Source organism: Podarcis tiliguerta (assembly GCF_965153285.1).
Source record: "Podarcis tiliguerta genome assembly, chromosome: 17".
Classification (NCBI taxonomy): Eukaryota; Metazoa; Chordata; class Lepidosauria; order Squamata; family Lacertidae; genus Podarcis; species Podarcis tiliguerta.
Window position 1 is genome coordinate 29251695 of NC_139550.1, and position 63298 is coordinate 29314992.

Here is a 63298-nt window from a genome sequence, read left to right on the forward strand (position 1 = left end):
GGAGCGCCATTACCTCCCCCAGATAGTGAAGGGTAGTCTGGTAAAGACTCCGGTTGGGGGGGGCGTCCGAAGCCTATGGAGGCCAGGACCCAAGGCACACCCCCAAGCAGTGACCCCTGGGGGAGTGCCTAGTTGATGTGCATCAGCAGGGCTCCCCCTGCTGGTGTTAACCCTTCCCGGCCTTCAGGCAGACAGACTGAAGGCGGATAGTCGATTAGGACCAATGCCTAAGCCTATACCGCTCATCACCTGTAACCAACAAAGTTGTGGCCAATTTTAGCCCTTTAACCTAAACATTGGTGTCCTGTGTCTTTATTTCTACTGGTGGGAGGCGGGAACTCGCCACGCAATAGACTTAATGGCCGATAGTTGGACGACAGCTATTTATCACCCTTTTTAAAGATTGGGATAATTATAGATTGATGCCATGAGTTAGGCATAATACCAAATCTATCTACCATAGTGAACAATTCCGCTAGTATTGGAGCCCACCACTCTGACTTAAAGGTAAAGGGACCCCTGACCATTAGGTCCAGTCGTGACCGACTCTGGGGTTGCGGCGCTCATCTCGCTTTATTGGCCGAGGGAGCCAGCATACAGCTTCCGGGTCATGTGGCCAGCATGACTAAGCTGCTTCTGGCAAAACAGAGCAGCGCACGGATACGCAGTTTACCTTCCTGCCGGAGCGGTACCTATTTGTCTACTTGCACTTTGACGTGCTTTCGAACTGCTAGGTTGGCAGGAGCATAGAACCATAGAATCATAGAGTTGGAAGAGACCACAAGGGCCATCGAGTCCAACCCCCTGCCAAGCAGGAAACACCATCAGAGCACTCCTGACATATGGTTGTCAAGCCTCTGCTTAGCAGGGACCGAGCAACAGGAGCTCACCCCATCGCGGGGATTTGAACCGCCGACCTTCTGATCAGTAAGTCCTAGGCTCTGTGGTTTAACCCACAGCGCCACTCTGACTTAGCTTTGATCAATTCAGATGGAACGGCATCAGGGCCGACAGCCTTTCCTGGTTTCATTTGGTCGAATAAACATATAACTTTGGTAATGGAGACAGGATGTTTGTGTGTGATGCCAATAAAAGGTTTGGTGATAATGATATTTAGAACTGCTCTCGGAACTTTCTGTAGCAAATTACTCAGGTGAGTCATAAACTCTACAGCGGTGGGAAGGAAACACCATGGATGCAGATTCAGAGGAGCCATTCTCCAGTGCAGAAAATAATCTGCTTAGAAAGGAATCTGGTTGTAGAAATAATCCTTCCCATCAGTTTTAGCCTTCTTAATCTCTTCCAAGTCAAATCTTAGGAACAGAGATGCATTTATTACAGTCAAACCTTGGCTCCTGAACACCTCCGTTTTGGAATGTTTCAGCTCCCGAACACCAAAAACCCGAAAGTAAATGCTCTGGTTTTTTTTAACATTTTCTGGAAGCCAAACGTCTGGCGCAGCTTCCACTTGAGTGCAAGAAGTTCCTGCAACGAATCGGAAGCCACACCTCAGTTGTCGAACATTTCGGAAGCCAAACGGGTTTCTGTAATGGATAACGTTCGACAACTGGGGTTTGACTATATATTTGAGGCACCGTAATGCGCTGTGGTCTAAACCACAGAGCCTAGGACTTGCCGATCAGAAGGTTGGCGGTTCGAATCCCTGCAATGGGGTGAGCTCCCGTTGCTCGGTCCCAGCTCCTGCCCACCTATCAGTTCGAAAGCACGTCAAAGTGCAAGTAGATAAATAAGTACCGCTCCATCAGGAAGGTAAAAGGCGTTTCTATGCGCTGCTCTGGTTCGCCAGAAGTGGCTTAGTCATGCTGGCCACATGACCCGGAATCTGTATGCCAGCTCCCTCAGCCAGTAAAGCAAGATGAGCACCATAACCCCAGAGTCGTCCGCGACTGGACCTAACGGTCAGGGGTACCTTTACTTTTAATTACCCTTTGCAAAATGCAATTTCTGTTTAGACCTCCCAAACATATGGAAATTAAATAATTTAAACTGCAATCCATTTCATTTCTCGCAATTTGAAATCCACAAACTTTTCTATTTCAGGATTTCCTAAACTTTCTTTGGTTATGGCTCAAGGTGCCATCTGTAAGTATTCCTAAATGTAAACTGGCCGCAGTTAACATTTCTAAAGATGCACTTTATTGCTTTAAACCCAAATGAGATTTTTTTTTTTAAGGGTGTGTGTATATTTTTTACCAAGGAACTTCTCATGTTTTCTCCTACATCCAGGGGTAAGTCACATATATTTTAATGCCACAGGCATAAAAATCCAAATAACATTCACAACTTAATGTGGGCAACAATTCAAAGAACCAAAATCATCTGCCTGAGGGAGCAGCCTCATTGTACTTAATGGAGTATGTCTGGCCCAGAGGAAAAGAGAGTTTATTGGGCTCTTTACAACTCCCATGATATTCCGTTGTAGTCCAGAATATCTAGAAAAGCTGGTTGATGGAGTTCACTGTCACCCCAAGATACAGTAACACGTTTCATTTTTGACATTTGGGGACAGTATCTACATTTCTCAATAGTGTGTATGGAAGTCATTTAAAGACAATGATCACCATAATTCATTTGAATATAAACAATGCAGAACAAGACAGCTCCCTGGATACTGTACCAGTCTTTGGGTTCCAGGACAGAGCAGGAGTTGTACTCAAAAACTTGGAGCAGTTTTGGACACAATCCAACAATAGCATGTCACTACACACCCACCCACAGAAATAATCATATTGAGAGAGGCTAGGGTTGTCTGACACATAGAATAATTCAGTGGAGAGAGGATCAAAGTTAAAACAGAGTCACACTAGAATACACAATGTAGAAAGGACTTGTATGTACACAACACACACACAGGGAGGTTTAACATGGCTTCTCTTTACCGCACCCCTGGATTAAGACACTGTTGTCAGAGTGTACGCGTTTGACATTTGGAGCAGTTTGTGGTACATTTGCCAAGGATGCTATCAAAAAAGACAGTCAGAGTTTCCAGTGTAGTAAGATGATATTATTATTATTATTATTATTATTATTATTATTATTTTATTTATACCCCGTCTTTCCCGGTTCAGGGAACTGGGCTCAGGGCAGCTAACAACAAATTCAAATCACTTAATTGATGCAACAAAAAACAGCATAAAATACAGTATAAAATTCAGAATTCAAAAATCAATTCGGGAGGGGGAGAAATCCATCCAATAAACATTAGATGATCACCAGGGCTAGCTGGCTAAACAAGTCCTATTTGGGCCAGCGACGAAACCAGGGGAGAATGAGCTGTGGGATTCCAGAGCGGGTAATCTTCATAAAAAGGGGAGAGGGAGAAAAGGAAGGGATATTTTAGTAGCAGTTTTTCCGGCGATACAAAAATGCTGAGCAGCAACCAGTTATTCCTATGGCAGCATCCTAGATACCAAAGTCTTTGGGTTCTGGGGGAAATACTCTGACATTTGGAGCAGTTTTCAGTTCAGTCATTTACAGTTTGCCCAGCTTGGTAAGGTAGAGCAGTTGTAGACTTTGTATGGATAAGCATAATGATATTTGGAACACATTTATAAAAAATATAGTCGGTTATAAATAACCATATATGTATTTGGATAATAATAACATTTATATACCTATATACTACACAAGCATATAGGAAATTGTAGTTGTTTGCATATATAGTGGTATAATGTATCTTTTTTCTTTTCTTTTCATTCTTTTATTTTGTTCAGTTGAAATACTTTCAATAAAAAATAAAAATGGAAAGCAAAACATCATAACTCTCAACCCTGCAGTAGGATCCTGGGAAACGGGATCCTGGCCTGAGGCGTGAAACTCTGCTGACATTTTGGGCTTCAATTAAAATCAGTTGTTTCCTGTCATGGAAATATGAACCTCAGGGGCACATGCTGCTCATTTCAGATGTGAGGTGAACATTTCAACCCCATAATTTTTCAGTAACTCAGAATAAAGGCAGAATAATTATACAGAAACTCCTTTAAAAGGATATCACCTTCTGGATGTGTGTGTTTTTGTTTTTATATTGTATATTTGCAAGCGGGGCCTTTGTTATTTTTAACAAGGCCCAGAAATTTTAAGTGTGTCATAAATAAAAAATCACCACAGCTGTGCACCTAACCAGGACAAAGGGCTTATCCTCTCAAGCAAAGTCTGACTCAGATGAGTCTTGGGGGCATGTTGATGAAGATTTTGTGTCTTTGAGGTCATCATCACACAGTAACATCAGCTGCCCAGACTGGAATAGGCAATGTTGTCTGGGGGAAGAAAGTTGGTTAAAATGTAACAGAGCCTTTGGAATTCCTTTCTTTAGATCCCTGGAGGAATTATCTTCTACTTTGTGGAGTTTGGCCAAGACCTATTTATTCCCTGCTTTAATTGCCCTCCAGCAAAATAAGCACACTGTGCTTTGAACAATTTGGCTCTTCTGCAATAACAGCCCTAGAACAAACGCTGGATTTAAGTGAGTGACGTACTGGGCTGCTGTTGACAAACCTTTTGGCAACGTGTGCAGACTGGATGTGACCTACCTGAGAGAGAAGTCAAGTATTTCAGCAATACAGGAATCTCCTGAAACCAATGCAAAGGGCAGCAGCAACAGAAGAACCGAGAGAGGAAGGAAATGTGTGGCAGTATGCAAATCTTGCTCCTCACATTTGACACGGGACTTTAGAGGAAGAGGTGGAGCAAGTTCACCAAAGCAGTTTAAAAGGCACAGGACTCGGTCCTCACTTTCATCTTTCCCACACCAGAGCAGAGATGGGCTCCTGGATTGTTCTGGTGGCCCTGCTTGCTCCTTTAAGTATCGCAGCTCCTCCAGACCCGTAAGTAATCACGTCTGTGCATAGCATTTTCCTGCTTGGGAGTCAAAAGCCTGGTGGTGGCAATTGCAAAAAACTAACTCAGTTGGTGGTCTATTAGGCGCAGCCGTTTGGTGGTGGGCAAATGTTCCTTAAAGATGCATGTTGAATGCAGCAGTGGCAGATGGAATGTGGCAGCCCAGGAGGATACAGCCTCCTGACACCAGCATCTCTGCAGAATACCTGGGGAAGCATCAGTGGTGAGGTTGGGCTTGCACAGGTGCGCAACCATAATTAATCTAGGGCTTCTGATGGTGTGTCAGCACCTTGAGAGCCCGATACCAACCAGGTAAGCTACAGAGATGGTGGCTTTGTTGTGTTCCTGAACCACACTGGCTCCAACTACTAACTGGTATACTGTAGCGTCTCAGAGTAGGACCCATGAATCTGTTTTTCTGCATTATTATTATTATTATTATTATTATTATTATTATGCCTAAGGCATATAAGTTGTAAAGTAATCCTATTTTTTAAAAAGTCAACTACAGAGCTTGGTTTGAAGGAGTTGCTTTCATTGCTGCATAGTGAATACTTCAGTCTCCACCCTGATTAACTAGGGCAGCAAGAGATTGACAGCAAGAGACACAAAAGTGAGAGACAGCAACGAAACACTGGTGTTACCGGTTCGTAACCCAACCCAATTTCTAGGGAATGAAGAGGGTGAGGAGCCACACCAAAAGGCAATTAAAACAGGATAGAGAGAGGAATCGCAGGACTGTAGAGTCGGAAGGGGCCTTGACGGTCATCTAGTCCAACCCTCTGCAATGCAGAAATCTCAACTAAATCCATACATGAAAAATGACCATCCAACCTCTGCTTGAAAACCTCCATAGAAGAGCAAAGGATCCTGTTTCTTTAGCAGACAAATCCAAAACGGGGCTATACTCATTCTAAAGTCCATTGCTGCCACAGATGCATGGCGTTCCCAGCCAGTGTGGGGAGTGTCAAGAGAATGGACACAGGAGACTGGTATTGGGCTGAATTAGGCCACAACTTTATTGATTTCTCCTGCCAACCTAGCAATTCGAAAGCACCTCAAAGTGCAAGTAGATAAATAGGTACTGCTCCGGCGGGAAGATAAACGGCGTTTCCGTGCGCTGCTCTGGTTCGCCAGAAGCAGCTTAGTCATGCTTGACACATGACCCGGAAGCTGTACGCCGGCTCCCTCGGCCAATAAAGCGAGATGAGCGCCGCAACCCCAGAGTCGGTCATGACTGGACCTAATGGTCAGGGGTCCCTTTACCTTTACCTTATTGATGACAGGACAGAGCAGGTTTGTCTAAGGCACTAGGCATGCATCCGGTATCTGGCAGTCAGCACACTGCCCGATAGGAACCCACTGGGGTCGACCCTCTGATTGGATGAGGTACATTGGCCAATTGGTCTCTGTGTGGACTCCCAGACAGAGTCACCCCTCCTGGACCCCTTTTATGCGATACCCCCACAACTAAGGATCCAGCCCAATGCCTTATGCACCCAAGTTATGACAGTTACTATGAGGTAGGTGAAAATCTGCAAGCCGGCCAGTTTGCTTGCAAGAGAAAATTCCTCCTTGGCCCTGAATATGGTGACTGAGTAAACCACAGCAAGGTCCATATGCCAGCTCACCCGTTCCCCCACTGGCAGGGCCCTAACAGGCTGGCTGGGTGGGTGGAAAGTCCTGTGGCACACAGCGAAGAGGTCGTCCTGCACCTGGACACCATTTTAAATACAACTGGGGCAGGTAGGACCCAGGACCCTGCCCCAATTGGCCTTGAGGGTGAGGCCTGCCCAGAATGGAGGGCCCAGTGTGGTTGGAGGTGGCTGGTGCTAGGTGACTATCCCATCTCCCAGATGCACCAGAAGATGGACCCCCCCCAGACCAGCCACAGCTGTGCTGTGCAGCAAACACCACTCACCCAGAGCCCTAGGTGAACAAATACAGTGGTACTTCGGGTTAAGAACTTAATTCGTTCCAGAGGTCCATTCTTAACTTGAAACTGTTCTTAACCTGAAGCACCACTTTAGCTAATGGGGTCTCCGGCTGCTGCCACGCCACCGGAGCATGATTTCCATTCTCATCCTGAAGCAAAGTTCTTAACCCGAGGTACTATTTCTGGGTTAGCGGAGTCTGTAACCCGAAGCGTCTGTAACCTGAGGCATTTGTAACCCGAGGTACCACTGTACTCTTAAGCAGGCTTACTCATAAACAGGTTTGCTCATGAGGGTCTTGTGATGCTTGTAGAGCATCATTGTCTTGTGTGTGGGATTCAGTCAAATGCCAGTACATTTGAGTTACGCAACTGAAGTTGGTTTGGCACTCTTGTGCAAGAAACTCAAGAAAGCAAACATTGTGCAAAGAAGGAAGATGCACTGGAAAGTGGGGTGGGGTTAACAACTGCTTGATGCGTACAGTTCTCCAATCTGAAAACCTACTCCACCAAGTGTTATGGCGAGTCATTCAGGGGGGAATTCCACTTGGCACATGTTCCATGGTAACTTTGGTTAATAGTTTGCACAGAAAATGAGTCTTCACTTATTGTCCTATCTCCCAAGTACTACCTGGGGTGGGGTAAGGAATGGGTGTCATGCTGCCATGCTGCTGCACCCCTTTCCCACACAAATGCTTCCCCATATGTCCTCCCTCCCCTGTTCCATTTAGAAGGTCAAAGAAATGTGACTTCTCCCCCTTTCAGTCAATAACGTCTGTCCACAGTGAGAGTGATGGAAGCGGATGCCAAGTAAATACTCTGCCTTTCCGTCATGATTGCATAAAACCTTGGGGTGGGGGGTGAACTATGTGGATAAATGGCGTGTTTTTTTCCATTTCAAATTTACCAATAAGATCATATGCATACACACACAATAAAACAACAATGAGACAATACTAAATAAGGAAAAGCAGAACACATTGTCCTGTTTGTTTAGTCGTTTATTCATGTCCGACTCTTCGTGACCCCATGGACCAGAGCATGCCAGGCACTCCTGTCTTCCACTGCCTCCTGCACCTTTGTCAAACTCATGTTCGTAGCTTTGAGAACACCGTCCAACCATCTCGTCCTCTGTCGTCCCCTTCTCCTTGCGCCCTCCATCTTTCCCAACATCAGGGTCTTTTTCAGGGAGTCTTCTCTTCTCATGAGGTGGCCAAAGTATTGGAGCCTCAGCTTCACGATCTGTCCTTCCAGTGAGCACTCAGGGCTGATTTCCTTCAGAATGGAGAGGTTTGATCTTCCTGCAGTCCATGGGACTCTCAAGAGTCTCCAAATATTCCATTGCAAGGTATATTGTGATGTAAAACAACGATCTGTTTCCCTTGAGCCAATTTGACAGATTTGGCTCTCCTTAAAGATTTCTTTTTTGCTTAGAATTTAGTCCCAATTCTCTGCATTGCTGGTTGCTTTCAAACTAGGTCCCTTGATAGTGACTTGTTGCTGACAAGCTGTACCCTTCTCTTTATTGCAGGCAGTACATCCTGATCGTGCCTGCAGTAGTTACGAGCAACACTACAAATGAGGCTTGCGTGCAACTCCTCAACCTCAACGAGACAGTCTCTGTGGATGTTGTGCTGGAGTACAACGTGGACCGCTTTCCTCTTTGGGAAGGGACTGTGGACAAAAAACACTTTTCCCAATGCATCAATTTTACGGTAAAGAATTCTTCATTTTTTCTTGCATCATCCTGCATTGCCAAACACGAAGAGAAAGGCAGGGGGAGGGAGTAGCATGTAAAAATGAAATAATACTCTTATCTTGTAACTGTTTTTCACCCCATTTGGGATGAAGGTTGCTGCATATGAAGGTCATTGTTAAGGGTGGGTGGCGCTATCTCTCCTGCTGCTTAGTGCCCCCTTATGTACATTTGTCCTAGTGGCAGAGACTAAGGCACGGGCAGGGGCGTAGCCATGGGGGCAGCTGCTCTCAATCAGTAAAAAGCAAAACAAATCTGAGGTTCTGCCCTCCCTAACAAAAGCCTGCCCCCCTTAACAAAAATCCCATGGCTACGCCCATGGGTAGGGCAATAAGTTTTGCAAGAAGTGAGTATGAGGAACTGAGGCAGGCAGAGGAATGAGAGATGACGTTCTAGGCAGTGACATATTTATGTATAAGGTAAACAAGCTATAGCTTAGGGCCCCTCTCTCTTGCCCCCCCCCCCAAAGGAAGAAAGCCTGAATGTACTTTGATAAAATACACATTTTGTTATGTGCAAATGGCTTTAGATACCTGTTAGGTCCATAAATTACCATATAGCATATATTCAACACAAAAAAGTGACAATTTGTTGTTGACAAAGGACAGCTGGACATATAAAGGGCCCATTACCTTCAGTAGCTTAGGGCCTCATCAAACCTCAATCTGGCCCTGGTTCTAGGCCTAATAGAAGAAATAAAAACTGACAAATCGCTGGGTCTGGATGGAGTTCTCAAAGGACTCAGATGTGAAAATGCTGATCTTCTAACAAAAATGTGTACCTTGGCCCTCAGATCAGCCTCCATATCTGAGGACTGATAACACCTTTTATTTTTTAAGGGTTCTAGGGGTGATACTGGAGATTACAGGCTGGTTAGATTAACGTCTGCCCTGGGAAAATTGGTGGGAAATATTGTGAAAGCTAACATAATCAAAGATATAGAACAAGCCTTGCTAAAGCAGATCTAGCATGGCTTCTGCAAGGATAAGTCCTGTCTCCCTAACAGGAATTAAGGAGACAGGAGTTAGTTCTTTGTGAGAGTCAACAAGCAATATAGGCTTTCAGAAAACTTTCATAAAGGTTTCTCATCAAACACTCATGAGTAAGCTTAGCAGTCACAGAATAAGAAAGGGCTTCTTGTGGATCAGAAATTGGTTAAGTAGCAGGAAGCAGAGCGTAGGAATAAATGGACAGTTCTCTGAAAGGAGAGCTGTAGAAAGTTTAGTTCTTCAAGAATCAGTATTCGGACCTTTGCTTTTTAACTTGTTCATGAACAATCTAGGGTTAGGAGTTCGCTGTGAAGTTTGCTGATGATACTAAAGTTTGCTGATTATACTGGCCACATTTGCTGATGATACTAAATTGTTCAGGGTTGTTAAAACAAAAACAGATTGTGGAGAGATCCAAAAGGACCTCTCCAAACTCAGAGAATGGTGAGTAGAATGGCAAATGCAGTTCAATGCAAACCAGTGTAAAGGGATATATTTCAGGGCAACCCCCCCCCCCCTTAATTTCACATCTATGCTCATGAGGTCTGAACTAGCAGTGACTGATCAAGAATGAGACCTTTGGAGGTCATAAAAGATAGCTCATTGAAGATGTTGACCCAGTGTGTAGCAGCTGTGAAGAAGGCAAATTCCATGCTAAACCTCCCAAATGATGCCATTATACAACACTATGGTGCAACTGCATTTCAAATAGTGTGTACAGTTCTGGTTGCCTCACCTTAAAAAGGAGATTATAGTGTTGGGAGAGGTCCAGTAGGAGGGGATGGAACAGCTCATCTTTGAGGAAATATTGCAGCGTTAGGGACTTTTTAGTTTTAGCAAGGAAGATGTCCCATGATAGAAGTGCGTAAAAATTTGTGTGGCATGGGAAAAGTGGGCAGTTTTTCTCCCTCTCTCATAACACTGGTGTGGCATTTGCCTCCTAGGAGGGGTCATAAGGAAAGGGTTAAAATAGGTGTGATATGATTGGCCAGTGAGAATGCAAGAGGGGAATAAACGTTAGAGTGGGAGGTTTTGAAAGTGAGTTGAGTTGAGGTTGATGTTTGGGAGTTGAAGAAGGAAGAGGGAGGAATAGGCAGTGGGTTGGTAGAGTTGTATTGTGAGAGAGTGAGAGGAATTGTGAGGTGGAGTCAGATAGTTAGGTGGGAATAATCAGTTTGGAGTTATTAGGAACTAAGAACTGAAAAGAGAAAAATTAACTGAAACCATAAGCTTGTTCCTGCATTTATAAAGAAACTTGATTATTTGTTTATGTTAACAACTGACTGGTCTCCGTGTGTCCCCGTGAGATACGGGGTGGTGGCAGCAGAAAAAGCAATCGCAGAGGCGGCACAGGGTCAATAGACCATCAAACGTCCGGGGGCCCTGTGTGTGATCGCCACAACTGGAACTTGTGGGTCTCTAAGGAAGCTGAATGTTGGAAGATTCCATACAGACAAAAGAAAGTGTTTATTCATGTAGACCAGTGGTTCTCAACCTGTGGGTCCCCAGATGTGGTTGGACTACAACTCCCATCATCCCTGAGCTCTGGCCTTGCTAGCTAGGGGTGGTGGGAGTTGTAGTTCAACAACATTTGGGGACCCACAGGTTGAGAAAGGCTGATGAAAGGCTGAGAGGTTGAGAAACTATCACAGGAGGAAATTATGGCCACCAGCATAAAAGGTAAAGGGACCCCTGACCATTAGGGCCAGTCGTGGCCAACTCTGGGGTTGTGTTGTTCATCTCGCTTTATTGGCTGAAGGAGCCAGCATTTGTCTGCAGACAGCCTCCGGGTAATGTGGCCAGCATGACTAAGCCGCTTCTGGCGAACCAGAGCAGCGCACGGAAACGCCGTTTACCTTCCCCGCCAGAGCGGTACCTATTTATCTACTTGCACTTTGTGCTTTCGAACTGCTAGGTTGGCAGGAGCAGAGACAGAGCAACGGGAGCTCACTCAGTCACGGGGATTCGAACCACGACCTTCTGATCGGCAAGCCCTAGGCTCTGTAGTTTAACCCACAGCGCCACCCGCGTCCCTTTGGCCAGCAGCATAGATGCCTTTAAAATCCAATTCAAAAAATTCACGGAGAATAATGCTATCAGTAGCTACTAGCTGTGTTCCCTGTGTTCTGCATCCACAGTCCAGTTGCTGAAAACCACAGGAGCATAGAGTGCTTTTATGTTTGTGTCATGTTGGCAGAGTTCCCACAGGCATTTATTTGGCCACTGACAGAATAGGACTGTTAACAACTTTAGGAAACCCTAATACAAACAGGCCTATTAACCTGATGCAGAATCACTTCTTGCCAATTTCTAGAGTGAAAAAATAAACGGATCAGCTTTTATTAACTCTTCTCCTCTTGACTATTTTCTCATACACAGGTTCCTCCTGCTGATTCTAATCCACTAGCTTACATAGTTTTTTCAGCTAAAGGCGCCTTGATCAGCTTCCATGAAAGGAGGTCTGTGGCTGTTCGAAACATAAGCACACTTGTCATTGTCCAGACAGATAAACCGGTCTACAAACCCGACCAGAAAGGTGAGTTCAGCATGCATGGTAAATCCCTGCAACTACCTCTCAGAGAACTGAAGAATTTCCTTCACTGAGCCAACAAGTAGGGTTGCCACCTGTCCCTAGAAAAATGGGAACACCCCATTTTTGTCCCATTTGGACTTCCAACAGGACACCTTCGGCTGGCCCCAAATGGCGGTTGTGTTGCCCCCTCCTTCTTTCCCTCTCACTGGGGCTCCCCCTTAGCCGCCACCCACTAGTCTAGCATGGTGTGGGTCTGCTGCTGCTTGGCCATGTCTACCACACCAACCTGACGTCTCTTCCGCCCTCCTCCTCCTCCACACTCAAGTCTCTTTTGACGCCAACACAGGCAAGAGGCTGGAGCTACAGGTCAAGTCGCCCATGGGAGCTGGCTGCCTGCCCCTGGTCCCTGCCCATCTTACGTGAATTGAGGGGAACAGTGGGGCCAGGGTGGTGAGGGAGGTGGGAAGCCGAATGCGGGGAACCCCCTTCACAAAAGGGGGAAGGGTTTGGTGTCATGTGTGAGTGTGTGTGAGCCCCCCAATCCCGATCCCGACCTGTCCTTTATTCTGCCTGACCAAAGGTGTCGATCCTACAGTCAGTTAAGTTACAACAAGGCACAAGGCACCCTTCTGATTGGGATGTGGGGTTTGTACAGAGCAGGTGCACATGTCTGCAAAATGCACAATCACAATTTCTAAAGCGTCTGCATTTGTTGTCCCATCCCCCCACCCCACCTTAGGTATGGTTCTTTGAGGTGCTAATACAGTTTAGCCATTTCCAACCAAGGGAGGAGGTGGTGTTGCGGGCTTCACGCCTCCACCATGCGTGCGGGGGCTGGCTCTCAGCCTCTGTGTGATTAGGGGAATCCTCGGCCGTGTCATCCCCTGGCCAACCAATCGGCTGGCTCAGAGGGTGTGGCCTGCGCCATTTAATGCAGGCGCGGCCGGGGATCCCCCTCTTTGCCGCTCAGCTGCTCCGGTTTCCCGCCTACCCACCCTTCGAGGTTTTCCTTCTGACCTTGCTATGGACCTCGGCTGGTCGCCTTTAAGGGGCCTGGTAGGATTTTTTTCCACTTGGCAAATTGGCACCAGCCACTTGGTTTTTCACCTACCTCATAGCAAATCGTCACAACTTCCTCGGCATTGGCGGTTAGGCGTTGGTAGGGGCATTGTCATGTAGATGGAAGGGGGGGGAGGAAGCGCCATCACCTCCCCCGCATATTGAAGGGTAGTCCGATAAAGGATTCCAGGGGGCGTGGTCCTGTCCGAAGCCTATGGAGGTGAGGGCCTAAAGCACGCCCCCGAGCGGTGAGCCCGGGGGAGTTCCTAATTGATGTGCATCAGCAAGGCTCCCCCTGCTGGTGTTAACCCTTCCCGGTCTTCATGCAAACAGGCTGAAGCCGGATAGTCGGTTAGGACCAATGCCTAAGCCAATACCGCTCATCACCTGTAACCAATAAAGTTGTGGCCAATTTTAGCCCATTAACTGAATATAACAGTGTTGTGTTTCTTTATTCCTACTGGGGGGAGATGGGAACTCGCCACGCAAATGATAGCATACACATAATATTAAACATGATGGCTTTATGAGCTCAGTTGACAATTCTATATTTACTTTTGAGACTGGCAAATCCTGGATACTTTCAACTTAGTTAATTACCAAATAAAGTTCCACTAATCGCTAGAATGCTACATCGCTCATGGATGTAAACGTGAGCCAAAAGTCTGTAGAAATGTGATTTTGAACCAACTATATTTTAAAAAAGAGTAAATGGGTTTATTTCCTCTCCCCTCTTTTCAGTGATGTTTCGAGTTGTTTCTATGGATAAAGATTTCAAGCCAGTGAATGAAATGGTGAGTGTAGCTGCAACTCAAAAGGTTTCCAAGGAACTCTGATGTTTTAAAAATAAAAAATTGTTCTGTTGCCCTTCAAATGCAATGTTAACCTTTTTCTTTCTTTCTTTCTTTTCCAGTATCCTGCAATCTACATCCAAGTAAGAGCTACACCAAGCTATTTAAAGCTTTTTGCCTGCTTCCTTGATTAAAAGAACTAGCCTCTCAATTGCAGCAAATCCTAAGCACCAGGGCTTTATACTTACTGGCTAATGGGCAAAAATGTTGAGCAGGAAATGTAACATAAAACATGTTTCTAGAGTTAAGTGGACTGACTCAACCTAAGCTCACTCTTTTTGCCTTTTCTTTTCTTTTCTTTATTTTTTTTGAGGGCCCTTGTAGGTATTTTTGTGTTCAGGAAACTAATACAGTGATACCTCGGGTTACATACGCTTCAGGTTACAGACCCAGAAATAGTGCTTCAGGAAGAACTTTGCTTCAGGATAAGAACAGAAATCGTGCTCTGGTGGCGGCAGCAGGAGGCCCCATTAGCTAAAGTGGTGCTTCAGGTTAAGAACAGTTTCAGGTTAAGAACGGACCTCCGGAACGAATTAAGTACTTAACCTGAGGTACCACTGTACTTCTGCAGAGGAATGATGGCCCCAGAGTGAATTTCCTTAGCTGGAACCGGGGGTGGGTTACTCTTAATTCTTGTTCATGTCACTTTCACATGTATTCAGAATTCTGATTTATGTCGCCTTTGCATTTTTTATTTTTCACTGAACAGTAATAGTCACCCCAGGTGGCTAGAAATGCCAGCTCTGTGGTTCTTCTGGATAGTTAATTTGATCTATCTATTATGAAATTCACATTGACAATGCTAAGGGTACCATTTCCCCACGTCTGAGGTGCAGAAAGGCCAAACTAATCTTTACTAATCTAGTGCTAAAAGTATTAATATTGCTCTTTGTTCAGAATATACAGCTTTTATCCCTTTAAGGAAAGGTTGTCCTATATCCATCATCTCAACATTTTTCTTCATAAAATGCCAAGAGATGTTATCAAATGCTTTTTCTGCATCAATAAATATTAATGCAGCTTGCTTATCATTCCTGGTCTTGATATATTCTATTATATCAAGTATATTTCTCACATTATCTTTCATCTGTTGACCAGGAGGAAGCCCACTTGATCTTTGTGTATCTTCTCCATTAAAATTTCCTTCAACCTGTTTGCTAGAATACTGGCAAATAGTTTGTAATCATTATTTAACAACGATATTGGTCTATAATTTTTAACTTGTAATAGATCCGTATCTTGTTTTGGAATTGAAGTAATATATGCCTCCTTCCATGTCAACAGAATCTTTCCTTTCATCAAAATATTATTCATAACATCTCTTAAATTACAGTATATTGAGCATATCCTTTGCAAAAATGGCCTTTATGCAGGCTATATATATATTCCAGGAAATGATGACTAGCTTGGTGAAAACCTTAAGCAACTTTTTATGGTATAGGCAGTTCGGTGCTCTGTCCGGCCTTGCAGTCCTTTATGATCTTTCACTGAAGATATCCAATGCTGATGGATTGCTAGCAAGGCATTGCAGTTGACCATGACTAAATGTTGATAAGGCATAGAGATTCATAAACTGAATCTCACTGACCCAACCCCATTAAAGCTGGTCTCATAGATTGAAAAAAATACTGTAGAAAATGGCATGGTTTATCTCTTGCTGCTTTCCCAGGATCCTCAAGGAAATCGGATCGCTCAGTGGCTGAATCAAACACCTTCCTTTGGCATCCTCCAATTAGAACTCGTAATAAATCAAGGAGCATTGTTGGGATCCTACCAAATCGTTGTTGAGAATCCACCAAACTATAATACCTATCACTGGTTCACTATGGAAGAATATGGTGAGTACCACTGTGAAGCTTATCTGCTTTAGAAATCTGATTTGGTATTAGTGGCAGCATTTTGGCGCATGGATAAAATAACCTCCCCAAAACTTTCTATAGCTACTTTTTCATAGAACCTAAGTCTGTGAGCATCTGATTTTTGAAGTTTGGCAGAGAAAATGAAAACATGTATACGAAAAATGAGCAGAGTGTTTAGGTGATATAACTGGACCCCTAACAAGTTTCAGATGCGTCTATAAATGATAGGAGGAAGTCATTGACCAGCAGATCAACTGCAAGATCACTAGCAGCCTATTATATGTGTGAAATTTCTCCTGCCATCCCATAACCCGATGAAAAAAGGAATAGCTCTGATCCCTCCATACCTTCATATAATACATTTCTGTTCTAAAACCATGATTCCAAAATCATCAATCTTGTTTGTTTGTTTTTCATCATAATCTATTGGTTTTTTTAGTATTGGTCAAGATACACTTTTAAGTCATTTGTATCCTTGTTTATTTTTGCCCTCCTAATAATTCCTCCTCATGTCTAAGCAGTTGTCTCAAAGAGACCACCTTCCTCGTTATGCCATATATCCAATCTGTTACTTGGCCTGACTAGACTTTCTTAATCACATTTGTTATATATTTTTTTCAGTGTTGCCAAAGTTCAAGATGGACATCAAAACACCAGAGAGGATCTCTGCTTTCGATGAAGAATTCCAAGTAGACGTCAGTGCTGAGTAAGTTTATGAGGTAGAGCAAGTGTATGTGGAAATTTGCATTTCAGCATCTTGAAATTTGGAGGGGGAAAGGATACTATTTTGTCCCACAATCCCAATGGAAACAGGTAGTTGGAACTGAGGCTGAGCTGTATCAACTTGTCCAGGGCTGATCCTGATTTCTGCCTTGACTGGATTCTAAGGAACTGAGGCTGAGCTGTATCAACTTGTCCAGGGCTGATCCTGATTTCTGCCTTGACTGGAACTTTGGGCGCTGGGTAGGGAAGAAGCATTTTCAAAGTGGGGATCAGGGTTCTGTTATATTCCACCTTGCTCTGAAAGGTAGCACATACTGGCCACGACAAAGACTTTGGGCTCATCCAGGCTTACTTTTGCCCTGCAGCTTCCCCCAAGAAAATCCAATATTTACTGCTGATGGGTTTTGCCTGGCTTGACATCTGCTGTGAATTATCGATCAAGAGTGGGGTTTCCTGGGGAAAGCACTGGGGCAAGGATAAAACCGCTCAGACTCTTGCCTAGAAAGCATGAGACAAGCGGAAAACCATCAGCACAAGACAAGCACATGTCTGGATGAGCCCTTGGAGAATGTGAGGTAATCTCCTACGGCAGCACTGGGATGTTTCTGGACAATACTAGGTCCCCACCCCCCATTCACACACACACAAACTACACATGTTTCTCAAAGCAAAGAAGCCATATTTGCAAATGTCTGGAATGCATTGTGGAATTCCGAGTCTTGCTGGCGTGAAATCCAGTTAATCCAAATGGCTCCCTGTCAAATCTAGGCTTGCCTGAAGTCAGTCACTTAACCTGTGACTAGACTGAGACTTGCAGCATGATCTGAATTGTTCTTTCTCTCAACTGATTTAATTTATGTTTTGTCCTGTTAGTTATACATTTGGCCAACCTGTTCAAGGGACAGTCCAGATCAGAGTGTGCAGACATCGCTATTACGATCCAAGATGTAATCGAGATTCCAATGGGATTTGTGAAGCTGTTAGTGCTCAGGTAACAGGAAAATCGGTCCTCTGGGCCACTGTAGAATGTTTTCAGGCAAAAACCCAAAGCAGGCTGCTTTTGAAATTTTGTCAGGGTATATTTGGAGACACTCTAAAGAACTGAATGTTTTCTCCTACTTTAATCATTAGGGTTGCATGTTTTGGGCTTCATGGTTCATCAGAAATGTTACTCCTCACCTGCTTCAAACTTGTGTAGTGTTGTTACTGACTTTTTTGCAGATAGATGTTGTGGGAGTATTAGAGATGGTATCAGAAAGTATGTAGTTCCTCATGCTTCCCTGAGTGTGTTGGCCGAATGAAGCCCACAATGCGACAGGACTGAACTGTTAGTTGTTTAGCCCAAGTAGACTCATCATGGAATACCAATCTTATCACACAGCTTGATGGCCAGCTTCAGGGTATGCAAAAGTGGGACTCACTAGCAAACTTTAGGCCCATCATTTGATGAGAGTCTCAGCCAGAGCCAGCCTGCTTATGAGGTGGACTGAGGAAGCCACCTCGGGCAGCAGAATCACAAGGGGTGCCACACCTACAGGAGTTACCGCCAGAGAAGCAAGGAGAAGAAGTGCTGGCTTCTGGTGAGATCTCACAAATTCTTGCTGCTGTTGCTACTTCTCCTATGGCAAGGGGTGTCTGCCTGCCCGCCTGCCTGCCTGCCACCACAGCTGCAGCAGCTGAAGAAGCAATGAGAAGTGGTCGCAGCTTCCTGGTTCTGGTGAGATCTTGTGGAGCTCCTGCAAGATTTCACTATGTGCTGGACCTGGGGGTTAACCAGAGCAATGCGGTCCAGGTCCGGTCCCAAAGCCAAGGATTCTGCGAGGAGTCTGCCACAACAGGTGCCACCACTTAGTTGCATCAGTCCAAGTGCTAAGCACTGTTTCTAAACATTTTGCACCTGTATTTTCCTGTCCCACACCCAGGACACAAGGTAGGAAACCAGGCTAGGTCAGGCGCAGGGTCTCAGGCAGGTTCTAGCAAACAGCAATGCTGCTTCCGCAACCTGGGGCGGGGTCCGACAGCCTTTTATCTTTGTCGGGGTAACGGCTGGTCCTGATCCCCTGGTGACTCACCTCCCTGTCTTGCCCAAAGGTGAGCACTCCTCCTGCGAGTACTCAGGTCTCTCCTTCTCTCAGACCTTAGTCTCTGCAGCTCGGGAGATGTCGGTGGGTTACTAGACCCAGGGGCCGCCTCAGCCTCTCCTGAGCCAACTGGTGGTGGAGCAGCTGTAAGTGATGGCCCACCTGAAGGCAATGAGGTACTCCCAGCATCTGGAGCTAGGGCAGGCTCCGGCCCCTGACTCGGCCCAGCTGGTGCTTGTGGCAGGAACCTGTGTAGACTGGGGCTCTTCAGAATCAGGCCCCAGACTTGGTTCAGATGCTGCCTGAGGCAAAGGATCCGGTACAGACTGAGACTCCACTGGTTCCGAGCCCGAGTCTGATTCCAGGCCATCACACACTAGAAGCCAGAAGCTACAGCCACACAACCCAGTGAGGTGCAGGCAGCGTGGTGACAGCTCTTCCCTGTTTCACTTAGGCAGCAAAACAGGCCAGGCTGCGTCCATTTCCTGCATGTTACATTGGACAATTTGCCCTTGTCTGACTATAGATATATTTTGTTTTGGTACTACTTTAAAAAGCTGGTTCGGTAGTGTGTTTGTCCTGATAAAGTTTGAAGAAAATGTTCAACCCTATATTGTATACATTCAGGCTGCAGTCCTATAACTTGCTTGTCTTGGCGCAAGTATTGTTGAATTGAGTAGGGCTTACTTTCTCCAATGAAAATAGGGACGTCTTATGGAAAAGCAAGACATTCCAGGATCAAATCTTCTGTAAATCTGGGACAGTCCCTGGAAAATAAGGACACTGGTGCAAGCGTTGCAGCTTACTGAACAGAACAATCCCTCTCTCCTCCCTCCCCCTGCTGCCCTGTTCTGGGGGTTGTCCCAATTCTCCCAATTACGGAAAGGGACGAGTTGGGGGAAGTCTTGTTGTGCAAGTAGCAATCTGCTGACATGGGTCATTAGGAGAATCCCATCCCAAGGACTTAGAGTGAATCATCCCAAGAAACAAAGGGTTTCAGTATGCTCATGACTTATCCTATCTTTCCCTTTGAAACAGCCACTTATGCCCTGACAGAGGTGGGTGGTATATAAGCCTGTAAGCTTGATTCTTATAGATAAAGCCAAGGAATAATTTTCCTGGGCTATGTAAAGAACAGTCAGTACTGTTTTATACTGAAGAATTTGGGATCCATTGTAACTGGAGGAAGGGACTTGCCCAACGCTGAAAAGCAATTTGTTTCTTTACAGGTGATCATTCTTTCTTAATTGCTGTGCAACTTCCCATTCATTAATCCCCAATTTGATATTGTTTGTGTTTGGGCTTGGTTCAGAAATGTATCGCTACTCCTTCTGTTATGTGGTTGTTTGGTCCTGTCCCATTCACAAGCCATTACTTCTGTTCCATTTCCCCACTCCCTCTCATACATGTGTTCATAGCAACTTAGACTTTTTCATACTTCCAGTGAGCAGCCACTGATCACAGAAGCCTATACTGAAATACTTCTAATTCTTCAGCATACTTTTTTATTGTTTTGCTGCAGCAGACTAACATGACGACCCCAGTGAAGTTCCACATACCTTCCACACCTTGATCATAATTTTCTTTCCCTTTTCAGCTGGGCAAAGATGGCAGCGTTTCCAAAACAATCAGCACCAAAGCATTCCGCCTTTACGCAAACATGCATACGCAGCGTTATTTTTATGTGTCGCTCCATGCAGAGGCAGTCGTCACAGAGAAGGGAACAGGTAACCATTTTGTAATGGGGCACAACAGAATAGGAAGGGGGAGCTTTGAAAATCTTGCTCTGAGAATTGGCCTCTCTGGGCACCATATTCAGCACCTGAGTACTCCAGATATCTATATAATCTAGCTTGTTTTACAGGTTCTTTTATGCCTTTATGTATCTGACAGGCATCCAGATTTCAAAGTCTAACTACATCTCTGTCTATCAAGCAAGAAAAACCATCACATTGGAGAATGTAGATCCATATTATAGAAGAGGGATCCCTTTGACTGGACAGGTAGGACAATGGGGATGATCTTCTCTGTGAGGAACAAAATTCTAAAATGTGTATTTTAAGCGGGGGGGGGGGCAAATTATGTGGGGTTGTTGTTTTTAAGTAGCAGATTAATGCAGAAACAAGATGGAATGGAAAGAGACGTGGACGAGAAACAGACTAATTGTTCCATCCCTGGCTCTCTGCCACAATGGGTGCCACCACTTAGTTGCATCAGTCCAAGTGCTAAGCACTGTTTCTAAACATTTTGCACCTGTGTTTTCCTGTCCCACATCCAGATGAAGGTGAATGATGAGGATGGAGCACCACTGCCAAACGGGCTTATGCTTCTAGAGTTTGATGGCAAGGTTGTGGCCAACTACACTACGGACAGCAATGGCACTGCCCAGTTTTCCATACCAACTTCTCACCTCTTTGAACCTCGCTACAAATTGAGAGTAAGTCGCTGAAAACTGAGGTGGGTGGTGGTGGTTGATATGACCAAGTGGGAAACTGCCCTTTGCTGGTAGCTCAGGTGGGTCAAGCCCTCATAACCTACTGATTCCTTACCCTTCCTTTACCGCCCACCGGAGACATGCATTACAGCCCAATCTGTGGAGTCATCCAGGTGAATGATCAAACAACTCCTTTTGGGAAACCCTTCCAGAGGCATCACCCTTCTGTGGAATGTTCTATTTCTGGTACATTTTACTTTCTTTTGTACCTTTCTCTCATCAGGCTATCTATGAACCAGATCAGTGCACTGAGTATGGCTGGCTGGAAACCTACAAGCCAGAAGCTGTTCATTACGTCCAGCGCTATTTCTCCCGGACCAACAGCTTTATGAAGATAGAACCGGTGCTGCGTGAACTGCCGTGTGGCAAACGGGAAGCAATCTCCATTCACTACATCCTGAACAAAGTTCAAAATGAAGAATTGCCCTCCAAGGTTCACTTCTACTATCTAGTAAGTGCAGAAAGGCCGAGTGGCTTTGCCATGACCTTCCTCTTAGCTTTCAAGCCTCACTGGAGGTTGAATGGGCATGGAACCACCTGCAATGCCTCTGTCCACGTGGTGGGAGTTGCAAAATGAGTACCATCACATTCACTAATATGATTTCTATTCTGAAGTGCTTAAAATGCCTCCAAGTGGAGTACAAAGAAAAAATATGCAGGTCCCGGACAAAATGCCCTACAAATATGCTTGACCCATAGCCTGTAGTGGAGCTGTTAAGTTGCGGGTGAACATATCAGACGACACAGCGATTCTTCAAACAGCTCTTGTTTATTCACAGGCCAGAACAGAACTGAACTGAAGGGTTCAGCCAGACTGCTTATATAGAGCTCCACTAGAACGCAACAGTAACCACTTTCTGTAACTATCCAATCACTGAACGTTGCTTTCGATCCCTTATTTGCATATGTGGACCTGAACTATCTACAGTATCCCACTGCTGGCCCAGGGTGAGAACTTCCGGTGTTATGGACCGCCGAAACCCGGAAGTACCGGAACGGGTTACTTCCGGGTTTTGGTGGTCGTGCATGCGCAGAAGAGCCAAATTGCAACCCGCACATGCACAGATGCAGGTTGCAAATGCTGCGGGTTGCGAACATGCATCACACATGGATCACGTTCTCAATCTGAGTGTCCACTGTAATAATAATAATAATAATAATAATAATAATATTTATTTATACCCCACCCATCTGGCTGGGTTCCCCCAGGCACTCTGGGCGGCTTCCAACAGGCTATTAAAAATATGAAAAAACTTCAAGCATTAAAAACTTCCCTAAACAGGGCTGCCTTCAGATGTCTTCTAAAAGTCAGATAGTTGGTTATTTCCTTGACATCTGATGGGAGGGCGTTCCACAGGGCGGGCAGCACTACCGAGAAGGCCCTCCGCCTGGTTCCCTGTAACCTCACTTCTCGCAGTGAGGGAACCACCAGAAGGCCCTCAGAGCTGGATCTCAGTGTTTCTAGCAAAATTATTTATGCCTTGATTTCTTTTTTGCATACAGATTATGACAAATGGTAGAATTGTTGATGGAGGTGAACACCTAGTCAGCATTAAGGGTAAGTGGTCCAATTCTGCTCATTGGTTGTGGAGAAATGAAGGCATTTGGCAGTCATGGAGAAACAATCAGCAGACCTGTAGAATGATTCCTAGCATGACCTTTCTCTTAAAAAGGAATTCCATTTATTAATCTTAGGTTAAGTCACAGGCTGGATCTACACAGATATAAAAAAACACTATGGAAAAAACACTATAAAAATATACAACTCCCAATGTAATTTTCCATTGACTTTGGATTGCTGCTCTACAGCGCCATCTGGTGTTATATTTTTAGAACACATTTTTAACGTTATAAATTGACCAGTGTAGCTGAGTCCACAGAGTGACTGATTGTCACTTAGTCCTGCGGATATAATAATGATTTGATTCAGCATGGATTTGGATATTCTTCTTTGATTGAACCATCTGAGGAATTTCAAGGGAAATATAGAGTTACAGTAACACTTCTTCTCCACATCCCTAGCTGTCATGGACCTGAATTAATTCTTGATCAGCTTTTCTGTGGTGTGTAAACCAGCAAGGGGAGCTTTGCTAGGGGGCAAAGTGTTCAATTATGAAATACAATCCCATCCCCAATTATTTTGCACATCATTTGGTTCCATCTGAGGGGAGACAGCAAGACCACCAATGCCAAGGTCCTGGTGGGGCTTCCGTCTTAATTTTGTACGCAACAGTCAACATCAGCTTCTCTTGACCTCTTTCCTTGACTCCTTTAATTTCATGTTTTTCCTCACAGCTGGACGATATAGCAGATTCTCATTCCCACTGATGATTGACCAAAAAGCAGCTCCCAGAGCAAGGCTGCTGGTTTACACTCTGCATCCTCATGGTGAGCTGATCGCTGATAGCATCTCTTTTGAAGTTGAAAAGTGCTTCAGAAACAAGGTAAGAGCTGATCAGTCTGTTCCCCACTCAGAGTAAAGGGTGTTTTCTATGCCTAACTCTCTGTTTATGCTGACGAGGAGTACAAAAGTCAAATAGGAAAGGTTTGTTGGAAGGGGAATGGTTGGCATGTCTTATGGATGGCTGAAAATAAGCTAAAAGTAGCAATGTATCTTGCCTAATCCATGTACCTTTTGCACGATTTAAAATCCTAATGAGTCATTGATGGCTTGTACCTAATCTGAGAAGAGCTCATGCCATGTTATAAAGTACAGTGGTACCTCGGGTTACATACGCTTCAGGTTACATACGCTTCAGGTTACAAACTCCGCTAACCCAGAAATAGTGCTTCAGGTTAAGAACTTTGCTTCAGGTTGAGAACAGAAATCGTGCTCCAGCGGCGTGGCGGCAGCGGGAGGCCCCATTAGCTAAAGTGGTGCTTCAGGTTAAGAACAGTTTCAGGTTAAGAACGGACCTCCAGAACGAATTAAGTACTTAGCCCGAGGTAGCACTGTAGTGAACTATGGTCATACGGTCCAGACATTATATCTTGTGATAATTGCCAGGGGAATATATAGCTGTTAAGTAGGCTTTCATGACAGACAGAATAGCTATGGGTAGGGACTGTACCACAATAACTTCTGAGATGATCCCCTGACAGATATCTGACATCTCCATTCAATTCCAGGTCAGCCTGCAGTTCTCTAAGAAAGAAGCACTGCCAGCCTCAGGCATTGGCCTTAACCTCAAAGCTGCCAGCAACTCCTTCTGTGCCCTGCGGGCTGTGGATAAAAGTGTTCTGCTTCTGAGGCCTGGAGAAGATCTGACTCCTGAGAGCGTGAGTCCTGGATTTTTGATGCACCTTCAACCTAGAGCCATTCCAAGTATTAGATCTCCTTTCAGTGGTCCCACCACTGAAAGCCACCATCTATAGAAATGAGCACAGAATCAGGTTGTCTACTCCTCTGACACCAGAAATCCTCCCCGTGTGTTGTATTCAGAAGTATAACTCTGTGAGAAACCCTTAGAGACTCACTTTTATTTTGGTCTGCTTTATGCTGAGTTGTTCTGTTCTAGACATATTTTTTAAAGATATGGGTGACAGAATCCTTCAGAACCTTGAAGAATGATTTTTTTAAATGCAGCCTGTTTATGATTTTGAGGAGGTTTAGCTAATAATACCAAATTCCTTTGGGGCTTCCAGAGACTGTTACCTGAAACCAAGAACAGAACAGGCATGTTATCTTTCCCCACCGGAAACTGGGAAGCAAGAGGCTCCTTAATGTGGCCAAGTACCAATTTTTTCTAGAAATTTCTGTTCATTGATCTTCTCGAGGGCAGCCCATACATTTTCCTTGACACACCTGCGGCAGGATGGCATTTTCTGCAAATGTTTTTCAGAGAAAAGAACAGTAATGATAACCATATTTGCTTATGAAGCTATTCAGTTCTACAGGGAATGAGAAAAAGACTATTACAACCAAATCTCAGTGAATAGGCCTGCATGAAATTTCTTTGACTCCTCATCCCAGCTGTGGGATATAGAAAAAGGTTCAATATTCTACTGTGCACTGAAACATAATAATTAAATGGGTCTTGCTAATAAAAAGCTTTGACTACGTTGTGTTCCAGGCATGCTTCATCTGCTGAAGAAAAATCAGAAGGAATAGATTTCCACTCATATATTAACCCATTAAAGGGCACGCAGAATAATAATGATTTTACCTATAAACCTTCAGCATCTCCATAACTGGAATGCCCATCTTGATGTTTGCTTGTAGATATCACTGCTCAGTGCTTTTTTTCTAAAAAAAAATAAATGTTTAGGGGTACTCTCATTTCCCTACTCATATTGAAATACTGCCCCTCAATGAGGCCAAACTTGGATTCAAAAAATACATAGAGGTATGCATACCCCAGGAAAAAAAGCACTGCCACTGCTCATGTAAGGCAGGCTTTTATGCTCCTCCAGGTCTCATCTGTGTTCATTATTCATTTCTCACCAGGTGTACTCTCGCCTTCCTTATCAAGAACTTTATGGCTATTATTATAATGGGTTGAACCTTGAAGATACCCCTAAAGAGCCATGCGTTGAGCTGAAAAATACTTTCTTTGATGGCCAATTCTACATACCTGTGAATGTGACTGATGACGGCAATGTCTATGATGTTTTCAGGGTATGTTTGTCTCTATGCTTATATTGGGACTGGCACTGCTGCTTTTGGGGAGGGCAACCTGTATATGGCTAGTACTGAAAACCAGTTATGATCTAGAGCAAAGCTGAGCATGAGTGGTGCTCTTTTAAGGTAAAGGTAAAGGTCCCCAGCGGGTGGCGCAGTGGGTTAAACCAGAGAGTGTAGGGCTTGCCGATCAGAAGGTCAGCGGTTCAAATCCCCACGATGGGGTGAGCTGCCATTGCTTGGTCCCTGCTCCTGCCAACCTAGCAGTTTGAAAGCACGTCAAAGTGCAAGTAGATAAATAGGTACCGCTCCAGCGGGAAGGTAAACGGCGTTTCCGTGCCCTGCTCTGGTTCGCCAGAAGAAGCGTAGTCCTGCTGGCCACATGACCCGGAAGCTGTACACCGGTTCCCTCGGCCAATAAAGCAAGATAAGCACCGCAACCCCAGAGTCAGCCACAACTGGACCTAATGGTCAGGGGTCCCTTTACCTTTACCTTTAAAGGTCCCCTGGACGGTTAAGTCCAGTCAAAGATGACTATGGGGTTGCGGCGCTCATCTCACTTTCAGGCCAAAGGAGTCAGTGTTTGTCCACAGACAGCTTTCTGGATCATGTGGCCAGCATGACTAAGCCGCTTCTAGAGCAACAGGACACTGTGACGGAAACCAGAGCGCACAGAAACGCTGTTTACCTTCCCGACTCAGCGCTTCCTATTTATCTACTTGCACTGGCGTGCTTTTGAACTGCTAGGTTGGCAGGAGCTGGGACTGAACAATGGGAGCTCACCCTGTCACGGGGATTTGAACTGCCGACCTTCCAATCGGCAAGCCCAAGAGGCTCAGTGGTTCAGACCACAGCGCCACCCGTGTCTTTTATTATAGATCGCCCTTGTATTATAGATCCCCTCTTCCTGAAATAGATGGATTCAGTTTTCATGAGCAAATGACTGTAGCAATGTAATCAACACTGGTCATCTAACGGCACTTTACCCTCTTAAGCCCAGTTAGTAAGTTATAAAAGTATGTGAAGAACCAGTGAGGTGGCCTGAAGTATGTGTGCTACTCTGGATAAATAATTCACCTCACCTAGAAAGAACCATGTTATCAACGAGAAGGTCTTAGAAAGTGTGGTAGGTTTGGTTGTCTAAAGAAATCAGTTAAACAGCATTTTATCTATTCCTTTTAAGAACTTGGGTCTCAAGGTTTTCACCAACTCCACACTACAAAAGCCCGTTGTATGCCAAAGCGACTTCGAATGCAAGAAGATTTCATCTGATTATCCTGATCATGAACCTCGTGTTATGGATGAAGGTTAGAAAAGGACTCATTGCAATGTTATAAGTGTGATGGGCTGTTCTGTTTTAGGCTGATTCCTTTAACGGAATACCCTTCACATAGGGATGGCGAGAGCGTTCTCCCATCCCTATCACCTGAACCAGAGCCTATCCGCAACCTTACAAGTTGTGACGATTTGCTACGCAGCAGGCGAAACCCAAATGGCAACAACCAATCAGCCAAGTGGGAAAATTCCTGCCATGCCCCTGTCCCAATGACAGACGACACATGACAGCATAGCAAGGTCAAGCGCAAAGCCCTAAAAGTAGGTAGAGGTGTGCGGGTGTTCTGAATGCACACGCCAAAAGAGGAAGCTCTGGGTCACGTGCAGGGGCATAAATAGGTACCTCAAACTGTTTGGACTGCGTCCCATTGTCCAGATTGCCCCCAGCTACGAGGGACCTACCAATCGGGTGTTGTGGCTGACCAATCATACCCACCCACAACACAGAGTGTTGGTTTCCAGGTCTCACCACAATACGTGCCCTCTTTAAGGGAGGACCCGATTTATCAGTGCAGATGGTGTCGTGCTAGCGCATTGCAAGGCATAAAATAAGATTCAGCCTCCCTCCAATGTTTTGCTTTTTTTAAAAAAGACTCACTATTAATTATCAAAACCATAGTGATATCATGATGGTTGCCCCTTTATTAGTTATACCCACACTGAGAGACAATCGAACTAGATTGTGAGCAGCTGGCATTGGGATTCCAGCTGAGATCAGGGCGAGAGCAAAGTCTTAATGCCCCCTGCCTCTCATGCCATGATCTCAGTCCAGTTCAGGGGATAGGACCCCACCAGACTGGTAATTTGTTTAAAAGTCCAACTCATATCACAAATGTCACATCTCATTTGGCCGCAACAGACATAGGAGCCACAGAGTTTCTGATAAAGGTAAAAAAATCCCTTGTTGAAGGCTATCACTATTTCCCAGATTTAGAAATGCTGACATCTTATTTTGCATAATGGCAGCAGTAGTGTGCCATGTTGATGTATCATGACACTTAGAGCTGGCAAAATGAGGCTATTCATAGTTTCAACATCATTCCTGCTTGATGTCCTTTTAATGTGAAGCATTAATTTCACCATTAAACCCTAAACCTCTTCAGTACTATTTCTGTTATAGAAGCCAAACTCCCTTTTCTCTCATCATCTTGTCCTTTCTTTGTTTTTCAGCAAAAGTTGCTTTTGGTGCTGCAGCTGGGGGTACAAGCACATTGAGAACATACTTTCCTGAAACATTCTTTTGGCAGCTGCTTTGGGTTGAGTGAGTCTACTATTCTATCTTGTTATTTTTATTTTCATTTTCTGGATTCCGTTTAAGAGTCCTTGTATGAAAAAAAGTTGAGAGAATTATTAGAACCTCATTTAGCAGGATAATCCTTTCTGCATTATGGTTTTTATTTTTAGATATTTGGGCAACTTGTGGGAAAAACACACACGCACACTCAAGTGCTGAAGAGCCCTGCACTGTACTATATGGGATATTTATTTTATAAATTTGGGAGCTGCTACTGATAGCAATAGCTTTCAGTGGAAAATCCATCCACAATATTTTTATTTTAGTATATAAAGATACTTGGGGCATATGCATACTCTTAAATGGTATGAAGCTTATATTAGTAACAAATTTAATTGTAGACATAGATCCATGCGAAAAGAGTCTACAATTTTGTCCTCTTATGCTTCAGTTCTAGTGGGAAAGCCAATCTCTCATACACAGTGCCTGACACCATCACTGAATGGCAAGCCAATGCATTCTGCATGAACAACAACCTTGGGTTTGGCCTCTCAGGAATTGCCTCCCTGACAGCTTTTCAGACATTCTTTGTTGAGCCGGCTATGCCCTACTCCACTATCCGAGGGGAAGTATTCCTTTTTAAAGGCAATGTCTTCAATTTCCAGGACGACTGCATTGAGGTACGTTCTTCTGTCTCCAGTTAATGCTCTTAAAACCTAATACAGGGTATGAGGTGCAGGTGGGTTCCCATGAGGCAAGACACAGCGATAACAGCAAGAACCTTTATTGAACTACATAACTGGGAAACAGTTTCCTGAGAGCCAGTGTGGTGTAGTGGTTAAGAGCGGTGGACTCGTAATCTGGTGAACCGGGTTCACTTCCCCGCTCCTCCACAGCTGCTGGGTGACCTTAGTCACACTTCTCTGAAGTGTCTCAGCCCCACCCACCTCACAAGAGTGTTTGTTGTGGGGAGGAAGGGAAAGGAGGTTGTGAGCCGCTTTGAGACTCCTTTGGGTAGTGATAAAGCGAGATATCAAATCCAAACTCTTCTTCTTCTTCTTCTTCTTCTTCTTCTTCTTCTTCTTCTTCTTCTGCCTGGGCCACTCTCATTCCCAACATGATTGGGTGTCTAAACTTCCAAGCTGCAAATCACAACTCAGAGTTCAAGGGCCGGTCGCAGAGGCCCAAATCCAGAATGCTTAGACCAGACTCAAGCTCAGGCAAACACAGACCACTGAATACATAACAGGGTAGCAAAACACAGAAGTGGAACACATTACAGAAACCCTGTCCCTGCTATTATGACTTGGCATCTTACATAATTTAGGAGAGCTGGAACTGAAGAATCCACAATCCTTTACTCATCATTCACTTTCCTTGGGTGCTTTCCTGTTCTATCTGTGAGCAGGACCTCAGAGGGCAAGAGGAAAGTCTAAAGAGAGAGGGCCAATCTAGCTAAAATGCAGCCAGTCTTTCAGGCAAGGCAAATACGTATTTGCCAAGTAGTGTACCTGACTCCAGGAAGTCAGTATGTTACCTGCCCTGGATGAGGCTGCACTCTCCCTAAAGAAGCAGGTGAGTAGCCTGGCGGTGCTCTTAGATCTAGCGCCATCACTGGAGACTCAGAAGTCCTTGGTCACTAGGGGTGCCTTTTACAAGATTCAGCTGTGAGACAGTTACAGTCGTTCCTGGATTGTGATCATCTGAGCTCTTGACATTTTCTGGTCCAGGAATGCAAGTTGCAAGAGTAGGAAAAATGCCTTGTAATCAGTGATGGATTACCAAATAGGCAGAGTAGGTACCAGTATATGCCCCCCCACCTTTTATAGGGGCCCTGTGACAATGGATCAAAATAATATCATCATCATCATCATTTTATTTGTATGCCAACTTTCCATAGCTGAAACTATGCTCAAGGCGGCTTACAGCATGACAAGATTTACATAATTACAAACTTAACAGAAGTCATAAACAATAAATAAAACACTTCAAAAAGTACACAACCAAATGGAAACCATTTCCACATAAATCATAAGATCTAAAACTAAAGCTACAACAACAATATCAGTAACAGCAACAGCTCTTTCTAAACCCCCGTAAACAATACTGCAGCCCAAGAATCTGTTCAACAGCCTCAGCTTTTGTAGCTGGAGTCAGTCAGCACTCCACTCTCCCAGGCCAGATTTGATCTTGAAAGAAAATGACAATCAAGCTTTCTTAGTTCAATGTTATTCCTCTAGATAATTTGTGAGGGGTGTGTGTGTCAAGATTTTGATTGCCATGGGGACTTCACAGGGTGAAATCCGGTACTGCTTGTAATTTGCTCCCAAGTCAAGATAGCAGTTGTACATTCTAGGTTTTAATTGGCACTTGACAGCTCCTTATTTTATATTGTTACACACCACCCCAGTCTCCAAGTGGTGTGTGATTCCAGGAAGAGACTGTATGCCTTGCTGATGGCCTTTGTGATGCGCCATTACCCTATCTTTTGCGTTCTCTTAATGGTCCATCTCTTCAGGCGATTATTTCATCAGGAAGCCAGCCTGGCTTTTTTTAAAAAACAACAACAACATGTCTTATATTTTAACATGCTAAATTCAGTGTCTGCCACCCCAGAAGTAGAAGGGCAGCCCAGGCGACGCCACAAACTTACGACACTATTGTCATTGTTTTCCCTGCTCTCAGATAGATGTTAAGCTGGAAGAGTCTCTGGATTTCAAAGCAGAAAAGCTGTCTCCAGGGAACAACTCCGTAAGAATCTGTGCGAATGAAACACAATCCTACACCTGGAGAATTACCCCTCAAAGACTGGGTAATCATCTTCTCTTGCAGAATTTTGCAATTTTAGCTTTCCTCTGAATTTCTTGAATTTCTCCCCAAATTGCAACTTAGAAAAATAAATAAATGTATTTTTAATGAAATGAAATGATAAATGAAACTGAAAACCCTGATAATCCTTATGGCTTCGAGCAAGAAACAAGCTGCTACTGTTTACTGCTAGGAATGCCCTATGTACATTATAAATGGTTTGTATATTAGTTATCTAAAACATGCAGCATACAAGGGAATATATATGCTGCTCTTCTTGCTTCAGTGCCATGGCGGTGACAATTTGGACTTTACATGTAAGTTTGTGGGGTTTTTTGCCGGTTATTTTTTATTGATTTTTCATAATTTTTAACAAATGTCACCAGATTAATACAAATTAAATACAAAGATTTGAGGAGGGAGGTTTATTACCCCTCTATTATTGTCAATGTCAGGTCGCTCAACCATTGCTACTGTGTCCTTTCTTTTAGTAGATCAAGATGATCAGGTGACAGCAAAAACTGCAAGGTTTTTAGTGGGGGCAGTTAGAATCAGATCTATTATTTCATGGTTGATGCCAACCTCCAAAATGTATTTTGTATAGTTAAGTTTTTACCTCTATCTTCAGTACATTTTATTTTATTGCTATGGCTAGTGGCTGGTGCAAATAAAGATTCTTCTGATTCTGAATACAAATTTAAAAGCTGGCTTCCCACGCGATATGTAAGTTTTCTTTCCATTCCTTCTTTCAGGTATGGTGAATTTCAGCATCACTGCTGAAGCCAAAGGAACTGAGCTGAGTGCAGGACAAAGGGACACCGTGATCAAGCCGCTTTTGGTTGAGGTAAGCATGAGAAGCTTGGCATCTGCAAGAGACGGAAAGGGGTTTTGTGGACCACAGTGGTGCACATTAGCAACCAGTGTCATTTAGTGGTGGAGAGGCTGGAGTTGGAGCTGCAAAGGTTTACAGGCAAGAGGACTGGCTTGGATTCATTTGTACAGTTCTGACTTCACTCCTGCCCTGCCCTGCAAGGCTTAGATCTCTCTCACACACACGAGACGACTCTGGAAGTTAATTACTTCAGATTTATTAGTCAAATAAAAAAGTCCCGGTCGGAGCTCAGCTAATCTCCGTCCTCCTCAGATAGCACAGTTGCCGGAACTGAGCTCCGCCCCCTTTCCCCACAACAGGAAAACATCCACCTTCTCTTCCTGTCCTTTTCGTGCTTCTTGGCCAGGGTGCTCCCTGTACTCCTGTATCTGTGTCACTGTCTGAGCTGACAACTTGCATTCTTTCCCTGTGTCCAGAGATCAAGTTACGGCTGCTCCCTGCTGCTGCTCCCTCCCCTCCGCATTCCACTCTTATCTGTTCTCTCTCTATGCCCACGTTCTCATTCCCTCTCAGTGAAGGAACATCACTGACATCCACCACCATCATCATAAGGGCACGCAGGTGGTGCTGTAGTCTAAACCACTGAGCCTCTTGGGCTTGCTGATCAGAAGGTCAGCGGTTCGAATCCCCGCAACAGGATGAGCTCCCATTGCTCTGTCCCAGCTCCTGCCAACCTAGCAGTTCAAAAGCACGCCAGTGCAAGTAGATAAATAGGTACTGCTACGGCGGGAAGGCAAACGGCGTATCCATGTGCTCTGGCTTCCATCACGGTGTTCCGTTACGCCAGAAGTGGTTTAGTGCTGCTGGCCACGTGACCCGGAAAGCTGTCTGTGGACAAACGCCGGCTCCCTCGGCCTGAAAGCGAGATGAGCGCCGCAAGCCCATAAGTCGCCTTTGACTGGACTTAACCGTCCAGGGGTCCTTTTTTACCTCTTCATCATCATTTCATTTGTATGCTGCCTTTCCACAGTTAAAACAATGCTTAAGGCAGCTCACAATATGAAAAGATTAACATACAGTGGTACCTCAGGTTAAGTACTTAATTCGTTCCGGAAGTCTGTTCTTAACCTGAAGCACCACTTTAGCTAATGGGGCCTCCTGCTGCCGCTGCGCGATATCTGTTCTCATCCTGAAGCAAAGTTCTTAACCTGAGGTACTATTTCTGGGTTAGCTGAGTCTGTAAGTGTATGTAACCTGAAGCATATGTAACCCAAGGTACCACTGTAATTGCAAACAGAGCAAAGCAGTCATAAAAATAAATAAAACACATCAAAAACTACATAACCAAACTGAACCATTTCCACATAATAATGCAGATACAAAAAATCAATATCAATAACAACAAAAACTCCTGATTAAACTTTTTCCTAAATACCCCAGTCCTTGCTGGACAGCAGCAGCAGTTCTTATGAAGCCTGTCAGGCCCTGCCCTGGGCCAGGTGAAGAGAGCAGGAACAGGGCCTTCAGGCTCCCAGCAAGTCCAGGGAAGCTGCAGTGATTTGGGTGCTGAGAGGATGTCTCTGCCCCACCACACCAGCTGATACTGGTGGCATATGAGCACAAATGCAGCTATGGAGAGGAACAGGTCCTTACAAGGGGTCGCCCAGTCTGTGCATAGGTTTGGCATGATGCATTGTGGAAGCCTAGAAGTACATGGGTGGGAAGCAGAAGCTAGCTGACAGTCCCGAATGAGGAGGAATAGATAGCAAATTGTTCCTCCACTGGTATGGATTAATTGAGACCTGCAATCTGGAGGGTCTTCAAATGAAGCCCAGGAGAACTATGCAGGCGGCATGGATGCTCTGTATTATTCTGGCTTCTGTTGCTATCTAATTGCAAGCTTTATGTTCTTTTAAACTGTGGGGAGTATTGTTTTCATATTTGTTCATTATTGCGTTAGGCATTTTTGAGTTTTTATATGCCCTGAGATCCTTGGGTGGTGTAGAAAATGGATGGATGGATCCATGTATTACAGTATTTTAATACTTTGTTGGAAGCCGCCCAGAGTGGCTGGGGAAGCCCAGCCAAATGGGCGGGGTATAAATAATAAATTATTATTAATAATAATTATTCTGTATTTTTCATCTTACTGTTTCCTCTGTCATCCAGCCTGAAGGCATCAAGAAGGAGGTGACCCAGAGCTCTCTGATCTGCGTAAAAGGTATGCGCTACATGCATAGAATCAAAATTCAACATTTCCATAATTGTTTATAGATGTTGACATCCCTTTATTTGATTTTACTTCGGCAGGTGTAAAATACAGAATTGCACCAGCTGCCAAACAAGTTCGTTATAGTTGAATTTTTTGTTATATTGTTGGCTGCCTTAAATATATATATTATTTTTAAAAGGCAGAACAGAAATACTATAAATAAAAATATCCAATACTGATACCATTAATTCTTAGCTTCAATTACTGTTTGAGAATAATAACCTGACCCACAGCAATCCTGAGCCTTAAATAGCATTGTGTCCAATACAATGCATTTAAAGCACTTTAACAGTCATTATTGTTTTATTGTTATTTATTAAATTTCTATACCGCCCTATACCTGCAGGTCTCAGGGTGGTTCACAGGATAAAAACAGGATTCCAGGATTCTCCATGACTGTTGAAGTGGTATAAGAATGTTTTAAATGTATAGTGTAGATTAGACCTAAATACTGAAGTCAAATATTCACGGGCTATCCAATTATAACTGGTGGGTAAATTAATTTCAGCTCCATTACCACCATTTGCCAGTTTCTTCGCTTAAAAGCTATGACAATGGCTCCCATGCTATATAAAGAATGTTGAAAGAGGACCCACATCCAGTCCCCATTATTTATTGCTGTAAATCCTTAGGTACCCCAGTCTCTGAAACAATAACCTTGAACTTGCCTTCAAATCTGGTGATCGGATCAGAAAAAGCTTCACTTTATGTCCTTGGTAAGTTCTCAGAACGTTATCATACTTGAAATCTTTATTTCCTGTTTGCACCTTGTGTAAGATTGTTGTGACATTTCATATTTGATGTGATTTTTTCCCCTAGTATGGCATTGCTCCATCAAGATACAGTTGTACCTTGGTTGTTGAACGGAATCCGTTCCGGAGGCCCGTTCAACTTCCAAAAACATTTGACAACCAAGGCGCGGCTTCTGATTGGCTGCAGGTGCTTCCTGTACTCAATTGGAAGCCGCATAAGCCATGTTGGACATTTGGGTTCCAAAAAACGTTCGTAAACCAGAACACTCACTTTCGGGTTTGCGGCGTTCAGGAGCCAAAATGGACATGTACCAAGGTGTTTGACAACCAAGGTATGACTGTAATTGTGAGGTGTCTCCCCTAAGTCATTTCTTGATCTGAAACACAGCAGTCTTCAGCACCCCTGAGTGTGCTGAGAAAGGCAAAAGTTGCCGCTCATTCTCCTTTGCCATTCTAACATCAAACCTCCTTCCCAACACACACGTACCAGTTCCCTTCTTTACTCTGTACTTAGCCTGGAGTTGTATATTTACAATGAACCAGGAATTAATTACAGACTTGATAGTGGGCTGGGGTAAAGATTTGGTTTGGACCCCATTTTGGTGCTTCAGGAAAGAGCCATGTTTATCCTGTAGCCCTTGGCTCACAAGTATTGTAGAGATTTCTTCCCCTAATGGTTATACCTTTTTAAACTTTGACAGAATTAGATTAAAACTGCAGATATTCCAGGTGGGGGAGAACTAGAGGGGATTTGCTCTGTGCCCTGTGATTTTGTGGACAATCATTTTATTATGAAAACAGCATCCATTGTAGAGGTAACAATCAGGGTGCCAACTTGAATAAAATATGGGAGACCAGCCCCACATAATCGATCACAATATGCAGCTCACGCACGCCATTTGATTGGAAATGCTTGTCAACTTTTGGTGGCCCCAGCCCCCTCAATTATTTTATGGGGTGGGGCTGAATGCTCAGCCCTTAGGAGTTTGTTTCTATGTGACATGCAGTGCATACATGCCCATATTCTTTTTTTTTTAAAAAATAACTTTTTATTGAAAATTAAAACAAAACATATTATCCAGAAACATATCATCCTTATTCCCCCCCATTTTCCCTCCCTCCCCCCACAGAACCCACCCCCCACCCACCCCCGACGCCCCTCAGTTCTAGTCTTTGATTTCTCTAGAAATGCTGTTTTCTGCATGATATACAGTTGTATGGATCCTCAAACTATTTAGCTGATTATTATCAACAAAAAGTTTGTGGATGTTTATTCAAAACCAGCCAAGGAGTCCAGTTCGCTTTGTTGTGTCTTCAAATACTTTGTAAGGGGTTCCCATTCATCTTTAAAGTCACAGTTATCCTTGTCCCGTAGCTTGTATGTCAATTTTGCCAGTTCTGCATACTCCATCAATTTTTCTTGCCGTGATTCTTTAGTTGGGCTTTCTTCAGTCTTCCATCCTTGTGCTATTAAAACTCTCGCAGCTGTTGTCGCATACATGAATATGTTTTTCAGCTTTTTTGGCAGATCTTTCTCAACAATCCCTAATAAAAATGCTTCAGGTTTTTTAACAAATGTTAAATGGAACATTTTCTTCAATTCGTTGTATATCATTTCCCAAAATTTTTTAATTACCTTACAATCCCACCACATATGATAAAATGTCCCCTCCTTTTCCTTACACTTCCAACATGTATTTGAACTAGCTTTGTACATTTTCCCTAACTGCACTGGTGTTGTTTAAATGCCCATCGTCTTTTGCTCCCAAGGTGACATTTTGGGCACAGCCATGAAGAACGCTGAAAATCTTCTCCCAATGCCCTATGGTTGTGCGGAACAGAATATTGCCATGTTCTTGTCCCATTTATATATATTGTTCTACCTGACTGATACAAAGCAGTTGACAGAAGAAAAAAAATCCAGGATCATTCGAAATTTAAATGCTGGTGAGTACTTTCAAAACTGACACTGTGAATATTTGTAACGGCATCTGCCAAGTCGCTCTTTCATTTCAATGGCTGCAACGTAGGCACAGATACATGTTTAGGCACATGAAGGTATAGCACGAGCACAAAGAGGGCACTGGCATGTTCTGTCAGGTTGAGCGCATTTCATGCACACCTTTTGCATAAAAGACATGCTTTCCCATGCATTCGCCAGTACAATATGCATTTTGTATGCATATTTGATATATGATATGCACATTGTGTTGCAAAATCTAGAGGAGTGCATCAACCCAGTTGGATGGGCGGGGTACAAATACCGTATTTTTCGCTCCATAGGGCGCACCAGACCATAGGGCGCACCTAGTTTTTAGGGGGGGAAATAAAGGGAAAAAATTATTTCTCCCCCCCCCCAGCCCCAAAGAGCAAAGAAGCCAAGACAGCTGTCTTGGCTTCCTCTTTAGCCACGCACAACCTCTCCAGCCGGGAGAAGCTGCGCGCCACTTTGTTTTTAGCCGCAGGGCTGGGACGGGGGACGCCCGAGCTTCCCCCGACCCCAGCCCCCAGAACAGGCTGCTATCCATAAGCCTTTGGAGCCCAGCGGGAACTCCCGCCAGGCTCCGAAGGCTTGTGGATAGCTGCCTGAAACCTGGAGAATGAGAGGGGTTGGTGCGCACCGACCCCTCTCGCTCCCCAGGCTTCAGCGAAAGCCTGCACTTGCTCCATAGGACGCACACACATTTCCCCTTCATTTTTGGAGGGGGAAAAGTGCGTCCTATAGAGCGAAAAATACGGTAAATCATCATCACCACCATCTCATGGGAGCTGCGTAACAATTTGCTGGCAAGTTTGGGGCACATCAGGTCAGTGCACTGTGGAAAGCAGACTGAATAGATTTCCCCCCTAAAATGCAGCATTAAAACTTTCCTTTCTGGTGAAGGAGAACTAAAACCAATTTAGCAGCTAAGATTATAGAATAAAACACAACTCAGACATTGAGCCCAGGGGTTTTTGTTTGCTCTCACAGGCATGGGTGAACAAAAGTTTTCCACCTGACACATAATTAAATACATAAGGCACCAGGCAAGCCTCCCAGAGGAGCCTATTCCATAGCCAGGATGCCACCACTGAGAAGGCCATCTCTGTTCTTGCCATCTTCCTCACTTGAAATGTATTTGACAGTTAAAGGGGGAAAGCACCTAAAAAAAATGGTTTGCTGTATTTTTCTTCCACTTCAGGATACCAGAGGCAGATGCCATTCAGACTCCCTGATGGATCCTTCAGTACCTTTGGTAGCAGGGAGGCAGAAGGAAACCTTTGGTAAGACCTGTGAAGTTGCTTTAAGGCCTCGAGCAGAAACAAGATGGCGGAGCACTGTTCCTTTAGATGTGGGGCTGATGGGCTTCCAGGACCGAATGTCTGAGGAAGGCACTGGGTTCCAACCTGGGGGCACTTGGGAAGATGAGTTCCTTCCTGCTGCTCCCACTGGAACAAGCATCATAGGTTTGTCCTCTTAGATCAGAAGAAGAGTCCATTCAATCCAGCTTCAACAGTTGGCCAGCCATTTCAAGTGGGAAGCTCATGAGCAGTGCATGAAGTACTAGCCCCCCCCCTTGTTTGCCCTCAGTAAGTGCTGACTCTAATCCACTGTTTCCCAAACTTTGGCGTCCAGCTGCTTTTGGACTACAATTCCCACCATCCTTGACCGTTGAGTCCTGCTAGCTAGGGATGATGGGAGTTGTAGTCCCAAAACAGCCGAGACCCAAGTTTGGGAAACTCTGTTCTAATCCATTTGGGTCCATTAGACTTTGGCTGGCTATTATTATTATTATTATTTGAATTTATACAGGTGAAACTCGAAAAATTAGAATATCGTGGAAAAGTTCATTTATTACAGTAATTCAACTTAAAAGGTGAAACTAATACATGAGATAGACTCATGACATGCAAAGTGAGATATGTCAAGTCTTTATTTGTTATAATTGTGATGATTATGGCATACAGCTGATGAAAACCCTAAATTAGCAATCTCAGAAAATTAGAATATTAAATGAAATCAGCAAAACAAGGATTGCAGATCGAGCAATACTGGACCTCTGAGAAGTAGAAGCATGCATATGTACTCAGTACTTGGTTTGGGCCCCTATTGCATCAAGGACTGCAAATAGCAAATAAAGGCTTGACATATCTTGCTTTGCATGACATGAGTCTATCTCATATATTAGTTGCACCTTTTAAGTTGAATTGCTGAAATAAACGAACTTTTCCATGATATTCTAATTTTTCGAGTTTCACCTGTATACCGCCCTATACCCAGGGGTCTCAGGCCAGTTCACAGAATAACATCCACTGATTGATCTATTATCTGTGACTGCTTAATCTAGGGGTCGGCAAACTAAGGCCCGGGGGCCGGATGTGGCCCACCGGGCTCGTTAATCCGGCCCATGAACCTTGCAGACCCTGCCACCCGCTTGGTCAGTCCCCGCGCTAAACCAGTACGGTGCAGAGGCCTCACCGCACGGGGACTGACTTCCTCGATGCTGGCGCGGATTCGCGAACACCTCTGGGTGACACCTCTTCCTACCCGCTGAGGTGGCCGCGTATGGCCAAGAGCCGAGCGGGATGAAGCAGTGGCAGTGGTGAGGCTACCTCTGCCGCCCAGGCCAGCAGCATGGGCTTTGCGCCCCACAGACCCCTGGCTGAGGCAGAGGACGATGACGTCACTGCCGAAGATGAGGCAGTATCAGCAGCTGCGGCGTGAGTGGCGGTGGGGGGGGTTCCTTTTGGGAGGCGGGTGCTTTTGGGAGAGGGTGGGTCCGGCCCCCAACAAGGTCTGAGGGACAGTGGACCGGCCCCCTCCTGAAAAAGTTTGCTGACCCCTGACGTAATCCTTTAAAAAACACAAAACAAACTCTGCTACCAGGGGTGACAACCGGAATAAAATATTGTAAGCCTTACCATGTATAATTGATCACATGATGCTGTTCACGGGCACAATTTGAATGGCAATGCCCATCAACTTGGGGGGGCTCTGCTCCCCTCAAATATTTTAATGGGGGAGGGTGAAGATCCCTCAGCCCCTAGGAGTTGGCTTCTATGTCTGCTATAAATTGGAAATGAATCTTTCCTGTCCTTCCGCTGAGCTTTTCATCAGCGCCTCTCCTGGGTTTATCCTGCTTCCCTAATTCCAGATGGATACAGTCCCTTATGCATATTGAAGCATTGGAAATGATGACTCTGGTCTTGACTTCTTCCTGCTTTGCCAAGTGCTGTTCTCATCCCAGGCCCCTCTGCTCTTTGTCCTTTCAGGCTCACCGCCTTAGTCTACAAAGCATTTGGACAGAGCTCAGGTGCTATATTTGTAGATGAAAACATCCTGAATCAAGCACTCCTCTGGATTTCAAGCAAACAGGGGCCAGATGGCTGCTTCAAGTCGGATGGGAAAATCTACAACCAAGCCTTAGAGGTGGGAATGGGTTAATCGCTTTCCCATGGGAAGTTATTTATACACAAAAGTATAAATGGAAATTGTCTGTTGAGGGATGTGATTTTTAATACGATGGACTGAAACCCTCCTTGCCCCCAATTTCCTGAAAATATGGGGCGGCCCAAAGTATGCTTTCTCATTGGGGAGGGGGGGAAATTGTTGGAATTTTGTGGGAGGGGTTGTCACTTAGCTTACAGTGTGTTTCCTGGAAGTGCAGTCAGTAGGGAGCGCTGTAGAGAGCTCTGTGCTGCTCTGAGTTGCATGGGTCTTTTCTCACTTGAAGAAACAAGGGAATAAATAGAAAACTCTTGACCACCTTGTAAGGTTATGTGAAATACGTGGCAGCCCCTTCTAAAAAAAATTCAAATATATTCTATTATCTCTACCCAATCTCTACCCTCCTTTTGGGAGGGTTTTGTTTGGCGCTCACTCATCCAATGAATGGGAAAAAGAAACGTTCAGCACAGCTCTACTTTTATCTGAAGATTGCAGGACCAGGCATCAGACTTCCCATACCCCAGCCCATATAAATAAGAGACCAATAAGACTGGTTTGGGGTCAAAACAGGCCACAACTTTATTGAATACCTATGAAAGAGGTTTGGCTTGGGCATGAGGCAATCTAAGTACTTCTGGCCCGCCCACTGGAGGTGACATGTGGTTAATCCCAGCAGGGGTTCCTAAGACTTACATCAAATAGGGTGACTGCCGTCTGAGAGAGTGCCTTTGGCCCTGGCCCCCCTGGGCACACGGACATGGCCACTCCCCCCCCCCCCAGATCCCTTTAATGGGATACCCTGCGTTTGGAGAGACAGGCAGAGACTACAATCTCCCCTCCGTCCCAAATAAAGGATTGCCCCAATGCCCAACCAGTTGTGACGATTGCTATGAGGTAGGCAGAACCACTGGGTCAGAGCCAATTAGCCCGGTGCAGAAACAAACAGGCAGTGCCCAGGTATGGACTACTTAAATGGGCAGGGGGCAGCTCTGAGGGAAGCCCACCATTGGCTCTGCCCCCTGGCACAGCCCAGGTCCCAGCCTGCATCCCCATTTGCCAAAGCAGGGTGAAGGCTAGGATCCGGTTCCTGATAGGTTGCGGGGGCTTATGTCCCTTCCACCTATCAGGAATTCCTCCGTCGGGGCCCCAGTGAAGCCTCCTCCATCCTGCAATGCTGTGGCACCAAAAGGGATGAGCGGACTTGCAGACCAGATTCATACAAGTAGAAACACTGCAAGTCTCTGCATAGCTATCTGGAAGAATTAAATCCCACTGATGAGGACTCATCCACATTTCCACTTGTGCCATATCTAAAAAGCACAGGTCCAAGCTGTTTTCCCTTGCCCTGCTCACTTCCAAGGGAAAACTCGCTCTTTAGCAATCGATCGGAACGAATGGCAATCCAAGAGTGCTGAAGAGAAAGCAGCAGGACAATAGGAAGTGTGGAGAAGCCCTTAGTTTAAGGGTATTAAGTCTCAAGTATGTATACTTACAGGGACGCGGGTGGCGCTGTGGGTTAAACCACAGAGCCTAGGACTTGCCGATCAGAAGGTCAGAGGTTCGAATCCCTGTGACGGAGTGAGCTCCCGTTGCTCGGTCCCTGCTCCTGCCAACCTAGCAGTTCGAAAGCACGTCAAAGTGCAAGTAGATTAATAGGTACCGCTTTGGCGGGAAGGAAAACGGCGTTTCTGTGCGCTGCTCTGGTTCGCCAGAAGCAGCTTAGTCATGCTGGCCACATGACCCAGAAGCTGTCTGCAGACAAATGCTGGCTCCTTCAGCCAATAAAGCGAGATGAGCAACGCAACCCCAGAGTCGGCCACGACTGGACCTAATGGTCAGGGGTCCCTTTACCTTTATCTTTACGTATACTTAGGACTGCAGGTTGAATTTCATTTCCAGGGATTGTTGCAGGGAAGCAAAATGAAAAGCCCAACAAAATTTCTCTAGGGAGGGGACTTTATGCTATTACACCCCTGTTTTAACTGATTTTTCCTTTGCAAATAGGATGGAGCGGATCAAAACACCATACTCACGGCCTATATTACTTCATCTCTACTGGAGAGCAACCTCAAGAGCTCGGTACTGATTTACTATTACTCTAGTTTTCATAGATATTTCTCAGGCAATTCCTTTAAGATGTGTTAAAATGCCACGCTTGCATTTCCCTTTCCATACTCGTTCATCTTATTTAACGCCACCGGGAAATCAGCATCAAGTCAATATAGAATCTCAGCCAACTCCAAGGAGATGTAACAAAGCTTTCTTTTGGACCTTCCCTTATTATCTGAATTAACTATAACACAATGTAAAGGGTGCTCCTTCATCCAAAGTTCTAATTAATTGCATTTTTGGCATGTCTCCTTGATCATTATTGAGCACTTGAAGTAAACAAAGAGCACAATCCAATGGGAACAATAGAATAGGGCAATAAAACAGTAAAACGGTGAGAGCAGCTGCCTCACGTTGCCTCAGAGGCCGGCGGCCATCTTGATAATATATAACAATCTCTCTTAAACCCTAGTATCCTGTGGTGCGGGCTGGCCTCTCCTGCTTGGATGCTGCTTCTGATGGGCGTGATAGGAGCACGTTCGAAAATGCTCTCCTGGCCCATACATATGGTTTAGCTGGCAAAGCAGAAAAACAGAAACATTTCTTGGACGTCTTGATGACATCTGCTATTAGAAATGGTAAGTGGTGTACTGTTGTGATTTGTGGCTTGCCTCCATGAAATTTGTCATCTGGAACTACTTGCATGCACTTTTAGATTTCTAGCAGTGGCACCACTTGAATTTTGGTTGTTTACTTCAGCCATGCCATGGCAGCCCACCCATTCAGGGACACTGCTTTATCTCTGAAATGTTGTAGGGTATGCAACAGGCTGTAATAATTTGGTGGTTCATATTGTGGTGGCATTGCTTTGGTGGTACCCTGAGTGTGAGCGCAACCCAACAACTGACCAAGAAATGAGTGTGCGCAAAAATAAGCCATGACTTTATGACAAGCAGACCTAGGTGTCCCTATTAAAATTCATTATGTTATGCCCACTGCTCAAATCTGTGAAGGTCATTTTGAATCCAGAGTCTGTCTTCTGCGGCATTAGCTCCCCCCACAGCTTGGCGTCATCTGCAAATTTGATGAGCATCCCCTCAATTCCTTCATCCAAATTGTTTATAAATATGCTGAACCACAACGGGCCCAGGACACAACCCTGTAGCACCCCATTTGTCACTTTTTCACCAGGATGAGGAGTTATGTGTCGAGGACCCCTAAGATACCCCTAAATAAAACATGTTCACACATCACTTTTGTTTTGGTTTTTGGCATAATTTTGGCCACAACTTTATTGAATTACAGTAAGTGAGTGGTTGCTTAGGCATTGGTTAGCGACTATCTGTACCCACTTGGAGGTAGGAACAGAACAGACAACCACACCCATGCAGAAGTCAGTAAGGGTAAGCAGTTTTGGGGAGAGAAAAGCTGGGTGCCAGGCTCACACCTCTCCCCAAATGCTCCCTGGGGCTCTTGCATGGCCCTAGCCCTTTGTCAGGGATACGGACGAAAGCATGGTGAGCCCCTGGATTCCTTTAACAGAATACCCTTGCAGCAGCAGCATTGGAGGGGCAGGCACAGCCAACCTCATCTCCTCCACCAACCAAAATATTAACCAATGCCTAACCGCAACTTACAAATTGTGATGATTTGCTATGCAGTAGGCAAAACTCAAATGGCCCCAGGCAATCAGCCAAATGGTAAAATTCTTACCAGGCCCTGCTCCAAAGCAGACGACCCCATGACAGGCATAGCAAGGTCAGCGCAAACAAACCCTAAATAAAGGGAGGGTAGGCGGGTAATCCAATGTGCGCAGCGAAAAGAAACTCAACACTGCGCACAGGGACCTATATAGCACCCCCATCAATCAAATAAAATTGCAACAATCAATTTTCCCCAGCAACAATGGAGGTGCCCAATCAAATCCGTGGCCATCCAAACTAACCCACCCAGCAACAGGGGATGTCATGGTTGCTCCCACCACAACACATGCTCTCCATGAAGTAGAACCCACTCTACCATTAATGAGCACTCTTTGGGTTCAGTCAGTCAGCCAGCTACAGATCTACCTAACAGTTGCCTCATCCAGCCCACACTTTACCAGCTTCTCCACAGGAATATCATGGGGTACTTTGTCAAAAGCCTTACTGAAATCAAGATACATTACGTCCACAACTCCAGAACTGTTCAGCTGCCTGCACCTCACTTTGGCAGATTAGAAAGATAACTACTTCAAGGCAGTGATTTCTCTTGCCCTTAACTTGTGGCACACACTTGAGAAAAGATTGGTTGCTGCGGATCAATATGAAAGCCAGGAAGCTTGACATGGAAGTACGTTGATAACCACTCTTTCCCTATAACTTAATAGCCTCTTCTGCATCTTCAGGTGGTCTGCTGTACTGGAAAAGGGAAAAGAGGCCTAGAGTAGAAGATTTCCCTTCTTTCTACACTCGTGCATCATCTCTTGAGATTCTGATGAACAGCTATGTACTGCTGGCGTGGCTGAACCGACCAAACCTATCCCAGGAGGACCTGACAATCGGCTCACAGATGGCGCGGTGGCTGGTCAGAAACCAAAATTCTTTAGGAGGCTTCTCCTCCTCTCAGGTAACTTTTACATTAATTGGGGACTGTATGAAGAAGTACCTTCTGTTGTCTGTCCTGAATTGATTGTCAAGTCAGTTTAACTGAGTAATCCTGAGTTTTAGGGACATGAAAGAGGAAGGGAAATTTCTCTCTATTCACCTTCTCCATATATGTATGATTCTTTCCAGGACACTCCTGTGGCTCTCCTGGCTTTATCTCGGTTTGGGAATCTGACCTTCACAAAAGATGCAGAAAATACAGTGGAGATCAGTGCTGGGGGATCTTTTAAGAAGGTTTTCCAGGTGACGAGTAGCAACAGTGTCCTGCTGCAACAGGTTGAATTGCCCAACATCCCCGGAAACTACAGTGTGGAAGTGAAAGGTTCTGGGTGTGTCTACATTCAGGTAAATGGCATCCCTAGCCCACAAGTGCCTCTGCTGCTTAGTCACAGAACTATTGTCAATAATAAAGTAGTTGCCCCCTGCTATATGTGCTATACATTATTTTCTGTTTCAGACACCCCTGCAATACAACATCATCTTCCCTACGCATGGCTCTGGATTTGCTCTCACAGTGCGGACAAAAAATGCTTCCTGCGCAAGCAACTTTCTGTCCAGATTTGATCTTGAACTGAAAGCCAGGTAATGAAAAGACTGCAAAGTTATGCCTGTCCCCTGTTGACAACTTTGCCATGCATTGCTGTATAAAGCAATATAAGGCACTTTGGTTATTCCTGGGGCCTTGCTGGAAATCCATTTGGTTTGTACAAGGGAGGATATAGGAGCAGCAGATCTGCATATTATTTGTTGGGGCAGATTGGGATTGGCAGGGCTGCGTTTGCCGTAGCTCTGTTGACACACGGAAGAGGTGCAGAAATCAGCATCCTAAATTTGTCCAGGTTCCGTTTACAAACAAAAGCAAGTCTAGCTCCTCAGGTTGTGAAGATGTGCTTGATAGTACATGAGTCTTGGGAGTCAGAGGGGAGGTGCTGAAAAATATCTCCCATGCCTGTTATAATGCCCTTTCCTTTCTGCTAATTCACATAAGACTTTGGTTTTTAAAAAGGCAGAGTAAGTTATGCCAAAGAAATACATTTGCATATTTTTAGAAACTTGAATAATTCTAAAGTCACTGCAGTCATTCTTTCTTGTGGGAGAATTTGAATTACCTTGGAACAGGATTCAGCATTTTGTGTCTGAACCGTGGAATCCAAAAATGAGGATCAAACTACGCATTACTTTAATTGTGCAACATCTGGATATTCATTTTTTAAATGTAATTGCACACTTGGTGGGGGATAGGTTATTATCAAGACTGCAGACAGTGAGGTGGTGTTCAACACTCTGCTCTCCAGCCTTGATTCTAAGAAAATCATCCCTACTTCTGCTATGCAGCTCAGAAAAAAGTTCCCAGTGGCAGCAGTGAGAATTGTTGTTTGTTTTTTCTATGCTACATAACCACATGCAGGTGGCATTTTTTGTGGGATTGCAACTGGGGAGTGCAAAGTTAAACCTTCCCTCTCTACATGCTGAAGTCCTGATGATACTTCCTCCTTCACTGCCTATAATTAAAAGAATAGATGATAGATAGATGAGAGAGAGAGAGAGAGAGAGAGAGAGAGAGAGAGAGAGAGAGATGTCAACACAATTAAATCAATGTATTGTTTGGCCTTTAATGAACTATGTAAGACAGTGTGTACTATATCCTAAAAGAGCTCTTTGCAGTATCTTCTCAGTTTGCTTTTGACTCAGTTTGCTCAGTCAGAATACAAAATGACACCCTTTTTTTTCTTTCTTGTTTCAAGATACACTGGAGAGCGCAACGCATCCAACATGGCTATCCTTAACATCAAAATGGTGTCTGGTTTTGTCCCTGTCTCATCATCCCTAGAGCGGGTAAGATTTAGAAAAAAGTGAATGAGGCACCCTATGAGAAAATGGCTGGATAAAGTAAAATAATTGTTGTTTAGTCGTTTAGTTGTGCCCGACTCTTCGTGACCCCATGGACCAGAGCATGCCAGGCACTCCTGTCTTCCACTGCCTCCCAAAGTTTGGTCAAACTCATGCTGGTCACTTCGAGAACACTATCCAACCATCTCATCCTCTGTCGTCCCCTTCTCCTTGTGCCCTCCATCTTTCCCAACATCAGGGTCTTTTCCAGGGAGTCTTCTCTTCTCATGAGGTGGTCAAAGTATTGGAGCCTCAGCTTCAGGATCTGTCCTTCCAGTGAGCACTCAGGGCTGATTTCCTTCAGAATGGAGAGGTTTGATCTTCTTGCAGTCCATGGGACTCTCAAGAGTCTCCTCCAGCACCATAATTCAAAAGCATCAATTCTTCTACCTTCTTTATGGTCCAGCTCTCACTTCCATAAATGCCAGGCTTAAAAAGTGTCATTGTAAATGATGTCATAGGAAATCCATACATTACTCAGGCTAGTAATCCTCCAGCCTTAGTTCATCATTTCTGAAGCTGCAGAGCAACAGGCCAAAGTCTGTTACCGTTTTCCAAGGCGCGATCACTTTTCTTTTCACACGGAAGTGGCACTGGTAAATCTGCAATCTTGTTTGTTGCCTATGGCACCCACCCAAATACATAGAGCTTCTGCATGCCAGCAGCCACAGTAAAGTGCAGAACTGAAAAAGGAAGCCATGAGCCATGGGGCAGAGGCTCACAGCAAGAAGGTTTGAGATTTCTGTATGGAATTCGTCCAAAAGGAAGAGCTTGCCAGGTTCAGTAATGTTTGCAGAGCCTCTGGCTGTTTTTTATGACCTGATTGCTATAAATCTGTCTGAACTATTCCTATTCACTTTGTTATGATTCATCCCTTTCCTGAAAGCAAAAGTATCTTTCTCTCCTTGCTTTTATTGTACAGCTCCTGGGCAAGGTGATGCGTACCGAAATCAGAAATGACCATGTCTTCTTATATCTGGAGAGTGTAAGTTTGCCTGAAGTTGCATCATTACAACAAACCTGCAAAAGATCTCCCTCTCATAAACTGTCACTGATATTTTCTTTCTTCCTGTGCTCAGGTATCATCAAAGGAGATTACCTTGACATTAACTCTAGAAGAATCCCATCCTGTGTCCAAAAGCAAACCAGCCACAGTTCAAATGTTTGATTATTATGAAACAGGTAGGAGACTTGCTCTCACAGTTTAGGTGTATTTTGTGTACTTTGATTTCGTAGTTCCCAGAAGCCCATGTAGTTTCATCACTAGAACTGCCATAAATTTTACTGCCGCTTCCTTCAACAAGTATCCTATAGGAAATGAGTGCCCCATGTTTGTGTTGACATTTCAATTGTCTCTTCTAAAATTGAAGCTAGTACTCTTTTCTGAAGGGACACAGGTGGCACTGTGGGTTAAACCACAGAGCCTAGGGCTTGCCGATCAGAAAGTCGGCGGTTCGAATCCCCGCAACGGGGTGAGCTTCCGTTGCTCTGTCCCAGCTCCTGCCAACCTAGCAGCTCGAAAGCACATCAAAGTGCAAGTAGATAAGTAGGTACCGCTCCGGCGGGAAGGTAAACGGCGTTTCCGTGTGCTGCTCTGGTTCACCAGAAGAGGCTTAGTCATGCTGGCCACATGACCCAGAAGCTGTTCACCAGCTCCCTCGGCCAATAAAACAAGATGAGCGCCGCAACCCCAGAGTCGGCCATGACTGGACCTAATGGTCACGGGTCCCTTCCTACCCGGAGAAAACCAGGTACTACACTTGCTGAATAATGTCACTAGAGCTATACCTTCCTTGGTGGCCAAATTTCTTTTTTTAGCTTTTAAGCGTCGTAAGACTATAATTGACTGTATAGATATGGGGCTATCTGTTTAGCCCATTTTAGTGTTGGCCAAGTCTTAAAAATCTTTTTCGATGCTTTAACTGTGTACTGACATGTTCCTTTTTCTGACTGACGGTCGAATAAAAGGTTGATGATGGTCACGGGTCCCTTTACCTTTACCTTTACTCTTTTCTGAACACCTGAAAGAGAAAATGTGGATCCATGCAACATCTAATGCTGTGCTCTCTCCTTCCCTCCTACTAGATATAACTGCCCATAGTGAATATAACACACCATGCCTCCAAGAATCAGCTTGAGCCCGAACAAAGAGGAAGGTAAGTCAAAGGAAGGGCTGCTAGCTCTGCAGGTGCTAATAGAACAAAGAAAAGCAAAACTTGCATTATAACGAAGAGCTATTGTGGACAGTGGTGTAGCATGGGTTGCCAGTGCCTGGGGCCAGGTAGAGAGGGTGGGTGGGAAACGGACAGAGTATGCATGCACATCCAACTGCCCAACGGCAGCCACATCACCCAAGAGATCACAGCCACAGAGATAAGAATGAAGGGTTATTCCATTGTCTGGAGACGTCACTTCCTGATTCTCATGCAAAAGCCATTTTCAATGGAGCCCAGCAACGGAAACATGCAGCTGTATTGAAGAAGCAACAGGGGTTGAAATTTTGCACCCCTAACAATTCTGTGTCCAGGGCAACCGTCGCTGTGCCCCCCCCCCCCCCGCTATGCCACTGGTGGTGGATTAGAGTTGCCTCTTGCTTTGAGGCACTCCCAGCAAGGATAATTTTATTTACCGTAGTTAGATGAATGTGTTTCCCACCATTGCTCTGAAAAATACAGCGTTCGGGGTGGCTTACAGCATATAAAACTTTTCACTGTGCAATAAAAACAAAGCCAAAAAATAAGGATAAGCAGACAGCGCAGTAGAGAATAAAAATTAAGGAGTATAGCTAGGTGTCTTGATCCCTCTCCTTTTTAATTCTTATGTAGTTTATTTTATTTGTATGTTTGTATCTTATGCCAGTCTGTAACCGTAATAAAGTTTTTTGCTGCATTTTTTCTACTACAGTATTATGGCCTTTTTCCCCTTTTGCTAGATGTATTCTACCGCTGAAACTGTGGAGTTTTTTAAATAATAAAATGGCATATAGATTGTATGAAATAAACAATTGCAACTTTTACTATTCCCCCTTATAGAGGGTAGGAGAAATGGCTCCATGGCCCATTTAAACATGTTGACGCAGCTAAGACTTAAAATCACATTTTGAACTTACTGTTTCCTATGTCCATTTCTTAAATGTCATTTTTTATTTCAGCAGGAAGTTCAGAAGCTATATCCCTGTGTCTGATGTGGTTCAGAAAAATCACCATTCCAGAAAATCTCCTGAAAATATTACATTGGGTTGAATTTTTTTTGGCTGGGATCTCACTCCACATCTTTCCGACTTTCAGAACTGTATTTTGAATGTCTCGTTTATAGAATAAAATTATTTCTAGTTGCTATAACCATTTGCAAAACTCTCTTTTGCTGTTGTGAGTTTCTTTGCTATTTGATGATTAGAGTATTTCAAATACTCCAGAAACAAAAAATTATGGCAGAGCTGGATTTGGCCATCAAGCCAATGTGACAGGAATGAAAAGAGTTTTGTGTCTGTGTTGAAAAGCATGCAGACATTTTCTTCCATACTGACATATTATTATAGAATCTCATAGTTTTTACTATGGGAGCAGATTACTCTGTCAGCACAAGCAATTTGGGTTGCCTGATTGAATGACCTTACTTCTGTTTCCTCTGTGTATTGTGCTGGTAGTTCTCCCAGTCTCCCCAGAGTCAAATTTTTTTTGGGGGGGGGGCACATGGTAGGAAGATGGGGGGGTGGCCTTGTATGGGCTTCTGCTGATAGGACTCATTAGCTGAATCCCACCTTGAATCTCAAACTGTATTTATAATGGCCCTCTCAGGAATTATGTGTTCCCAGGAGAAGGCATGTATGGTGCATCTATTATATTTATTTCATCCATGTCCCACGTCTCCTTATTTGATGACAAATCCAAAGTGGCTCATAAAATCACATCCCCTCCAACATTTCTCCAATGAAAACAGGGACATCCTTTTCCATAACAACAACAATTTTATTATTTATAACCCGCCCATCTGACTGGGTTGGCCTAGTCACTCTGGGTAGCTTCCAACACATATAAAAGTGTTGCGTTCGCAAAGTAAAAGAAGGACTGGACCCTGATTAAAATAAGACATGAGGCTTTGACCAGCAAGGCTCTCGGAGAAAAGTGCGTACACCACACCCCTCGCCAGGCCATTTTATTAGCAAAAGAATCTTTTACACAGTGCTCGTAAGAACCAATCATATTTCCTCTGAGCATTTCATCAAACCCCACGTGGGGGAAAAGTAACACTACAACACTAATTAGCATGCATATATTTTGGGGTAAATATGTTGAGAACTACAAAGGGGTAGTAAATAACTTGAGAACTACAAAGGGGTGCATCAGGCAACCCCAGAGCTGAGAAATAAACATGATAAGAAGGATGGCCAGAAAGACCAGACCACTATCACCTTCATGTGAGATCTGTTTCCTGGCTCCAAGATTAAGAAACTACATCAAAGAACTTGCCCACTATCTTTTTATGGCACAGGATGCCTGCTGTGTACTGCTGTGTACGTGACATGTGGGGAAGAGAGGAACGGGCAGTAGAGTCAAAAGGGCATGAAAAGGGCACGAATGTAGAATCTTATGGGATTTAATCAGAAATTATCATCAATATATCAAACCCAGTCAACACAATGCTTTCATTGTGGACACGATGGCTTGATGTATATTTTATAATTCCTCATGGTAATCCCATCTGACCCCTACATAAAAGCATCATAAAACATTAAACATTAAAAACTTCCCTATACAGGGCTGCCTTCGTAACTCCATACTCTCCAACATTTCTTTTATGAGAATAGGGATGTCCTAAGGAAAAGCGAGACATTCTAGGATCAAATCAGAAACTGGGGTGGCTTCTGCAAATTTGGGACTGTCCCTGGAAAATAGGGACAGTTGGAGGGTGTGAAATAACATCACTGTGGTAACAGATAATAAAACTCAAAAATCACAGTAATAAGCTACAGTTCTATAGCAGCAACACGGATGCGGGTAGCGCTGTGGGTTAAACCACAGAGCCTAGGAGTCGCCGATCAGGAGGTCGGCGGTTCGAATCCCCACAACGGAGTGGCAAACCAGGCTGATGGACTATGCCAAATGGCAAAGCTGACTGGAAAACTCAGGAACCAAGAAGATAAAGTTATCTAAGTGACCACTGTAAGCAAATGGAAACGGTGGCAGGATTTTGAGTGCACTTGTAGCGTAACAAATACTATGGACAATATGGAGTGATTTAAAAGTTAGAGTATGGAAGAATATGCAGTCGTAAATGTTTAAAATGGGGCTCCATGGGGGGGGGGAGTCATGAGATTCAGTGCAATCTCTGCCTATGGATTTATATTTGGATTTTTATAACCTTATATTTCTAAAATCAAATTAAAAAAAAAAATTGTTTAAAAAGAGGGTCTGTGGGGGCTCTTGCAAAAGAAGGCAGCCTCAAGGTTGAGCCACCATCTTAATCTGCATTAATCAAGCAACTGAGGAAGAGATGTCAACGGGATCTGCAATTTTAGGAGCTCGACTGGAAAGCTCCAAGGTCCTGGGCTCTATTCCCTTTCAAGTATTATCTGGTGAGAGCAAGGCTGGAGGGGCTGTAAGTGGAGGCGTGCAAGGAAGAGAAACAAAATCAGGGATTGATTAACATTATTATTATTATTATTATTTATTATATTTGTTAGTCACTTAATCTTGCCTAGGGCAACCCAAAGCAGTTTACAAACAAACAGATGAACAAAAGAAACACACACCATACATCAAACCCCAGAGGTACATTAAAAACCTAGAGGGGAGTAATTACATTAAAATCACCCTGTATACTTCCATCAGGCAAAATAGCAAGGGGAAGACTGGAGTCACCGGGGGAAGGTTTTGGGGTTTTTTGCTGGTTTTTTGTTTGTTTACTTGCTTTTGCAACCGGAAGCTGACAGAGCTGTCCCTTTGGAAGCTGTTACAAATATTCCTTACTGTTGTTTCTCTTCTGAAATCTGTATCCTTGAACAACTAAAATAACTTGTAGTTACTCTTATTCTTGCATGTTGCTACTTACTTATTATTTGCGGACAGAAATGTGTGAACTGGTATTCATGACCAACTAAGACTTCCGCAGTGTACGTTCCATTATCATTCTGAGATACCTTTCTAATGGTCAAATTGCCAGATTCCATGTCAATAATTGCTCTGTCCTTCAAAGGTAAATAGTATCTGCGGCCTTCATCTTCGCTTTCAGCCACTATATTTGCTCCTCTCCCCCCCCCCCAAAAAAAACTTGACTAATGTGCTTTTAAATACAGTGGTACCTCTGGTTACGTATTTAATTTGTTCCAGAGGTCCGTTCTTAACCTGAAACTATTCTTAACCTGAGACACCACTTTAGCTAATGGGGCCTCCCGCCGCTGCCGCGCGATTTCTGTTCTCATCCTGAAGCAAAGTTCTTAACCCGAGATACTATTTCTGGGTTAGCGGAGTCTGTAACCTGAAGCGTCTGTAACCTGAAGCGTATGTAACCCGAGGTACCACTGTACTGGTTACAGAAGCACATCTTTTCCTTCAATACCAACCACAAGGTTCTTATTGAGGCAATCTATAACCAAAAACTCAAAGCAAAAATGGAAAATTAACTGCTTCTTCTGTTGAAAAGTGGGTAGACATAGCAGACGATGCAGCGATTTCTCCAAAGCAGCTCTTTATTTGAAAGCTGGAACAGAACTGAACTGAACAGCAAAGAGTTCAGCCTGCCTACTTTTATAGGCAGCCAGCTGTCAGCATTGTAGCAACAACAACCCAGGGTTTCCCGCCTAAAGTAACTGATGTGGACCTGAGTGAAAACTATATACATGATACTCCTGGTGGCCAGGGTGAGAACTTCAATACATAACATGTTCGTTATAGCAGGACTGTAGGACTGAACGCTGGCAGAGAAAAAGGCTTCTACAAACATATAAACACATCCACAGCAAAAAAAAAAAAAACCACACAAAAAAATACTTGGATACAATTATAAAAACAGAGATAGAATAAACTGAGGAAATGGGGTAATTGAGGAAATGGGCAGTGCAGGGAGGGAGGAAAGAAAAATGCTTTATTTGACAGAAAGGTGGGTGGAATTAAGGATTTGAAACCTGTGGGATCAGAGATTCTTAGAGGACTGGAGTAAATATGTGAACTATTTGAAAAGTAAATGTGATGAACAGATTATGTTAGTAGGACTGCAAGAAGTTTTGTAAGGTGGATTATCTGAAATATTACAAGAAAGACTATGAAAAGAATTATTAGTTAAGGACAATTAAATGCAATATAAAAATTAAGAAATGCAGAATAAGTGATAAAGAATGGAAAATCATCAGAGGTGTTGACGGAAGTCTAAAACATTGTATAAGATGAGAAGATATGTTGTATGACTGTTGGAACTGATATGTTAAAAAATTAATAAAAATGTATAAAAAAGAAAGAAAGGGGGGAGAATTTGAAGGAGGGGAATAACGGGAGAAGCAAATTAAAAGGAGAGCAGACTAAAGGCAAAATTGAGGAAAAGGTTTATATATACCATCATCATCACTTTTAATTTGTTTACCGTCTTTATTTTACAATATCCAAGGCAGTTTACAAGCTGAAGAAACAGAATGTACAACTTTTAACAATCGAATCCAATACAAATATGTGATAATATAACATAAATTTAAAATAAGGAACTTATATCAAATAAAGTAATATTCAATAAGCCCACGCCACCTATCAGAAGCCAGATCCTGGCCTGCATCAAGGATTGGCAAATGGGGAGACAGCTCGGACATGGGCTGGGCCAGGGGGGCTGGAGCTGACGGAGCAGGAAGACTTCCCTCAGGTCCACTACCTGGGCATTTAAACAGCCCTCACCTGGGGCCCCACCTGCTTTTTCTTCATTGAGCTCCCCACCCACCCTTGGTTCAAGCTGATGGTCAAGTAGCTGTGGCTACAGTGGTCACCAGTTTATGGGGCTGGGTAGAAATTTATGCACCAGGCAAATTGGCTCCAACCCGGTGGTTTTGCCTAACTTATAGCAATCATCACAACTGGGTTGGGCATTGGGGCAATCCTTTGTCTTGGATGAAGGGGAGGTTGTAGTCTCTGCCTACCCCTCCAAACGCTGGGGTATCCCATTAAAGGGATCCTATTTGATGTAAGTCTTAGGAACCCTGCCTGGATTGACCTATGCATCACTTCTGGTGGGTGGGCCGAAAGTATTTTGATTGCCCCATGCTCAAGCCAAACCAATTTTATCTGTACAGTGGTACCTCAGTTTTTGAACGTAATCCATTCTGGAAGACGTTCAACTTCTGAAATGTTCGAAAACCGAGGTGTAAGGGCAGTCTGCAAATTCATTGGAGAAAATTGGAAAAAAAAACTCAGTGGAAGTCGTTCGACTTCTGAGGCGTTCAAAAATGGAAGCATTTACTTCCGGGTTTTCGGCATTCGAAAACTGAAACGTTCGGCTTCTGAGATGTTCAAAAACTGAGGTACCACTGTATTCAGTAAAGTTGTGGCCTGTTTCAATCCAAACCAGTCTTAGTGGTCTTTTATTTATCTGGGGTTGGGGACTGGGGAGCACAATGCCTGGACCTGCAAATATGTTTTGGTGAATGCTGCATCTTTCCCTTTGGATGATACGAAGCAAAGTGGGAGTAGGCGTAGATGGCTCCTGTGAAACATCTCCACCCACGTCAAAGAAACTGATGCACAATGTGCCTCCGTTAACATGGGATTTTAGAGTGGATTTTCTTCCTTTATTGATGTCTCCCTGTTGTGGGAAGCTCTCTAATTTAATGGAGGTGGGGGGAGTGCAGGCAACCTAATGAATGAGAATGATTTCATGTGTGAGAGGCAAAAAAAATTGAAGCATGCGCAGTTTCAAAGACACACCATCCTCTATGGGTATGGAGTTATAAACACCAGGGAAATCCATGGGGGATAAGGCTGGGTGGATGTGGGGGGGGGGATTAGTCAGGAGCACCCCTACCCCAACCATTGGTTCAATTAATTAAGGTAATGAATGAATGAATGAATGAATTTAATCATTAAAGGGACCCGGGGGGAGGGGTGCTTCTGTCTGGACACCCAGATGGGGGTTGCTGGCCATAGCACTTCCAAAATGGGGATATTGGGGGGTCACCCCGATTTGATGTACGACATAGGGCAATCCTTAACCTGGGGTTAATTGATTCAGGATACACACCCAGCGCCTGTGCCAAAACTTGCTGACATCTGTAATTCTTAAAGTTGTGGCCTGTTTAAATCCCAAGTGGTTCTTTATTGCAACTCCACCACTAAAGAGATTCCATGGATTATGCTGGGGGTTCTCCTGGCACAGCAGATTTGGGGCTGGCGTTGCGGAGGCCCTGGAGGGGGGCAAGCAGGAAAGCCCCACTGTGCTAGCAGAAGTCCTTGTGCTGGCTTCTACTAGCAGAACGGGTTAGTTAACTCTGCCCATAATTCCTCCCCACCTCAGCATTGTGGGCCATCAAGCTAAAAAATGTAGCAGGTGCTCTTCTCATTGGGAACTAAAGTTCATCCTCAGGTCATCACAGATGCCTCAACGGCAATCTCTCGTTTCCCAAAGGGAACAACCTTGTGAGGTAAGCTGTGGGATCCCGGTCTGACATGGGGAAAAGAGATAGGCCCAGGGGGCAAATATCTGTGTGAGAAGAAAATGTGGCCTTTGAGCCTCCAGGGGGGTCATCCCTCTGTTAATTCAGTTTATTGCAAGATGTCCTTCGAAGAAGGGGAAGACATTGTGCAAGAAGGAGTACCGGAATTGGTTCAAAATCAGTTCTGATGCAAATCCAACATAATCTGTTGTTCTTGTATGTCCAGCACAACCAGTTATTGCAGGCTTTCTTTGCCACTGGGAAATTGCTTAATGCTAACACTATGAACCTCTGGTTATCAACTTTTCGCTTCTCTATTTATTCTATCTGTTGCAATCTTCTCCGGATGTGGAGAGATTCCTTGTTCTTATTTCTCCATACACCATTGTGGGTTTTCCTTTGCCCTCTGCTTGGACAGTGCACACTTTGCTAAGAAGATGCCACAACTCTCAGGTTCTTTCTCAATGAAGTTAGCTAAAAAGGAAACATCTCTAATTGGATGTTTTAACATCTCAGAAGTACCCCGTTTTGCTTCATTACAATACGATTCATAACTTTGCTGCCTGGACGAAATCGAAGAGTTCTGCATGAATGAAAGAATGGAGGAAAAACTGTACATAATACCTTTGTGGAGAACTAGAAGCCTGTTGCTGAATTTTAGAAAGGAAAAACTTGTGTCCCTGTAAATATTGATTATGATTTGTTTTAAAAGAGTAATGGTCTGAATCCAATACAGAGACATGGTTAAGCCATAGGCTTCAACAAGTGTAAGCAAGCCCAGCTGTGATTGATTTACGCCATTATGACGTATATGTCCTCAATAAATGACTTATTGCTGGACATGGTAGGGGAAACAAAGCACTGAGAAACGCAGAATTTGAGGTTGAATGCTTTTGATGAAAAGAGCACTTGGTTAAAGGTAAAGGGACCCCTGACCATTAGGTCCAGTCGTGACCGACTCTGGGGTTGCGGTGCTCATCTTGCTTTATTGGCCGAGGGAGCCGGCATACAGCTTCCGGGTCATGTGGGCAGCATGACTAAGCCGCTTCTGGCGAACCAGAGCAGCACATGGAAACACCGTTTACCTTCCCACCGGAGCGGTACCTATTTATCTACTTGCACTTTGACGTGCTTTATGAACTGCTAGGTTGGCAAGAGCAGGGACCGAGCAACAGGAGCTCATCCCATCGCGGGGATTCGAACCGCCGACCTTCTGATCGGCAAGTGCTGGGCTCTGTGGTTTAACCCACAGCGCCACACGCATCCCGTTACTTGCTAGCAATTGTGAAGGCTCCCTCCCTCCCACCTTTCTCTTTCCTACTTTTCTTAAAATAAATAAAAATCATTGTCAGATGCTGGTGGTGGTTACTCGTGAGTAACCAGGCAGGACTCCGACCTGACTTTTACAGGTTTTATTGTGCAAACTATTTACAGTGCAGATCTACAAAGTTCATGTCCGTCTCAGTCACTTGCAGAATCTGGGAGTGGCCCCTTCAGGCTTCTCCCCCAACGTAAGAACTTCGGCACCCCAAGCCTCCGCCTCCCCTCCTTGCGTTTCACCCCCTGCGCAAGCTGGGCGATGGAAGGGGCATGCGTCCCTCCTGGCCAGCCTGGCGAGGTGAGGTGCTAGAACTTTCAGCAGCATCCTCAAGCCCTCTCCTCACTTGGCTGGCCCCTTCCCTCTCTTCTCCACTAGAGATTTGGCTTTTAATAATAATAATAATAATAATAATAATAATAATAATAATATCTTTATTGTCATTGCCCCCTTCGGGGACAACGAAATTACTTGGCTGCTCCATAAAAACACTAATTAAAAAATATAGTAAAATACAGCAAAGGAGATTTGATGACTTTCAAAGTCCGGGCTTCCCATTCAGGGCCGAGATCGCTCTGGAGAAGAAGCTGTTCTTAAGACGGCTCGTTCTTGTCTTCATCGTCCTGTATCTCCGTCCCGACGGCAAGAGCTCGAAGAGACAGTGACCAGGATGCGATGGATCACCACCGCTGGAAGAGGAACTGCTCCTCAGGAGTTTCAGAGGCTCTCTGTATCCCAACGGCACCCTTGCCTCCCTCCCCTGTTCCGATGGCAGTCCCCTGACAATCATCTTAACAACAACAACCTTAACACATGACGACAAACCATCACACACTGGCTAGTGTCATTCCAGAGACATGGGTACCCGGAGTTCTGCTAAGGCACCACAGACAATTTGCAAATGTTAGAACAAAAAGGTGGGGAGCACTGAGCTGCCACACTAAGCACCGAGCAAGTTTCACCCCTGCAACACAAAAACAATGGAAATACTTCACAAATTCACTGCCTGCAAATGGGAGTTGTGAATCTGGGGGAGGGGGTGAGATTTTATCCCTATGTCAAGTGTGAGGTGTCAATATCACTTTAAAAGAAACCACGACAACTTAGGTGCGCTTGAACAAAATTATGAAAAAATAATATAAGGAACATTAAATATTCCACCTATGCTCAGTCTGTATATTTATCATTAAACTCATATGTTACAAAATACCAGTAATCCTCTAGTGACCTACTTAGTAAAATAAAAACAAAAACCATGTCCAGTGCTGAGAGCCTTCTGATGGTTCCCTCATTGTGAGAAGTGAGCTTACAAGGAAACAGACAGAGGGCCTTCTCGGTAGTGGCGCCCGCCCTGTGGAACGCCCTCCCATCAGATGTCAAGGAAATAAGCAGGTATCCTGTTTTTAAAAGACATCTGAAGGCAGCCCTGTTTAGGGAAGTTTTTAATATTTAATGCTATATTGTTTTTAACACTCAATTGGAAGCCGCCCAGAGTGGCTGGAAAAACTCAGCCAGATGGGCAGGGTATAAATAATAAATTATTATGATTATGATTATGATTATGATTATGATTATGATTATGATTATGATTATGATTAGTGCTGCCTGCACACCTAGAACTTCCCAGCTGTTTGGAGAAATGGACTCTGCATAACAGAATCATAGAATTGTAGAGCTGGAAGGAGTCCCAAGGGGTTGATTAGTCTGCCCCCTGCAATGCAGAAATCTTTTGCCCAGCGTGGGGCTCAAACCTGCAACCCTGAGAATAAGAGTCTCATGCCCTATCGACCTGAGCTATTCATATAATAAGTTTAATAATAGTGGGTCCACCAGTCAAGAAGGGGTTTCTGTATGTGCTGTGGAGGGAAGTGAGGGGCAGATGGGGTTCCTCAACCTGCCCAGGCTTGCACCCCAAGGAGGCCACTTTAGTCCTGCTAATGCAGCGGTTTGGCTTTCCCCTGGGAGGTGAACTCCATTGTCTCTTGAGACAGACGGATACCAACAACCCCCCACATCAGTTACAGGCTTACTGTAATGTCTGAAAAGGGATGCGGGTGGTGCTGGGTCTAAACCACTGGGCCTCTTGGGCTTGCCAATCAGAAGGTTGGCGATTCAAATCCCCGTGACGGTGTGAGCTCCTGTTGCTCTGCCCCAGCGCCTGCCAACCTAGCAGTCTGAAAGCACACCAGTGCAAGTAGATAAATAGGTACCGCTGCAGCAGGAAGGTAAACGGCGTTTCCGTGCACTCTAGTTTCCATCATGGTGTTCCGTTTCACCAGAAGTGGTTTAGTCATGCTGGCCACATGACCCGGAAAGAAGAGTTTGGATTTGATACCCCGCTTTATCACTACCCAAAGGAGTCTCAAAGCGGCTAACATTCTCCTTTCCCTTCCTCTCCCACAACAAATACTCTGTGAGGTGAGTGGGGCTGAGAAACCTCAGAGAAGTGTGATGGCCCAAGGTCACCCAGCAGCTGCATGTGGAGAAGTGGAGACCCGAACCCCGTTCACCAGATTACGAGTCCACCGCTCTTAACCACTACACCACACTGGAATGCTGTCTGTGGACAAATGCTGGCTCCCTCAGCCTGAAAGCGAGATGAGCGCCACAACCCCATAGTCGCCTTTGACTGGACTTAACCATCCAGGGGTCCTTTACCTGTTTTACCTTAAAGTCTAAAAGGGGTTAAGGGATAACTATCTTCACCCTGCTCTGTTTACAGAGCTTCCCAGGGTCTCGGCTCTGTTTAAACAAGAGCTCTGGATTAGATGAATGGCAATTCTCATGTGGTTAGAGCAGCTAGGAGGATACCTCCTCTTTGATTGGCTGCTTCAGGCAGTTCTTGAAAGGAGTGACTGTGTAACACAGGAAACGCTTCAGTACCTGAGTGAATGGGGACAATCCCTGGAGGATGAGATTGCAAAATGTATGTGCCAAGGGGGAAAAGACAAAGGGTGGAAACTCATTGACCCCACCTGGCTGTAACTGCTACAGAGAACATTTCCTGAAGAAAAATGAAAGAAAGGTTAAAGAACCCTGGGAACAAAGGCTGAACCCATTGTGTTTTTCGTTTTTTAAGAGGTGACCTTTCATAGGAACTACAGAATTATATAGTTGTGGAGCTCAACTGCTGCCAATATTACATTTTTCATCTCACTGTGCACTATGTAGCTATGAGTTATACAACATGATTTACACAATTATTTATGTGATTACTGACTTAACATAACAATGCAATTATTTCCCCCACCATTCGTGCCAATGCAAATACCCCTTTCAATAGACAATGCAAAGGAAATGCAATTTAAACAAGACAGGGGGGAGCAGTCTATCATATATCATTTGCAGACCGAAGAAAGCAATATTCATTCTAGACATGGGGCAAGTAAGTGAAGGCCAGCAATTCCCACTGCTGTTTCTGTTTTCGTCAGAATCCTCTGACATCCTTGTAAGGTTCTGATTTGAGCACAATCTGAACAGAAGCTCAAAATAGTCATCAAAGTTCATTTTGATATAGTGTCAGATAAAGGCACTTCCGACCCTAGGGAGGAGGTGGGGTTGCGGGCTTCCCACCCCCATCTCCCGCGCAGATGCTGGTTCTCAGCCCCGTGCGTACGGGGGGAATCCTCTGCCGCATCATCCCTGGCCAGCCTATCAGCTGGCTCGGGGGTGTGGCTTGCCGCTCTTAAGGCAAGCACGGCAGAGGAGCTTCCTCTTTGCCGCCGATCATAGAATCATAGAATGGAATCATAAAATCATAGAGTTGGAAGAGACCACAAGCGCCATCGAGTCCAACCCCCTGCCAAGCAGGAAACACCATCAGAGCACTCCTGACATATGGTTGTCAAGCCTCTGCTTAAAGACCTCCAAAGAAGGAGACTCCACCACACTCCTTGGCAGCAAATTCCACTGTTGAACAGCTCTTACTGTCAGGAAGTTCTTCCTAATGTTTAGGTGGAATCTTCTTTCTTGTAGTTTGGATCCATTGCTCCGTGTCCGCTTCTCTGGAGCAGCAGAAAACAACCTTTCTCCCTCCTCTATGTGACATCCTTTTATATATTTGAACATGGCTATCAAAGGTTTCCCTTTGACCTTGCTATGGACTTCGGTTGGTCGCCGTTAAGGGGCCTGGTAGGAATTTTTCCACTTGGCAAATTGGCACCGGCCATTTGGTCTTTTCGCCTACCTTGTAGTAAATCGTCACAACTTCCACAGTTTGGCGGTGAGGCATTAGTCAGGGTATTGTTATGTAGATGGATGGGGGGGAGGAGCTCCATCACCTCCCCCGGTTGTGAAGGGTAGTCCGGTAAAGGACTCTGGAGGTGTGGCCCCGTCCGAAGTCTAGGGAGGCCAGGGCCCAAGGCACACCCCTGAGCGGTGACCCCAGGGGAGTGCCTAGTTGATGTGCATCAGCAGGGCCCCCCCTGCTGATGTTAACCCTTCCTGGCCTCTCAGACATATAGCCTGAAGCTGGATAGTTGATTAGGACCAATGCCTAGGCCAATACCGCTCACTTCCTGCAATCAATAAAGTTGTGGCCAATTACGCCCATTAACCTTAACTATGGTGTCTGGTGTCTTTATTTCTTCTGGTGGGAGGTGGGAATTCGCCACGCAATGTTCATACCCTCAGGTGTTGACCTCCTAACGTACAAAAGTGCCTGTGGGAATTTGTGGGAGTTGTGTGCCTGGCACATGCGGTACCATCAAGGCCCGAGATTCCTCGCAAGAAGGCCCACTTGCCCCCATTACACATTCAGCTGAATGGCTGGAGAGAGTTTTAGCGATGGCGGCAGGCCAGGGAAACTGGAGCCACAGAGGTTCTATACTGCAGGTATAGCACAGTATAGCACATTTGTCATGGAGGTGAGTGGGGAAGGGGCATGGTCTGCATCACACCAGGCAGCCCCTGCCATTTCCTTCCTAGGGGCAGGAGGAGACCAGCAGCACCTCCTATTCTCTGAGATGCCACTGTAGAGATGGCACTGGGACAGCCAAGGAGGTGGAAGATCTGGCCTCCATTGAGTGTACCATAGCTGTTGCGGTTACTGTGGTCAGTAGTGGAGCAAGGTGGGGGCGGGTCACCCCTGTTAGAATTCCTGCTCTGTGGTTGCAGTCATGGGATTGTTGTCTTTCACATGACGGTGTATGTTTTGACTCCACAGAGTGGAAAGTGACGAAGACAGGATGTTTGTCTTACTGTGTTCCGTGAAGTGGGACTATTGTCCTTTCTTCTTTTTCTCTTTGCTGTCTGATGCTAGAGAGAGAGGGAGCCATGTTGCAGTGTTCCTTGTGTGTTTACAGTGGTACCTCGGGTTAAGTAATTAATTTGTTCCAGACGGCCGTTCTTAACCT

The 63298-nt window shown here is 44.6% G+C and overlaps 1 protein-coding gene across 2 annotated transcripts; it reads left to right on the forward strand.

Annotated features, from left to right (window-relative positions):
* The first annotated feature begins 4510 nt into the window (after positions 1-4510).
* On the forward strand, positions 4511-50354 carry LOC310667341 (ovostatin-like). Of its 2 annotated transcripts, none has more exons than XM_083419439.1 (36): positions 4511-4844; positions 8322-8505; positions 11915-12071; positions 13869-13921; positions 14041-14061; positions 15648-15816; positions 16459-16543; positions 17434-17551; positions 20239-20368; positions 20535-20644; positions 20920-21078; positions 21359-21586; positions 22639-22693; positions 23431-23579; positions 24265-24414; positions 25583-25753; positions 26940-27063; positions 28262-28352; positions 28777-29005; positions 31011-31137; positions 31886-31977; positions 34135-34186; positions 34870-34953; positions 36760-36936; positions 38172-38253; positions 40243-40399; positions 42422-42496; positions 42939-43104; positions 44853-45073; positions 45241-45456; positions 45569-45693; positions 46857-46947; positions 47924-47986; positions 48081-48183; positions 49087-49157; positions 50153-50354. In XM_083419439.1, the coding sequence occupies exons 1-35, from the start codon at positions 4780-4782 to the stop codon at positions 49137-49139; spliced, it is 4332 nt and encodes a 1443-aa protein (XP_083275565.1). In that variant the 5' UTR covers positions 4511-4779; the 3' UTR covers positions 49140-49157; positions 50153-50354. The 2 variants fall into 2 exon arrangements, with proteins under 2 accessions (XP_083275565.1, XP_083275566.1); XM_083419440.1 differs by having other exon boundaries at positions 4514-4844; positions 50156-50354.
* Positions 50355-63298: the final 12944 nt, after the last annotated feature.

Excerpts from the sequence above, each read along its gene's own strand:
- LOC310667341 (XM_083419439.1), top strand. The coding sequence starts at position 4,780 with ATGGGCTCCTGGATTGTTCTGGTGGCCCTGCTTGCTCCTTTAAGTATC. Across the intron at positions 45,074-45,240 it reads GAGGCTTCTCCTCCTCTCAG|GACACTCCTGTGGCTCTCCT; the intron begins GTAACTTTTACA and ends GATTCTTTCCAG. Across the intron at positions 47,987-48,080 it reads TCTTCTTATATCTGGAGAGT|GTATCATCAAAGGAGATTAC; the intron begins GTAAGTTTGCCT and ends TCCTGTGCTCAG.